This window comes from Cystoisospora suis (assembly GCF_002600585.1).
Source record: "Cystoisospora suis strain Wien I chromosome Unknown contig_1357, whole genome shotgun sequence".
Taxonomy (NCBI): domain Eukaryota; phylum Apicomplexa; class Conoidasida; order Eucoccidiorida; family Sarcocystidae; genus Cystoisospora; species Cystoisospora suis.
In genome coordinates, this window is record NW_027154157.1 from 1 (window position 1) to 58,192 (window position 58,192).

A 58,192-nucleotide genomic window follows, 5' to 3' on the forward strand; every position below is an offset into this window, starting at 1 on the left:
GTGCGTATGTTGTGACTTTCTGTTACTCTTCGTTGAATGCATTCTATTTGAGCAGAGACTACTCATATGTGGATGGTTGCTGCATGCAGAGAAAGAATCTGTCCGCGTTGTTTCCTGTCATAGGGCCTTCATACAAGATTTCCAAGCATAACTCTTGTGGTGATCCGCACTTGCCGGGAGTTGCCGGGTGTATGCAGTTTTTCTACTGTTTCTTCTTCCTTTCAGGATTTCCTTGGTACTCTGGGAGAGCACGGCTTCTACATGAACAAGACGTGGACTCCAGGTGAGGCGCTGATCGCCCTTCAGCACGGACGTCTTAGAGACGCGAAGAGATCGGGCCGCTTTGTCTTCCGCTTCTCTTCTTGGCCCCTACTGTGTTCCGTAGCTTGACTGTTTTAAGTATCCATATGTCCCCAGTTTGTCTCAGTATTCTCCTTTGTGGTTCGACTTTTCGCTAGAGACTGGATATGTGGCATGTCATAATTCTGTGAAAGCAGGTGTGTGAAGAGAGCCGTGCGAGTTTGTGTATGCATGCGGTACTTCTGTCTACGGACGTGTCACTGTAGCATACGAAAGGAACAGCCCGGTTCTTCACGTCCGTGCGTTTTCGATGGCCGAAGTTGTCAGTCGGTTTCTCTTCTCGGAAGAGAAAGGCAAGAGTCGTTCTTTTTTTTTCTTTGTTTCTCAGATGATAAAGATTCTTCTGAAAACGCCGTCAACGCAGAGACTGCCGCCGCAGAGAAGCTGAAGTCCTCCGTCGAAGCTCTCAGTAATACCTTGCCAGGTACTCCTCCCGAGCTTCGAAGACGTCGTGAAGAAGAAGTGGCAGCGTCTGCGGCGTTGTCTCAAGCAGATGGAGAAAATGAGATGCGACTGCCTCCTGCTACACAGGATATTTCGACTGAAGAAGTACCTGCGCGAGAGGAACAAGAAGGGGTTATGGAGGGATAGGAGATTGTAGTGTTGCATTCCTCAAGAGAGGGTGTAGGTACACGTTCTAGGGAACTATCTGTGGACGCGTGGACATGTATTCCGTTGAACTCATTCAAAAGTAGCAAGCGTCTGACTCCGGTCTAATAAAGTGATACTCGCCTGCCGGGGCGGCTGTCTGTTGATCTAGATAGCGGTCGGTCGGTCAAGGGTACCGCCATACAGATAGCCAAGGGATGAGTGAATGTGCTGCATGTGGAATCAAGCTTGATGGGTGGGGGTAAGAGAAGGTATAGGGATGGTGCATCTACACGCTGTCTGAGCTGTACCTAGTAATAACTAGTATCCCTGTGCTTTTCAATAAAAAGCTCTGTGTGTTTCTCCTTCCTCGGCTTACCACAAGCAGTTTCATCTGTTGTTGCGGGTTTTTGGTCTTTATCTTCTTCTCTGGGAAAGAGAGGAAGTGGTTTGTTTGATTGTATTCGAAGAAAAAAGGCAACCTAAGTAATGGTTCCCGATGAGAGCCAAGGTCACTGACCCTTCGATGTGTGTACGCGTCGTTCGCATATGTATGCCTATCTATTCAACTGAACGATGCGCCGTTTCTTCTGTGTTGGAGGTACCACCTACTCGAGGGGACTGTTCAAGGGGTGGCCGTGGAGCACGCTGTCGTGAGACCGCGCGCTGCCGTATATTTGTGTCTGTGGGAGGTGGTTTCTCTCAGGGTCGTCGAGACACACACGCGACGTATGTTTTGAGGACGTACCAACAACCATACAACCTTCTTGCGTACATGTCTGTGCGTCCTTAATATGGTGATGCCTGTGTGTACCTATGCTGATGCTACGTACAGTTTTTATCATGTGTCTGCTCCCGCAGTGTCTTCTGCTTCGTTTTCCACTCTTCCGCCTCTGAAACCTGCCTCAATCTCGTGGTGACCTCTATTCTTTGTTTCTTTCTCGTACTGAGGAGACCTGCCGCATGCGGGACCGCCTTTTCACCCCGTGGGGGGGGAGGTGAGGTTGCAATCTGGTTGCAACGGGGTTCGCTGCAAGTACCTTTGTTAACAAATGCACTCTTTGACTCATAACAACAGATACTCTCCGGGGATACCGCGCCGCGCCTCACGTGCTGCTCTGGCACCATACTAGTGGATGAATACAGGGCTTCTCACAACGTATGACTTCATTAGCACACCACACTTCGGGCGGCAAGGAAGCAGTTCTGAGTACCTGCGTCTGAGGGAGCGAACCCTTCAAGGTGTAAACAGGAAAACTGCCTTGGTTGGGGAGTGCGCTGCGTCGGATCACCCGGGAGCGTGAACGCTGCTGAGAAGGACCGCGCTGTTTAGGCGTGCTTACACTCGAAGACAGCTGAATGTTCACGAAGACCGAACGATAGCCGCACTATGTAAGGAAGCCAATGCCAGAAAAGGAACTTCATTTATTTCCCGCAAGCCGCAGGTACGATCTAACTTCCTTTCAACGACCCCATCACGAAGGCAGGTTATATACATGTAGCGTAGTGCCTGGCCGTGGAGAGAAAGGAGTCTGACGCGGACACACCCCTAGCAACAAAGTCCGTGAACCAGTGGAATGCTTCCGGGGATACCCACCGGCCAAAAAAGACAGAATCTAACGCGGCTGTCAGATTTCGGACAAAAGGGACTAGATGGGGGTGAGCAAATCGTCCCACAGTACCGCAGATTCAGTACCAGGGCCCGTCTCTCTCTCTGAAGACGATCTGACAAGTTCATTTCAAATACATTCCAGTTCAAGTGCTGCGTGCAACAAGGAACCATTCCAAACTTCCTCAACAATAAAGTCTAAAGAACCAAGGATACAACTGAAAATCTCTCCAAACCGCATGCACTACGCCCCCTGCGATAGTACCCTACCCATCATCAAGCTTGGCAGGGTGCCCACACAGGCCCGCAGACATGAGTACAGGGACGTAGACTCTGTATGCGAACAGACATCCCACATGCAGACACACACGACTAATGCGCTAGCTCGAGACCTCTAGTCAATTTCCGTGTAGACGCATACATATGTCTGATCAACCGGAAAGAGATCTGACGACCTTAATACAAGAGAAGGTGCCCACGACTGAGACCGGACAGGTTAAGTATCGTGCCGTAGCGACACCTTGATGAATCGAAAAGTCCGTAGAAAGCATAAAACGCTGTTCCTTGACACGAGTGGCAAGTGCATACAGCAAATTTCAAGACGTCCCCGGCTCGGGCGTGTCCCAGGCAGTCACAAGCCATCAGAAGGCAGTTAGCCTCTCCTCTACTATACCTGGAGAACTAACGAAAAAACTTTTCTAAAGTCAGGCGAGGTTTAGAAATTTGTTTGGGTGTGCCGCCACCTCCTCGCTGCTTCTTCTTGTCAGGAACAACAGGTACGTTTGAATCCCGCTTGATCTTTTTTACTTCTCCATCATCTCTTCCGCGTCCAAAATCGCATCGTCGCTGTGACTGAGCCTCGCTCGTCCTCGACCACTTCACCTTCTGCCTTTTGGAGGTCTCTGTCAGCACATCCGAAGTGCAGTTAGCTAAGCAAGAAGCTGATGTATCAGAGAGGAAATGGCCGTTCCCCGTCGCACAGGGAGATATATATTCTTCCTGCTCCCGAAGATGATCAAGAACCTCCTCCTGGAGAGTGACAGGAAGACTCTTCAGCCACTCAGAATCTACTTCACAAAGCCCTACGGGTTGGTCGTATGCTGCCTGCCCTAGAGGAACCCCAATGCGTGTTGAATCTACTTCTTCCTCATTTGAAGAGACACGAGCTTCCTGCGACAAAATCACCACGGCCTCCTTATTGCATTGTTCTTCAGCTTTGCCTCTTGCGTTTACTTCGCGCACTTCTGTCATGATTGCGACATCGTCACTCTCCTGAGAACTTTGACCTGTCTGTGCTACACTTGGTCCTTCTTCATTTCGGGAAGAGCGACCCTGACTTTCAACCAACCTTTCACTTCGCTTTGCTTGCTCTCCCGAACAGCTTGACGAAGAATGGTGAACTTCCAAGCTTTCCTGCGTACAACGAAAAATGCCCGCTCCGTCGTTCGGCAATCTCTCCCTAGCAGCGCGCGACAGAATTTGAGTCGCAGATGGAAGTTGCTCTGTTTCCTTCTTCACGGCCGCCTGCCACTGCTTCATCATCAGCAGCTCTTCGTTACTTGCCTTGCCTCTATTCTCTGGCATATCTGACCGTTCATCTTTCGAGCAGACGTGCTTGCGTTCACGGGCCCCTTCAGGACTGACGTCTGCCAGATTTGCCTCGCCTGCCCTTCCTCCCTTTTCTATACACCTGCCATCTACTTCACATTCGCTGACATCTGCCTCGCTGGTATCGCCAGAGATCCGGAGCGTACATCCGGAGGCGACCGAATCTTCACATGACGAAAGATCTGATTCGCGACCCTCATCATCTTTCTCGTCATAACCGTCACTCTCTCTTTCGTCTTGTCCCGCTGTCTTGCCCTCTTTAAAAGCGTCACCAACTCGCTGTCGAGTACTCGGTCCGCCTTCCGGTTTCTCCCACTCCCCTCCTTCCACCGACGGGCGGAAACGGTTGTCCTCCTTCTTGTGGGTGCTCATGTCTCCGGGCAGATGAGACGTAACAGATTGACATGCTCTGTCTCCTCCATCAGCCCTTTCCAGTTCGTCACAGTCGTCTGTATCTCCATACACTGACGAATGACGGAGTTCATTGTCTTCTTGTTCTCCATCTGCGAAACCAAAGGAGCCACACACAAGGCAGACAATCCACCCTACGCTCATCATCTGATAGAGCTCGCCGCCAAGGGAAAAAACGTAGGGTCGCTGCGCTGTGCGCAATAACAAGATAAGTCACCGTAGAACTCTCTATGTCCTACACCTGTCTATCACGCTAAGCATACTTCTTTGTACTCGGGCACAGCACCCCGTAGGCTACAGAAAGTACCTTTTGTTGTGTCATCTTCCTCCGAACTGTCAAAGATACTAATGCATTCAAGCTCAGACAACTTCTTATCATCCTCCACTGGGCCTCGTTCTTGCTTCGCATCCGAATCCTTTTCGTCTTTCCTAGTCGTCAGTCCCTCTGTAGTCTCCCCTTGCAGCTTTTCCTTCTTGACCTTCCCTCCTCTTCTCCGGGCGGCTGCAGCTCCCCACAGAGCATCTAGGGTGGCACTGCCAGACATCTCTGGTGTAGCTGAGCCTCCTGCATGGCTGTTATCTGCAATAGATGATGAGTCTCCATCTACCTTCTTGAACCCTGTGAACCCCACCGAGATCTTGTGCAAGTCGAAGAAATACCTGACTCCCCCTGGCTTTTCACGAAGCAACGATGCGTTCCCACACGAGTGCAAGCAAGTTTCCATCTCTCCAACCTCATCAACCGATGCAACGCCGTCCAAGGAGACGTCTAAGGGCCCAAGTACGGCCATGCGCGAGAAGAGAAGAACGCTGTAGTGAATCAGTAAGGATGGCACACACCCCACACCCGCCTCTCCAACTGTACCCTTTCGTTGACCAAGCAGAAAGGACGTGAGTGAAGAAGACCCCTGCTGAGACCATTTCCTTTCTTGATTGTCTTCTCGATTCTGGCTGTCCGATATCTCGGCACGTTGCTCAGCCCCTTGTTTCCGCTGGTTTTCAAGTTCCTGAAGAGTTCCACCAACTGCTGAACTCTCCTGCCCCCCTACCATATCGACTGCTTCTAGCGTCCGAGTAACGTATCTACCGTCCTGTCGGACAAAAGAAGTATCAAGCGGTTTCGAAATTGCGTCGCCAAAACATAGGCCCCTATCGTCTGACACGCGACCCCCCTTTGACGGCCTTCCCCATGTGACTGGGCCTTGCTGTCGATTGTCGTGTCTTTCATTGGCGAGTGGATGAATCAAATCCGTCTCCAATCTCGAAGAACTGCCGGCCCGCAAATGAATAACTCCAGAAGTCTGAGTCCTGCCCCTTATCCACTGAATGCAGTGTTTCCGTAAAAGTGCAGTGACCTCCGGGGGCAGCTCTGCTTGGACTGCAGCAAGCAGAGGACCGTGGACCGTGCATGAGAATGCCCACTCAGAGAGGACGGACTCTGCGTCGGCCCGACACTCAGCAAGTGAAGGACAGGAGAAGGACGGAGACGCAGACGAAGATGAGTTGTCAGCGGACGAAGAAGACGAAGGATTTGTCAAGGATTCTGTCGGCACGGAAGTCGTATCATGCATGCCATGATGAATGCAAGTAGACCAAAATCCAGGAGGGAGAGTCAGCTGCCGTCCCTCAGAGTTGCAATCCTTCTGGCTGCATACACAGGAGAGCCGCACGAGCTGCTGAAACCTATATCTGGCTCTATATCCACCCTGGGGTCTGACAGGGTACGACGGAAACAGTACCGCGACACTTCATATACGAGCTGTACGGGCAACTACCAGCAGGCTCTGCAGAACACTCCAGATCGGTTAACACAAAAAGCGCCCACCGTAGAGCAGAGGAGGATAGTAAAAGGAAACTAACTCAGCGTCACTTGGGTGGATCCACAAAACTGAAGGCACAAATGCTGCCGAACCAAGAGTTCGACTCCTGCATCAGCAGTGCACATAAGATGAGCTGAACTCTGCTGTTGTAGACCAAAGAGGCGACAAAATCATGCAGGGAGTCCGGAAACTGATAATCGAGTCGTCTTGTCGACTTGGCCTTCTCAACCCAATGCATTCCTACCTGACTGAAGCGCCACGTGCTTGACTATGAGCTACACCAGCTATTCTTGATAAAGTCGCACTCTCTACCCCCTTCTTCAGCTCAAAGCACAAGGTACAGCGCTCGCATTACCACAGTGATTCCAAGGTGCGAGAAATAGCAGGTTTTTAGGTCGTAAGAAGAAGTGCGCAGCGATATATCCCCTCCCTACTAATTAAAGACGATACTTGTTATCTTTCTTTTCTTACCGAATCGTCAATCTGAAGACCGTGGCTTGCTCTCCGTACATATCCAGATGCTGTGAGTGCCTGTTCAGTACTCTTTCTAACAGCCGGTGAACCTGACACACAAATCGCTCAGGTGTACGGACACCCCGATGTACGTAAGAGTCCTCTGCGCTTAAACTCTTCGGAGCGACAGTAGGGACGACTGGCTCATTTTCGTCACCCGAGCACAGTAACCTCAACGCCGTAGCGGGTCCGCACAACTGAGAAGACACCAATGGAGCTTGAGCGGCAGGTAGTGCCCCACGCGACAAATTTTCCTCGTCCTTCCTGTGTAGAGCGCTGGTTTTTTTTTTCTGCTGGTCTCTCTTTTCCAATGCGGATATCTGTTTCTTTCCGTAAAAATCGAGAGTGATCTGCCCTTTCGAAACTTCATTCAAAGATGTCACAGAAGAGGCATAACGGTAATTGTGCGACACAAGAAGGCTTTGCAGTTCTCTGGGAGGAAACGCGAGGAGGTCGCGACATGTCCGGATCCCCGCCCGATACATTATACGCAGCAAGGCGTAACCTGCAAACACACCGACCGCAAATGGGAAACGTATGCGCTACTTTCAATAGCTGCCGACTTCAATCGAGTGTTGCAAAACGTCGTCACTCCAGCTTTCGAGTAAACCGAATATAGGAATGCCGTGCTTTAGGCTGCACTCACGTTTTGAAGGACCAAGCTATCTCTTGTCACTGCGTACCGTTGATTCGTGCATTCCCACGCCTTCACACAGCCTCAGCGCATGTGTGTGCAGACCAACACATAGGATACAAGGGCTCTAGGCGCATGCGCCGCGCCAGCGCTCACTACTGTCAGTTAAGTAATACGAATGGCACGCTTCATCGCAAGCAAGCAGACAATAATCGCTATAATTTCCTTCGTTGTTTACGTAGAAAAAACCTACCGACTCCGGGAAGCTTCTGCAAAGGCAGTGGGGAAAGAAACGCCTTCCGGTGCTGAGGGAGAAGAACGGTCTGTCTGCTCGGCTTGTTATGCGCCCCGACGAGCTTCGCGAGAGACATGTTGGTACTGACGCCTGAAACGGAGAACCCCCGAAGAGACGGTGCAAGAAAGGGAGACATACGGAAGTGGAGGCATACAGGAAAAGACAAGTGCGAAGAGGGGCGCAAAACATGAAAAAACAGAAATAGAAGGGTCTACATCTCATTCCTTGAGTTATGAGAGGGCTTTGTTCATCTCGCTTCGTGCAGCACATGCGTAGACGTATAAACTGCAAAGTGAAGTCAAACTCGGCAAGTGGAAAGAGAAACGCCACAGGTACATCCGGAGAAGATTTAGTCGTCAAGACACATTGCGAATGAGGCAGGTACGTACCACTACCAGTATGTCCGTCTTCTTACACATCAATACATACAAAAATTATGCTGCACCCGACTGACCGCATCCGTAAGCAGCTGCAACTTACCCCCCCCAGCCCTTTATACACAGCAAGCATGTGAAGAGCCGCTGCCCACCACAACCTATAGCTTTGCCGCAGAAAGGAAGCTCACCGGCTGTCGTTGTGAGGCCAATGTGTTTTTTGATGAAACTGCGCATTGCCGAGGCGAGATGCGTTGCGACGGCGAGAGGCAACAAACATGTACAGGCTGTGTGAGAGTAAACGTCCCGATATGAGTTCCGGCTGATCTTTCCTCCTTTCAGAACGGCTCCTTGTGTCCCGCGACATGCTGTGCGATGCTCTATTTGACTCTCCTCACACTCGGAGCCTTTACTATCTGCTTCACCCTGTTGGTCAACTTCGCCTTGGCCCTTCAAAGCCGGCCACCACACTGCAATGCACCGGTGACACATAGGCTGCGGTCGACGACTCGCACCGCTGCGTGAATCCTTCTCGCCATTGTCGGGGTCGTCAGCTTTCTCTGGGTAAACGTACGGAGCGAAGGAAACGCACCACCCCTGCCAGCTGGCATTTTGTCGGTCTGAAAACGTCTCCATGCTTTTGCATTGTTCAGACGCAAAAGAAGGACGGGCCGAAACTGTGAATTGTGGAGACTGAGCAGAAGTGGGCTCACTTTGCCCAGGTGGTTTCCGCGCACCTCGGGGATCTGGCGAGAAGAATTCATGAATGCTTCCCGTAGGAAAAAACGTAGATTCTCCGAGGGATGTGTTCTTCTGTATCTCATTACCCCACGGGCAAATCACACCGGCCGAATCCGAAGGAGATGCGTGGCTTCTACAACCAAGTCCGGCCACCGTGGCCTGTCCCCATCCGTCGTGTTTGACTGCATCTATGCTAGAAAAGGGAGGCCAGCCGCCCGCTTTCCAAGCGCCTTCCTTCTCAGTAGCGATGGTACAGGAATCTCCTGGTGCCGGAGGATCTACTTTGGCTGCTCTTATGTCTTCTGAAGACGCGTGACGAGTACCACGTGGCATTCCTTTGCCTTCTGTAGCCTGCTCATTGCTGTCTGTTGCTCCCATCAATGCAACGCGCGCCCTACCCTCCTGTGAAAAGTGAGACGGAGAAAGAAACCGTTGGAGCGCCTCCGCTCCTGCCTTTACGAGAGACGTTACATCGATAAAAAAGTCGTCCAGTCCCAGACGCCTAACTAGAATCTCATGGCTTTTCATTGCCTCTACAACCACATCAGACGCCTGTGATGCGAGAACAGCGGGTGAGGAAACGGAGCAGTAGGGACGAGAAGACGGAGGGGTAGAGCAGCCAACGGGGGTCATATGAGAAGAGGAGAGAGATGACCTGGAAGAGGAACGTGGAGACTTCAGTGTCCTTGGTGAAGAAGAAGATATAAGTAGTGGGGGACTCTGAGACAGAGACGAAGAAGGCTCTGGTACGACACTCAAGCATGAAGAAGATGGCTCCGATACTGAAGAAACGGGCAACATTGAAGAGACAGAGAAATTGGATCTGAGATAAGAAGTGAGGAATCTCTTCTGTTTCAGTCCAGAAAGGATTTGATCTGATATCCTCCTATACTTGTCAAGATTTTCACCATTCTTTACGATCAACACTGGACACTTTCTCATAGCCTCTGGCAAATAAATTCCCTTCTTCACTCCCCATGGTTTTCGCCTCGCTACTAGATTAGCCGTTACAATAAGCTGTTTCTGTCGAACAGCCACCGGTTTCCCTGATATTAAAGGATCAAGCAACTCCTCGACTTGTGCGTAAAAACAGTCTGCATCAATGTGGACTACGATCCGAGAAAGACAAGACGGAATCGAAGGGGCACTTCCGTCCCCCTTATCTCCATCAGAACAACATACTTCATTGTAACACCCACATGCAAAGCATGCGGTAGAAGAAATCTCTCCGCCTCTATGACGTGACCGAGAAGTGTACGGCCCTGAGAATGACGGCGAAGACGAGGAGAATGAACGTCCAACACCACCACATGAAGATGTAGGCAGACACATCCGATTTTTGGATGGAACGTCTCCACAGTTTGATTCGAGAGAAGAAACGACTGTCTTTTGATCAAAAGTAATGGAAGAAGACACTTCACGACTAACTGGAGAGGTGTGACATGAGGCTACTGCTTGACGTTGAGACCCAGGACACGAGAGCGGGGTCACGGGCAACCTAATAGATGTATCCGCACCATATGACGTAGAAGTAAAAACCGTTCCGACGTCTGGACGGATGTGAGGGAGGCGAGGAGGAAGTGAAAGCGAATCTGAGGCCGTCGATGGCGCGTTCGGTGTCGGTGAAGAACCTTTACAAGACGCAGGTGAGAACGGATTCACGACTTCCCCTGCAGATGAAACTCGTAATGACGGGGTAATTAAAGTGGAGGTTAAGCTGCCATCAAGGGCAGTCCGTGAGCAACAAAGATTCTGCTTGGGAATACCATGACGCGGCACTGACCGACGAGATGAAGATTCAACAGATGTCGAATGACTTCCGATGGGACGAAAGAAAGCTTGCCCCTCCTGGTTTCCAAAAGTTCGGACGAATGAGACAGACGAATTGCTGGGACAGGATGATGAGGGGCCAACCGCCACCCCGCAAGGACGAGGAACAGCCCAAGAATTCTCAGCTGCCTTACATGGCAACCGAGCTTGCTCATTTATACTAGCGGGACAAGACGGGTCAGAGCAATGATGTGACTCAGTATTTTCACGAAATTTCAGTGCTGGCACCTGGAGAGAGCAACACGTCGTCTTCGAGCTATCCGTAGAGACACCTGATGATGGTGCGACAGCCACTGGCATGTCACTGATCCCACAAAGAGAGCCCTCTTCGGTTTCAAACGGCGGAACTTGTAAACTCCTGGCAAAGGGATGCGAATTGCCTGCTGAATTTGGGTGAGAGGAAGACAAAGAACGCGGTAAGGACCTGCCCTGATTTCCTTCCGGAGGCTCCTCTTCGTCCTCGTCGGCCATGATTGAGAACTCCGCTACACGAGTTTTCTGTAAGCAATCACTTGGACATCAAGCCTGGAGATCCCGTTCATGCGACAACGACGCGAAAAAGCAGCTAATCTGATACCAGGAGTGGCTGGAACAGAAGATGCATAAGCGCACACCCGACTGGCGGGAAGAACATAGTCGCACACACGAGCCGCCGACAGTTCCCGAGAGCTTAGACAGACAAAAAAAGAAGAAATGCTAACATCCGAAGTCCGAAGGCCAAGAAATAAAACGACAAGATTGAGGGAGTTCCCAAGCGGGAGACGTGAAAAGGGAACGCGAAGTGCGTAATAGGCACAGGCGACGTTACCCTTGATACGCTGGAGGTCAAGGCCATATGGAGGCAGGCCAAGCCTTCTCACAGAAGGGACGGAGGCTCTAAAGGAATCAAAAGTGACAAAAAAAGCGGCGACCCTTTCACGACTGGTAGAAGCACCCTTACTGGCCGGACCGCGGATGCGGTTACCAGTCGTGCAACAACGCCGCAGTGTGTCGGAGGGGACAACGCACACGGCGGTAACAAAAAAGAACATGCGGTCGCCACAGACAAAAGCCTCAAGCCTCGATTCAAATTCACATGCGCTGGGAGCAGTGCCTATTCGTAGCTCCAAGTGCTTCCCACTTTTCTCGTACTTCCCTGTCCTTGAAAACGAGATCTAGGAACCCGCTCGAAACCCACACAGCTAGGATCCTAACCAGCGAAAGAGTCGGTGGAATCAGTGGTTCTTCTTTGACAGAGTCCAATTTGTCTTCTCAGGTTTGTACATGGAATCTGTTTGGGTGTGAAAAACTCCGATGCACGAGCGGGGTTGAGGTCTCCGCTCGGCATGCCGGAGTCAAATTTCTTCCCGCCGTCTCCCGCGAGTGTTCACCCTGGGGCTGTCTAGGTTCGGCTAATACAAAAGTTCTGTTCCCGGTTCTCGTAGAGATGGCGTGCCAGCTTCACCTTAGGTTCATCTTCCAAGGTGTGTTGGTACACCCCAGCTGATGAATGCTTCTTCATGCGATGCGGCGAGAAAACAAGCGAACGCTGTACGCAATCTTTTCCGCAGGGGAGAAAGGAGGGAAGAAGTGTGAAGACGAGGAGGATATGTTATCGGAGTATGTGAATGAACAACGCGACTATCCCATGCTTGCTATTTTCCTTTCCCTTTTCTCGGGGTGTATGTATATTGGCCATGCGTTACTAAGGACGATACCCCCCACAAGGACAATCTGTTTCGTATTTTTTTTCCTGTTTCGCTTCTCCCTTTTCTCTTTCTCCGTCAGTGACACCGTGTCGTCTCGCACTCGTATCCACTCTCGTCTTTTCCTTGTTTTTGTTATCTTGGCTCTTATTGCCTTTCGGTAGGCCTTGCGTCTCTCAGGACATCCCTCGTCGTTTGGTTTCCCGCCTCCTTTCTTTTTAGTTGTTTCTCGCCTGTTTTACTCCCTTCGTGCTTCTCTGTGATGCCGAGACTACTTAAGGTTTCTTTCGTCTGTTTCAACTGCAGAGCCCTGTCTATACCTTCTCGCTTTGCTGGCTGCATGCGTAGCTTTTTTTGTTGATTCGTCTTGTCGTTTTACTCCCTCGTGTTTCCATTCAGTTGACAACCGGCGATCTGCGTGTCACGGGTGTGAGCAAGCACGAAGCACACTTGTGAGCTATGGGAGGACATCGAAGCCACAGCAGGCTCTCCGTCCTGTTCTCCCTTTGGGGATGCCCAGTACTGCGATGCCTTTCCAACCATCGTAGTCGGAAAGTCTGAGACCAGGGAAGATCTTCGGTGTTGTGTGCAAGACAGATAGAGCGTCTAATCCAAGTCTGTCTTTTTGTACCGTCTTCCCGTGCCATGTGGCTCTCTCGGCTTGTTCCCCGACGCCGCTAACCCTCGTTCAGTCTCCGTTCTCCACTAAAGTAAACGGTCTCTGAGCGTCCCTCGCGCTTTGCCGTTTCCCAGCCCCTTTACCGTTTTTCAGCTCTTTCGTCTTGCGTTGATTCCTCTCCTTTGTCTTCCAATTCTTATTCAGCCGCTGCTTCTTTCTGAGTTACTTCGATTTTGTCTCGCACGAGGTGGTGGGTTTGTCTTCTCGTCATCAACTTCCAGCCTCTTCTTTTTTTCCGTCCTTGTACTGCCGTCTTCCCGTTTTCTTCCCTTCAATTGTGTTTCCATATACACGGGAGTGTCCAGGTGGCTTTCTGCTCATCTTTTCATGAGCCTCTGCTTTCTCAATGGAGAACTCGGAGACGTCGTCTCCCGGGGCCGGGGGGGGAGAGGCCGAGGAAGAAGAAGGGCGTGTAGCGAGTCTCGGCCGTCGGTTGAAGAAGAGAAGAGAAGAGGGTTCAGATGAGGAAGGAATCCGCAGCGTAAGCAAAGGGGAGAAGAAGAGGAAGAAGAAATCAAAGAACAAGAAAAAGCATGACCACCATCGGCGGCGTCATCATGAGGGTGGGGGGGAGAAGAAGCGAAAGCACAAGAAGAAGTCAGGGACAAGTGATTCCTCACGGAAGAAAAAGAAGCGACGTTTCTTAAAGGTTTCAGCGAAGGAAACAGAAGAAGGAGACGAAGAAGAAGAAGAGTTCACAGACTCGGGCAGTGATGACGAGTCCGACGCATCGAGCTCAGAAGAAGAGGCGGGCATTGCGGAAGAAATGAAGGGGTTCATTGTAAGTGAAGAAGAAGACGAGAGTGGAGGAGAGGAAGAAGCAGGTAGTGATGACAGCAGTGAGAAAGATAATGAAGATGAAGGGCCGCAACAGCTTGATGAAGAGGATTTAGCTCTTATAGAAGAGAATACCGGGTTAACTGTAAGGAAACAGCCTCTCAAAATTGGTGAAGACTACTCTGATGGGGAGACTGGAGGTTTAGGACGAGGAGATGAAGATCTTGGCTCTGGGCCCGGGGACGACCTGTCAGGACGAAGAGCTCCAGGTGATGCCCTCTCTGCTGAGCGGAGGCAGAAATATAGACGACTGAAAAAGGCAGAAGCCGGCAAAATCTCAGGTATTCCGGGTGTCCGTCTAGGTGATGAAGGTGTTGGATTAGGAGAGGGAACCGGCGAATACGGTGTAGGCCGGTCTGTTCGTGAGAGAGACGGAGGCCCACTATTTGAAGATGAAGACACCAGGTTGGCTCCTACATCATCTGCATTACAGCCACGAGTGCACCACGCACATCAACTGCAGAAGGCAGGGAGGAAAACCAAGAAAGGCCGGGGGGCCACAGGAGGGAGGGACTCAAGTGAAGAGGAGGATGAAGAAGGATGGCTGGAAGAAGATGGAGGGGGACGAGATTCTCAACAACAGAGAATGAACGAAGCATGGGGCTTAGTATACGATTGCTTTGGAGATGTTGATGCTGTCATTAGGATCCTATGCAATCAGCGACCAGGAAAGAGAACAGCCGATGAAGGGGGAGCCGCTGGTACAGGGAAACCTGGTGGAGGGAGTGGAGAGGGCGGCGACGAGGATGACGAAGAGAGAGAAGACGCCGACAAGAAGTTGCCGGCACTCTCAGGGAGGAAGGGACTTCCAGGGAAAAGGCCGCCGGGAGTGGGCGGCTGGGAGGAAATTGGTGAGCCTGATGAGGTTAAGAGGGACTATCTCACTGCCTTCGATGAGCACGTCCGAAGAGTCGATGAACCGGAGAGGTTGTACATACGGTACATGCACAGGCCTCGGGTCACCACCAGGGTAAGTGTACTTTCTTCTGCCTTCTCTCTTTTAGGTTCTTTGGGGGTAGGGCGAAGTTGTTTTGCTCTCAGAAGAGTAACCTTGTCTCCGGTATGGTGTCTTGTAGTGCAATAGTAAGACTAGTAGCCGTAGAATATCTTTCTTTCCTTGTAGCAGATAATTGAATCGAAAAGGTTCACTACATCAATGGATTCAATACCCCGTGGAAGCGGGATGAGGGTGACGTCAGATTCGTACGCCGCCTCCACTGTACATTCGAGCCGACAGGTGGCTGACTGACTCCGTGTAATGCTGGGGGTTAGGGGAGACAGCCATCCTCTCCCATGGACGATTCAACTTAAAAAGGGAGTGAGTGCCTCTTTGTTTTTCATCCGGCTACTCTCGTCATAGTGCAACAATAGCCTGGTTGTCTGGGTGGAATCTTGTCTCCCCTTCTGCCGATCATGCCGGATACTGATCTTCGTATTCACGTTGGGGTGCAGCACCAAAGTAAGGTAGAGCGGGGCGTGGCATCCGCGAGGAGAGATGCGCGTGCTAATGGTGATGGTGTCAAAGGTCGTCCGTTTTTCATCATCTTGCGTCGGTCTAAGCAGCCGATCTGCGGTCGCTGAATTTCTCCAAAACAATTCGGCTATATAGTAGTATCTGTAGAGCGTGCCATCAGGTGACGCGCTAAGGAAGACCCCATCGAGTGCCGTTGTACTGGCCTCTCGTCAGCCACATATGGTCTGGAGTGTCAAGTACGTACGCTTTCGTTTCTTTTCTCGTCAGGCCAGCTTGGTTCTGGAGAGCCGCTGGGTTACAGCGCGGCTCTTCCGTGAATTCGGGCCACAGCTGACAGAGAGGGAGCTGCAGAAACGATATTTTGACGCCTTCTTTAAAAGCTGCCATCTGCGTCGGTCTCCTCAGCATGACGTTCGCCAGAAGGTGTTACTTCTTCTACACTGGCTGCTCAACGAGCGACTGGAGGTCGTGTTTCTTCTTCATCATAAACTTCATCTGCTTGCTCCACCCTTGACAGAGGAGATGATATGGAGGGTATACGAGTTAGACTTGCAGTACGTTCGCCTTCAGGCAAGAAGAAGAAAGGTTGCTGAACTTCTTGAAGATGCCGTTGATGGTGTGGCGATTTTGCATGGGGCTAGAAGATCAGAAGAGGCTCGTCATGCTCTCCAGGTGATGTGGGATCAGTGTGTGAACGAAAGGGAGAAAGCGATTATCGAGAGGCTCACAAGAACAGATGGAGCCTGCAACACATTCTTCGAGGGTACGGGGCTTGATGACGAGGAAATTGCTTTGGAAGATTTCAAGAGTTACTTACATGCACATTTCCGGCGCTTTATTGTCGCGTCGCGGGCTGCCGGGCACAAAGACTCGTCAAAGACAGTAGGGAATGAGAACGAGGAAGAGGAAAAGAGAGAGGAAGAACTTGAAGACTCGCATCAGGCAACTGAGGGGGAAGATGGCACCTTGAGATTTGCACAGAATGGAGAGTCTACTGGGAGAAAACAAGACAGCGGGAGAGAAGGGCGAGATGAAGAAGAAGAGGAGGATTGGCTCAGGGGGGACAATGACAAGGGTGACCAGCTCTTTGATGCCGGTGAGGAACATGAGTATTCCCGTCCCAATCATCCGCCGCCTACGGCAGATCCGTATGCTTCTCTTCACGAAGACTCCAACCGGACTGCATCACACCACCTCGGAAACACAAATGAGGTGACGACCTCGGACCCTTATGCCTCACAGACAGCGACAGAGGAGGAGTACAGAGGGAACCATAACTACAGTGGTGGCGGAGTTCCGCTTCAATCACACGATTTGCCGAGAGCGCGAGTCAAGCAGCAGCCTGAGGAAGACCCCTTCGCAGACAACCCTTTTGCAGCCGACGGTGGAGTAGAGGGGGGAAGAGGAGAACGCATGTGGGATGCGCGAGAGAGTCAGACTGGAGCCCCGCATGCCGCTGGGCTTCCAGACGAAAGGCATCAAGACTTCCATAGCCACGGAGATATAAATAGTTCCAGCGGGATGCATTTAGGTGTGCCTGCTTCCCAAGAGAGTCTTTTCCATGAGGAACGGGTTTCGGGGGGTCATGTTGGTACTTCTCAAGGTGAGCAGCTATTTCTGTCACAGGGGGTTGGGATTGTCCACGGAAACGGTAGGGAAGAGGAAGGGGAGTCAAGAGATGAACTCGCTACGTATCAGAATGGTGGGATTGGGTTCCGGGAGGATCATATAGTCCGACGTTCGCCTCCTCCCTCTCCTAGTGAGGCAAGCGAGGTATTCGCGTCAGACTGCAGTGAAGGTGAAGGACAAGCAGTACAGAGAGAAGAGGGGACAGGGTTCTCCAAACGACGAACATCGAGAGGCTGTCGTGAGGAAGCGCGCGAAACCCCGATTGTTGGTGTAGACGAGGACGTTGAAGAAGAGTGGTCCACGCAAGGGCAAGGGGGGCAAATATCTACTCTTGGAAAAACAAGAGACGAGCCAGAGCATACGTGGTCTCCTTTCCGATTTACCGTTGCCTGTATATCGGCTCAGTTTCCAGCCTGTCGCAGTTTCGTTCACGATTGCTCCCACGGTTCTTTTCCTCCTGACGCTTCCGAAAGAGAGGGGACATCAGGAATGATGCCGCACGGCAGGCAAAGCACGGGGTCGGGTTTCGCAGCTGTCTCCGACGCTCCGGCCGACATGTCTTTCTCTCGAGAGACTGATTCCACGAGGCGTCTGGGTGGAGGAGATTCACCCATGGATGAGGAGGAAGATTATTCAGCCACGCAGAAAAACAGTTCTCAAGGGGCGGAACGAAGCAAGTCTTCTCCTGAAGGGAATCATTCCTCTCTCTCGCTTTCCAGAGAGAGAGGGTTTGACGCACTCGATCAAAACAGAAGTGAGGAGGCCGGTGCGGCTCGGGGACAGTTGACTTGGAACAATCGCTCGGGCACGTCGCAGCAGAGCGGTAGCGGCAGGGAGGGTCAGGCAGCTGTAGATCCGGATGACCCTTTTGCTGATGATGCTCCTGAGCGTAGACAAGAGGACACGATGAGAGACAACGGAGGGTTCCACACCCAACATTTCGAGGAATCAGCTCGGAGAGGGGACCAGAGAGGAGGAGAACACGCTCGCAGCACTTGGCATCAGCCCCCCGGCGGGACTTCTGGGGACACAAGAGAATTTGGAAAAAACTCATTTTCGACAGGGGAGAAAGGGCGTGAAGGACTGTCGACGGGGTTGTCGTCTGGGGGTCCTTCCGTAGATGAAGACGACCCATTTGCGGACACCGGAGACAGAGGAGACTCCGCCGTCCAGCCAAAGGCTGGCTTGTCTGCGGGGCCGACCGGCGGCGAGTGGAAGTCTCGGTGGGGAGTGCGCTCTAGCAGAAGTGACAGACAGGGTCAGGAACATTTCTCTGGGAATCGGGGAGAGCGACCTTTCGGCGACCGTGAGAGGGAGGAAAGTTCGACTCGAAGAGGGGCAGGAGAGACAGAGGACGGTAAACACCGTGCCTCTAGTGAAGGTCTTTCTCACAAGCCAGGCTCGTATCAGTCTACGTCAAGCAACCTCCCGGGTAGCTTTCACGATAGATGGAGAAGCGAAGGCGAAAGGACGCAGCGATTTACACAGGTTTCTTCTTCTACCTCAGAGGACGACCCGTTTGCTGAACCGGGCGGAAGAGGAGACAATGAAAAGGATAACCGGGGCGCAGGGAGGAGAGAAGACGGACAGAACTCTCAGCGTTTTCTGTCTTCCAACACTTCAGAAACAGCTGCCCCGGGCGGGGGTGAAAGCCCATCGTCAGCTCGTCCCAGTGGGAGATGGGGAAGCCAGGGAGGAGGTGGAGGAGGAGGGAGGTGGGGGGGTAGAACAGGGAGACGAGATGATGCGACGTTTTCCCGAGAACTACCACAGGAGACGAAGACAGGTGACGACGATCCATTTGGGAGCGTTGGTGTAGGGGAGGCCCCTAGAGAAAAAGAACAAGAGAAGAGCAGTCCGTCCCAAGGTGATCGAACAGGTGGACGTGGATTTGGAGGCTTGGACCGTGTGAGAGAAGAAGGCAGATCACAAGGAGAAGAAGCAAGAGGAGGGAGGGATACAGACGACCCTTTTGCCGATGTCGAGGAGCCATCCGCACCTGGCACGAGAGAAGACACAGGTAATCGTCCATTCTCGTCATCGGGCGGGAGTCAGGATGACTGGAGGCAACAACGAGGATCACAGGGGAGGGACTCCGGACAGCAGGGATTCAGAGAAGGCGGGAGATTCGCGAGAACTGATGGAGAGACCGGGGCGTCACGGTTTAGCGACTGGGGGAGAGGGGGAGGAGGAGGAGCGCGAGGAGGTGGCTGGAGTGACAGAGGAAGGTTTGGAAGAGACTTTGGCGGCCGGGGTCAGTATGACCGCGGAGGACGGAGAGACGAGGGAGGAAGAGATGCAAGAATGGGGGGTGGGAGAGAACAGCCAGCGTTAGACATCGGGAAGATCGAGAGGAGACCGGAGGATATTGAAGCAGAAGCAAAGGAAGAGGCGGAGTGGAGGAATCTTGAGAAGGTTGCCGAAGAAGAAGAAAGAGAAAAAATGCTTCAAGAAAGACAAAAGAAGCAGCGAAACAACGGCAACAAACAGGCAGCTGCTTCAGTTGCGCTTCGAGATATTCCAGGCCTTGAAGCTGTTGAGGTAAGTTGAAGTCGCTCCGTAGCATACCTCTCTCCCCTGACACAATAGCAATTTAGGAATGGGCAGACATGTCTCAGTCCATCTCCGTTTAGGCTCACACGGATTTGTTTTCCTTCCGCATATGATGTGAGTGTGAAATGGTAGGCTCTGTGTGGCTTCTTTGTACGGTGGTTTTCGATTTAGTACGAGTTTGGAGAAACCCCAAAAGAAGCAGATATCCGTTGATATTCATGAACGGCAAGAAGATTCTTCAGTGTGAGCAAGAGCTAGGGTATACGCTCTACCGGCAGAAAAAGACTGTCTGTTCTGTGCGGGGAGTACTCGGCGGCCTCGGTCCTCTTCCTGTCTCTTTTCTGCTCTGCATGCACACATGTATATGATGTGTATGCTACCTGTAGTCGCAAGTAACAGATAGGTGGCTTCAACACGTCTCACTATCGACCAGGCTGCCTCAGAAGTACGAGTCCCCATAAAAGCTCATGTGAGGTTCGGCAGCCTGAGTTCCACGGATAGCTTGTCAGTGCGTTTCTAACTCAGGCTGAAGATCTTCTTTTGAATGTGTGGATTTTGCTTACCCCTCGACCAGCTGGCAGATCGGTACAGCCTCGCGTCGTTATGGGAATCTTATCTCCTGCCCCCGGAAGCGTTTGCCGCCAATTTAACACGTTTGAACTTCACGTCGTCTTCATCATCTTCAGTCTCTCACGTTTACTCGGAACTTCACAAACCGGCGGAAACACCCCATATTCCGTTGCCTTCTTCAGTCTCCGCGGCAGTGGCGTCGACAGCCGCATCCGCAGCCTCTCTGGCGTATGCAGGGAGAAAGATTGATCCATCGCCTACAGATGGCTTGGATACTATTCCTGCGCTTTCTCATGATGCCATAGCGGCTGTCGAGTCTGCCGTAGATGCCTGGTGCTTCCCGTTTTGCACGAAGCCTCTTGAAACAGGGAAACAGTTAAGGAGACTTCTTGTGGCCTATCATGCCAAAATACTAGCGGGGTATCCACCCCTAAGAGCTCTTCTACGTGATCGCTTCAGAAAGATCTGCTCCCTTAGCACAGTAACTACAGCAAAAGGAGAACCGGAGACGGACCCAGCTAAGGCCTGCTGGATGGCGAGACGCCTCTGTCGATTGCCATTGAGCACCTTCTTACAAGATGTGAGAAATATTGATTCGGCGGTGTTGGCTGTCTCTTGCCATGTGACTAGTGTATCCATGTATGCACCTACATCTACTTACACATGCACAGGAATCGCTAGCGTGGAAAAGCGTTTGTTTGGTGGCATTAAGAAAGAACTCCAGAGTGGCTGTATGCTGGTGCGCTTGTTAGTTCTCCTGGTTGACGCACTTGGGTCGTAGTGTATTTCTGTCTACTGACTGGACGCTTGGAATGCAGAGAGCTGATAGGCTCGCTCCCCCTTTTGACTTCGAAGGGTTTAGCTCTCTACGAGTCCTCATGCTGCGGAGGTTTCTGCGGTGCGTTTGACCTCTTGGTATTTTTTTCAAGATGAAACTGACGGGCGTTAGTAGTTCTGGAGTAAGCTTCTTGCTGTCTTTGCAGATTATCCCGGAGTTCGAAGATCGGCCTCCTATACGTCCGTGGAATGATCGTGCTTCCCGAAAGGCGGAGGAGGAGCGTCGTAAGGAAGAGCAGCGAGAGCACCTGCGTAAGCTTGGGACTGTCGAAGAGAAGCGAGAGTATCTTCGTATGATACAACAACAATTGAAAGAACAGGAGGAGAATTCACAACGACGCGGTCCGATGGCTCGAGCAAAACAATTACAAGACATCTTGAAGAGACGTCGCGATACAAGATGTTTAGAGCTGTTCCTTCAGGTGCACCGATTAGAAAAGACTGGTGAGTTGCGCCTGTTAATCCACCCTCAAACAGCTGCAGAGACTGGTCCGAGTACTGTGGTAGAGACGAAGGAATTTGAGGAGCGTCACCGAGATTTTCGGCGGCTGTACAAGTCCTTAGTCGTTGACAAAGGGCGAGAAGCTCCAGCTCGAGAGGCAATTGCAAATGGAAGAACGGCCGCTGATGCTTTTGGGACAGGAGTAGGTGCATCTCTAATCTTCGACCTTGTCAAGCAGAAGCAGTGTTTGGACCTCGAACTAGAAGCTTGGAAGAAACATCGGTCTCAAGATGCTTTTCTACTCCATCGTCTTCTCGATGATCTTCTTGCTGCGTACACCCCGCAACTCTGGCAGAGTGCCGCTGCGAGTAACAAACGATCTGGGGGTATGATGCATGATGCCGCAGTTGTTGCTGGAGCAGCCCCAGCTTGGCTGTACGTACAAAGAGAGATCTTAAGACGTATGGTGGAGGTCGAGTTGCTCCCTGTATTGAAACGTGAGATTCGGGAGGAGCTCTTGCATCGGGCACAGCAAGTGGTCATTCTAAGATGTAGAGAACTCCTAGAATGGCGTCTCGACACTCAGCCTCTGCGTCCATCACCTGAACAGATTCGACAGCGCCAGCAACAGGGTGAAGAAGATGATGATTCAAATGGTGCAGGAGATGGAGGGTCTCGGGGACGTCGAAACCGAAGGCGTGGACGATCACGGGCTGGAGGAGATACAGGTGAAAATTCTTCAGATGTTGAAAGTGTTTTTGGAGATGGTCAAAGCAGTGAGTCCAGTGATAGTGATAGTAGTTCAACGAGCTCTGCTGATGATGACGATGATGATGATGAGGGTGATGATGAGCTAAGCGAAGAGAGACGGAGACAGAAGGCGGCTAAGAGACAGCGGAGACTTCAAAGGAAACAAAGATTACTGGATAGAAAGAGAAGATTAATGCAAGAACCAGCGTTGCTAGATGTAGTAGCCTTTATCACGGAAACGATTGATCATGGCTTACCTGAGCTTGGACCGGCAAATGTCGGCAGTGGGGCAGTCTATAGACAAGGGAGAAGGGCAGGAAGTCATGTACGCGTTCACGCTATGTTAGTCAATACTTGGGGAGAAATGGAAGAGTATGATCGCTTCGAGTTCTTGTTGAATGCTCCTCTGCCGGGGGATACTAAAGATGGTGATGAAAATCATTCAGCAGCTGCGTTACAGAACGCCTCCGGTGGTACGGGATTAGGCGACCTTCAGATGCAACGGCCTTTCATTACACCAGAACAGAAACGTGCTCAACAGGACTTTGAAAGACTCCTCAAACTCTTCAAGGAACGCTGGGTAGATGCGGCTGTAGTGGGTGTGAGGGATCGGTTCGCTCTACTTTTATACTTGATTTTGAAGCAGAGATTGTTCCCGAAGCTCAAGAAAAGGCATCAGCCTCTATTTCTCGAGCTGGCTAAGGCAGACGTCCCGATCATCTGGTCCGGAAGTGATCGCGTGCCTGACTCTCTTCGGCAGAAGTTCGACAGAGAGGCACTCATGGTAAGAGGCAATATTTCATCTGCTTTGTTAGACGAGACAAGCTCAAGTGAAATGTCGCTTTCTCGACGGGAGTGTTACATGTTGATGTATATAGGCGAGCCAAGTGGTGACTGGGTAAGGCGGTGCGTTGTGTTCCCATGGGCAAGTACAGCACACCTGTCCCACACTAACTTGTACTACGAGACACATTTCCTCACGTGAGTTGCGTCATCAGTGTTTCATCTCTTATTTCTCTCCGCTGTGCATGTGACTCCGTAGCCAGGGCTCTGGTCGACTCTGGGACACAAACTTTTCCGGTGTCTTTAGAGGAGGCGCATTGAACAAAGAGGATGAGGGTTTGATACGAGCATGGATAACTCAGTGTAGAACATTGCTCCAAGCGAATCGGTTTCTCGAGATGGCTACAGACGATGAAGTTAATCATAAAGAGCTTGAGGAGACTACAGAGAACGGATTTTTTTTTCCTGTTTTCACGAACTGTACCGCTTTCGCTTCTTTATACAAGTCTAGTGATGTGTTCCAGTCTATCCCACTGGCAGCCACCAGTGTGGAATGCACCGGTAGGCAGTGAGGAGACAGAGAATGCCTCATCCTGCTCATTCATTTTCATTGCTTTCAGTCAGTTGGTTCTGTTCAGTTGTTGCCTGAGCTTTGTTTTAAACTCTTCTGGGTTCGGCAAGGCAGGCTGTCTCTTTACGTTTGCTCTTCCCAACGCCTTTCTCCAGCTACACATCGGTCGACGTGCACGGTGTGACCATAGAGCTGTTCCCATTCGTTGCTTTTTTTCCTTTCCTTGGCTGTGCGCACTGCAGTGCCTTTCCCTCGCGCGTATGCTGCAAGACCCTCTGGCCGAGATCGCAGGGCTCTGGAGCGAGGGGCGACACAATTACCTCTTGCAGCTTAAGCTGCATCCCTTGCAGCACCTCGTACCAGCAGATCGTCTCCAAAGTGCTCTAGAACGTGTGCTTCTGACTATAGTCGGTCGGGTCGGTGTCGACCTACGTAGGGCCTTACGTGGTGGAGCTACTGTGGGGGGAAACCACTGCAGTACTCTCTTGCAGTTCGTTCCAGGCCTTGGACCCAGGAAGGCCATTCGACTTCTTGGCATGTTCAAGACTTCAACACTTCTAGTGAGTTTCTCGAGAGTTTGTATTGGTTATTTTCTTCATGAGTTCATAAAAGATACGGAGACTCACTCTGCGGGTGTACAGCAGACAGGTGAGAACTTTTTGAAGCTTGTGTTTCTGGCCGTACAACGAAGTAGAAAACCAACAGTGGCATTCGGAGTGGATGGTGGGACGAGGAGTCGACACGTTACTGAATTTTCATGTGCTATAGATTTCCTTCTCGCCAGCAAAGGGTGAAGCGCTACCCAGCGAAGAAGCCAGCGAAACCAGCTAACCAGTCACGCCCCAAAGTCAATTCTAAACAAGAACAGGCGTCTAGAGTTGTTTCTTCATACATTTTACCTGTTGAGGAATGAATCTCATTCATGTACCGACCAACGGAACGGCTGCGTTGTGGCTCACGCGTACACCACAGCTCTCGGGGGTGTACTGATGTAGTGCGTACAACTTTGTCGAGTTACTGTGGGCCGGTCGAACTCATACTCGTCTTTTTTTTTTTTCCTCTTCTTCGGCTCTTTAGATGCGATCTCAGCTGTGCTCTCCGAACGATGGAGCAACTTCAGATAGTGACGGCGGAAGAGGGGATCTGGATGATTTTTATCCCTCGCACGGCAAAGAGAAGCGTCATGCACCTTCTGCCGGTCTCGGAAAAAAGGTCTACATCAATTGCGTTTCGTTTCTGCGTTTGAAGAACAAGACTGCTGCCGATCCGGACTCCGTAGATGGTGAGTATCTACACTCAGGTACCGTACATGCTGGTTTACATACTTTTACGTAGATACGGAGGAAATGTATATACATTATTTCGCAGATGGGCGCAGACACTCACGCTACTTTGCATCGGTATGTATGTATGTATGTACGTGTGCGTGTATGTATGCATGCGTGGTATGTATGTATGTATGCTAGTATGTAATGCATGTGTGCACCAAGCGGCGTAACTAAGCCTGCCGGTGTACACATGTGTGAAAGGCTATATGGTCGGTGTACGCCACCGAGTTCGTTAACATTCCGAAGACAGACGGAAAGGGAGAAGACTTTTTCCCGTCCAGACTCCGTGAAACGGGGTTGACACTCTACGGAAGATACACACCTTTGTGTATATATGCGGCCTACATCTCCCTTGTGCACCTTCGAACACCTCATTCTCGCGCATGTTTCTTCAGCGTTGGATGACACGCGTATCCACCCTGTCGAGGGACGAGGCTTTGTGACAAAGATCTGCCGTGACGCAGTAGAGAATGCGCAGAATGAAGATGAAGATGATGAGAATGGAAACGGAGGGGAACAGCGTCAGGGTGGAGGCTTGGGAGGAGGACGTGGTCGGGATGAAGAAGCAGATGATGAAGATGCTATTGTCGAAGTCCTGAGGTAAGTCACGGAAGCTCAGGTTTCTTCTTTGTCGGTATTGGTATTTGTAACTGGGGTGCCTTAACTCACTGTGAATCGTGTTCGGCTTACAAGGAGGAGCGCAGGGCTGTTGATGTGAAAGTCTGTAGAGATCCTGTGTTTTTTTGTATTTTGATTCGGCTTCTTCCTTTTTTTCGTTGGAGTCTGCTGAGGAATGATTTCACGAGACCTGTTTCCAATACAAGAGATTCGAGGTGGATGCTGTGGTACAGTTGCCTCCATTGGTGTCAATGAGAATCCGCCGTTTCAAGACCCGTGGTTTTCGCAATGTTGGGAGACTGATAAGTCCTATCAGATAGGTTTCTCCTGACGTCCCCGGGGGGGTGGGGCGGTGGTGGCGGAGGCCCCGTCGTGTGGGGTTGTTGAGGCGCTCCGTAGAAGGGATGGCTTTACTAGAGGAATCAGCATGTGCTACCAGGGGATACAGAAGGGAGAGTGTCTACACGCCGTTCTCATATGGATCACGTATTACCAGAGCGATACTGGGGGAAGCGTGTCCCCACGTCACTTGGACTGACATACATGTGAGCTCATGCGAGGAATCTGCTTTCAGTACACTCGTACATGCATTAAGATATTCTCACAGTCACTTCAACTTCTCGTAGCTTACGTTTCCACTGTAGGCGAGTCTAATTCTCTTGCATTTCCTTGTGCACGCCTACATTCCTCAGACAGTGAAGGAGGTGTAGTCCTGTGTCTTTTAATTGCTTCTCGTTTCAAATGAGTCTGTGTGTATACGCGGTCGTACTGTTCGGTAGTGTCTTGCCGAAACCCACCTCCATCGAGAGCAGTCTACTTCTCTCCTCTGTGCTTGTTCTCTTGTCGTCAGGAAACCTGCACTCCTTGATGACATGGACCTTGAAGCCTTCGCTCAGATGCTCGATGAATCGGAAGACCAAGCTCGATCCCTGTACGTCCAGTCCAGTCCTCTCGAAGTAGCGCTCCGCTGCGTTCTTGAAAAAAAGATACACTCGGAGCTGTGTCCAGCTAAAGTGTCGCCATGTTTAGTTGTCCCTGACTGTGCAGGGGTCAGATACTTCACTAGGATATGGGGTCTTCCCACCTTTCCTCCGATCGGGCGCATGCACTTGGCGCATGTACTTGGTAGTAAATCATCAGGAAAGCTCTTGCAAGATGGGACACTTGCGCGTCACGCGGACCATTTGTATCGCAGTGCCTGGCTGGAGATCCGAAGGTTCGATTCCTTTTCTGTAAAGTCGTGTTGACCGTCTGCTGTCTTCTCGCGGACACTACTTTGGTGGCTGATGTATCTGTTCCTAATGTGTCTACCTGGCTGTCTATCTATATGTCGTTCTTGAGGAAACGAGACTGTGCGTTGAACTGTGGGCGTCAAGTGTCACACTGTTGTTGACGTTTCGTTGCTTCTCAGACCATACTTGGAATTTATTACCTCTGAACTACGGCATCCTTACAAAGACCCTCGGCTACCATTCGAATCTCCAAGTGAGATGGAGGTGTTCTATTGGGCGATCAATGAGGACTTGGATGAATTCCATCTGGGCGCTAGTGTCTCATGCCAAGTGCTGCATGTGAGGAATACCTCTCTTGTCGTCAAGCTTCAACCGTCTGGTATTCGAGTTCAGCTAGCCGATCTTAGAGAACTCCGCTCTCTTCTGGCCCTCCGTACCCAGCAGAAGAAAGATATTGTTCCTGTGAATCAACCAGGAGGACAGAGACAAGAAGATCTCTCCGTTTTGCTTGGTAAGGCGAGTAGTTGACAGAGATTTCTCAAGCCACCGTCGTTCTCTATGGTTGGTCTGAACTAACAACATATTTGATCACCTCCTAGGGTGTTACAAGGCAAACAACGCAAGGGGCCGGGAACGTGTGTACGTCTTTCTTCAGCCTGCGTGTTTCTTTATCTCTGAGACAACCTCTCGTGCATGTGTTTCTTGAAAAACGAATTCACATACAGTGGTTCTCGGTGATGTAGGCAGTAGTGAGTTAATTTGCTGTTTTACAAGGCAGATTCGACGATCCCCTCGACCAAGGATGCTTGTGTCTGGGACACCCGCATTTCTCTACAATGGTGTGCAGTTTCTCTCTATCTCTTGTACGTGGTGACTCGCTCTGTAATAGCATATGAGATCTGTGTGGTGAGAGTAGCAGATGTCATGTGAGAAAATTGAATTTACAAAGCCTCCCAGTGGTGAGAAGGCCCGGAAATCTCTTTTCAACAGGAAAGAAGCGCTGATGGTCTCAGCCTTGTTTTTCTTAGTAGAACTATACTTCATCTCTGATTTCGAACGTGTGTCATAGAAGATGTCGCTTCTCGTGAGAGGTACTTCGTGACATGGGTTCGAGTGTAGCCAGTCCCACAAAGCATCCTTTGCATTTCTGCCTTAACTTCTCTTGCGCTTGATCTCGAATGGAGATGATTCCTCTGAAGACAGGGGCGACTATTCTCGTCCTAGTATGACTGGTTGGTTTTTGCTTGGGTCTCCCTCTCTTTCTGGACTTGTTACGTTGCTGTCTCCAGGCGAGGTGCTTCAAGGCCGCATTGCTCTTCTTCACTATGGCATTGAACTTGAGGCTTCCCGGTTCCCTACGTTCCGAGTTGAGGTCGTTGTGACCGGAGACGCAGTGAAGGTTCTCATGGTTCAAAAACTTGCGAATGACGTCTCCATCAAAAGTCTTCAGTCTTTCACTTCCCCGGCTGCGCGGTTCGATACCCTTGCTGTTCGGAAGCCTCTCGCAGTGTGAGCACACCACGCTAGATATGATCTCAAGACTCCTAGAAGAAAAGATCCAATCTCTCCCTACTGCTCTCACCTCCCCTCGTTGCCGGGAAATTCATGGCGTCAATGAACGAGCCGAGGGGGGCTGGTATCGAACGCAGAGTCCGTAGGTTATCAAGTATCTTGAGAAGAATGAGAGCCTCTCTTTCTTTCCTTGTAGTCGTTTCCTAATTGGTCGAAGTGGTCTTTTGTTTCTCGCTCTCTGTTTGTCGTATGGTCGGAGGCTGAGAGTTTTTCTCTGCTGGACCGGAGGTTTGCTTTTTTAGAGTGGGGGGCGTGGCGTCGGATGGAATCTGTTTCGTGTGAAGAAGGGAGCCGATGTGTATATGTAGAGGCACCGTAGCCGCGGAACCTCTCCATGGGAAGGCTAGTATGTATGTTTCCTTGTTGTTTGCCATAGAGAATTAGAAGAGTTGCAATTACAGCTACAGAAGCAAGGTCAACGTCTCCGGAGAAATATCCGTCATCCTAACTACAAGCCTGTCACGCCTTTCAAGGGACTTCAACTCTTGCAACGACCTGAGGTGAGAGTTCCCGTGATGGACGGCTTTTTGAAGAGGGGATTCGTTTTTGTCGGCGTTGGTGAAGAAGAAGGGAAGGAAGCGTGTAGCTTGTTCGTACTGAAAAGGAGCAGCTCTGTTTCTGTCACTGGTAAAGAGAACATCTTTGGACAGGGGTGGATAGTCTTGCGCAGGAAGTCTTCTTGACACAGACAATTTGCTCCAGGTTCCTTCATCATATGGTATTTGGCTTTCTGTGGGTCGTCTTCACCTTTATCAGGTTCCTGTTGGAGAAGCTCTTTTCCGTCCAGGGTCAAGTTCAGAAGGTCTAACGCTGATGGTCAAAACGTGCGCGGAGCCGTTTCGGTGTGTTTCGCTTCCTGTCGAGGAGCGCAACCCTATAGGCCCCGACGACGACGTCACCGGTGCTGCGGCTGCTGCTCTGCAGCAACAGGAGCTGGGAGGATTAGGGAGAGAGCTGATATTGCAGGGCGAAAAGTTCGACTCTCTCAATGCCATCATTGCGCAGTTCTGCGACCCACTTCGTGTCAATCTCGAGGAAGTGTACAGGCACCCGGTAAGTGTGAAAACAGAAAGAGACTAAGAAGCTCCTGTGTGTGTATGCTCTGTTCCGATTTCTTGAAAAGGAAGTTTGTATAAGATCAGCATCATCGAGTTCAGATCGTTACCAAACTTATTCACGACGCCTTTATTCAAGGTAGGCACTACTCTGTAGACAGGATAGGACTCGGGGTCGTTCGGGGAAGTAAATCGGAGTTTGGTGGCACTCTGGCAAACCACATCGTCCAAATACTACTCCTTATTTCAGCTGCCTGTCCGAGGGGGATATAAGGGGCGAGCTGGTTCGCTGTCGGGATGCCGAGTTAGGACATTCACTCTTATGTATGGTGGATATATGAGGAAGAAGCTTTTATCGGGACCGTCTTGATCCAGCTGACCTATTGCTCCTACGGTGAACTATGGTTCCCAGTAGGGAATCGCTTCTTGGAGGCGTAGCTGTGCTCAGTCTTCGCAGGTAGTTACGTAGTTGCGCTCATTTTATTGAAGGCGGACACGCTGCAAAAAGCATCCACTCTTGCATGAGTCAGTCACTTATCAGCGTCATAGAAAGGGAGAATTCATCAATGCAAGATTTGTCGGCTGTCCCTAGGAGGCGGTGTGGTTATCCTCGGATCGTTAGTGTATCAGTCTGTGCCCTTTTCTTTTAGTTTCAGGCGGGGCTCCGAAGTAAGTATCGTTATTTTCTTACAGGCATATGTTTTCAGGTGCAAAATACCTGCACTTCTTCACTGTTGGAAGCAGAAAAATTGTTGTGTTTTGGTCGGATCAGTTAACTGTCAGGCGGCACTTGCGAGCGAATCAAACGGATGCTTTGTTTGAATATGTACAGAAGTTCCTCCCAATCCCGGACCTTTCATTCGCAGCAGAAAGGCTACGCCAAGAATCGGTCACCCGCCCAGGTTCTATCTGCTGGGCGATTTTACCTCCAACAGATGGATCTTCCGCTCAGGCCCCGAACGGCAAGGACAATAACCGCAGTGGAAGTGACAACCCTCTTCGTTTTCAGCTAGTTGTGGTCCCGCCTCAGCCCCCTGGGGCAGCAGCTGTCGGTGCTGCTCGGTGTCTCGTGGACGGCATTTATGTAGACCACCGGAAGTTCACTATTTGGAACCAGGGACATAAATCTCTTCAGAAGCTAGTGATGTGGTGGAAGGAAAAAGGTTACTGGAAGGTAGGAAAACATGAGCATAGAAGGAAGGGCCCCTGTTGTTTCGGGCTTTCCTATGCGATGGTCTAATGTGTGGCATGACGGTTGTGTGCCACCTCGTGATAGACTGCATGCAAAAAACACGGTAGTTCGTTGTTCCCAACCAGTATTTCGACAGGGTGATACCCGCCCTACCAGTGCTGTGAGGAAGCATTCATGGCTTCATTAGCCTTGGTTGGAATTAGCCGATAGCTCCCTACTTCACGTAACCTGTACGGTCTCTTCAGTTGTGCTTTTTGTAAGACGGGCAAAGGAGCAGAATGAGGTCGAGGATGGGTTTGACGGACACATCTCTCACGACATATCGCAATTCAAGGCTCTTGAGTTTGGATAGCGATCTGGCGTGAAGTACGCGTGTCCTGTAAAAGAGAAGATGTGATGCGCGAGCACAGTGAGAACAAACTCATCACGTAGAGGGTCTCGGTTGCTTTCAGTGCCAGTATATGGACGTATTCACCTGACCGAATGTAAGTACGTGCTAAGAGTTTCATAAAGGAGATGAGAATGGATGACCATGGCTCTGCTGCCGGTGCTAGTCGCTGCTGCTGTCTGGCGAATACCAATGCCTCCCAACGAAATTCTGTGTGGTAGTTCTTCTCGGGTTACACCGTTTCTCTTACCTTTATTCTCGGTTTGGGGTCAAGTGCAGCAAGGTACAGTATTGCGTGCGACCTTCGTCAACAACTTCTTTACGAAAAATGTTCAATGGTACCTGTCGCTGCTGTGAATGTCAAGCGTCTCGGAAGGGGGGACTAAAGGGTAAAGTCAGGTTGTTAAGCGTTTGAGAAGCGGGTAGCACAAAGTAGAGGTCAGCCGTCAGTTCCTCTGCGAGCAAAGGCGTGTTCATGCAAATGCGCGCGTGCGCGGTGCAGGACCCGATGTGTTTGTATTCTGTTGTTGTCTTGTAGCGCCACGAGTTCCTCAGGGCATATGCAGAGGAGAAGGCTCGACTGCAAGAGGAGAGAAACCGGCGTAAGAAGGAAAAAGAGGAGTTGAAACTGTTGCAGATGAAGCAGGAGGAAGCGGAGAGACGTACACAGCAGGATTACGTCGCGCAGTACATACAACCACGGGACGAGCAAGGAGCGAGGGAGTGGTTTGAGCGGGCTTTACGCCGTCAGAACAGCTATGAGCCACGTGCTGCCGGTACAGTTGTGGATACCTTCATGCAGCGGGCTAACAGAAATCGTGGCGGGGGGTTGGAAGGACCCGGAGGGTTAACACCGCACAATTCTCTTATTCCAGGAGACACTGCCGGAAATCCTCGTGGTTTCGGAGCCTCACAGACGCAGGGAAGTCATCTCTACAGTGGGAGAATGAAGCCCGCGGCGTATGCTTCAGGAGGCTTGAACAGCTCGCCCTTCGAAGCGGGGGGTGGCGAGGGACACCAACACGGTGCTTTTGGAGGACGTGGAGGTTACGGAGGGCGATTCGGTCGACCAGGAGGAGAGGGTCGCGGTGCGGGGCTTTTTCAGCAGGGAGATCATTTCAGACAGCGGAGAGAGGGATACGGAGATAGTGGCGCCCCATTTGGTGGTAACGGCGGAGGTGATGATCATAGAGAACGTGATGGCCGCATGGGAGCATTTGACGGCCGGGAGGGATCCAGATACGACAATCGGGAGGAGAGACCAGGGAGACGTGATGAGAGAGGCCGCGCGGGGGAGGGGAGAAGGAGCAGGTTCGGAGGTTCAGACAGTGGATCAACCCAGCGATGGAGGGGAGTGCCACGAGACAATATGAGAGGGGATGATAATAGAGGCAGGCAGAGGGGGATGGATGAATCGAATGGCAGGATGGAGGAACCTGTCGACCAGGATGACCCCTTTGGGTTTTGAATAGGTACAAAACACAGACCTGCGAAGCTCCTTGGTGTTGAGTTGTGTCTATATCCAATGGGCAGAAGCTAAAGAAAAAAAGTTCCGTTGTGCCGTACTTAACCCCAACTTGTGAAACTCTCGTAAATCAGTTCTTGAGAGAAAGTGCGGTTCGGCTCACGAAGTGTCGGACGTCGTAACGCTTTTAAGCTGGCGGAGCCAGTCGGCGCAGTGCTGGTTCTGTCGTCTTCCTAGGACTGTTCAGCTGCAGGCAGCCCTTGCGTGACGCGGATCTTTGAACAGGCGCCCGACCGCGGTGGGCGCGGAAGTTCAGAGTGCACCCCGAGGCCGGGTCAACCCCGCTTCCCGTCACTCACTAGATCAATGCGCGGCTGGTCGGGGGCTCGGTATCAACGAGAAACGAGAGGCTCACATATGACCGGAGGCGCATTCTGGTGTCGCACACTCGTCCCCCACCATTCTGCGTAAGAAGTCCCTTCTTTGTCTTCTTTGCGAACCTAACATATCTTTGTCCTAGGCGCGTTGATCAGCACGGAAGACACGTCTGGCAGTTTCGCTGCTACTCCATCAAGACGGACCAGAGCAAGTAAAAGCTTTGGGACCCCCCCGGGATAAGGTGCTTGGCAGTGTGGCGCCGTCTGCTCGTTCGCCTTTATCACGCACTCACATTCCCGTCAAGTTGTGCGGACGAGTCACATACTGGCCCACTACAGATCATCTCCAGTTTGTCCGCTTCCTTCTCCCTTAGTGTGAACATAGACAGATCTTCGCGCCGACACAAGTTTCCCTGGTACCAACGAAACTGCGGGTGTCGCACATGAGCGGCTTTTTTCTCCGTGGCGTCCTAAGTCAACCAAGCGCCTTCTGAGTTGTTCTGCTAACTGCGTGAAGACGGCGCTTAAAACTACAACTACACTCGAGTGAACAGCCCGCGGTTTGGTCCCCTACCAAGCCAGTCAGCGTGGCTCGCAAAACCAAACACTGTGAATGTCTGTCAGTGACCTTCCGGTCTCAAGAGCGACTTTCTCGGTCTTTGGTCCTGCAAGTGCATACCACGTCTGGCGTCCGGGGGAAGACAAGTATCTCTTTCCTTCTGGCATGAAGGCGGGAAGTGCTCTGTAAAGAGCTCATGTGGGGGGGGAGAATCCAAGAAATGAAAACACGGGTGAAGCGCGAGTTAGCTAGTTGGGCAGCGTATCGGACAGGCGACCGGAGAACTGACACGCCAGCGCCCGGCCACTTGTTTGGTAGAGCGGCCGACGAGAGGGGCGCAGCGATCGCCGATTCTTCACATTGTCATTAGAGTTTCGCTGCAGGATCGACTGCTTGTTTTCAGCGGAAAGGGAATTGTTCTGAACGGGTGCCGGTGCAGTTGTGTTGTGCGACTGGGTTTGAGTTCGTTTGAAGTGGCTGAAGCACCATGACCGGCTACAGGCCAGGCAGGATACACCGTGCAGCGAGAGGTCAGACCGCGACACCGGACGGCAGAAGGTAGAATCAGCAGCTCCCGCCCTACCAGCCAAGGTGCCATTAGAGCGCCTGCTTGGTGATTGTTCAGTTGCGTCGTAAGCCCTGATTATTCAGTTGCGTTGTAGGCTTTTCTGCTCGAAGCTTAATTCCAAAAATAATGTACGAGCACCGGGGATCGAACCCGGGATCTCTCGCGTGTGAGGCGAGCGTCATAGCCACTAGACCATGCTCGCGGTGGTGTATGATGTGTGCGCGTCATCTACGCCCTCTCTCTGTCATCACGACAGTTCTCTGCTCTCTGGAGACGGAACTTAACTTGTCCACGAAGGCACCAGCCTGTGTGCGACTGAGGTGCGCTCAGCAGCGCCGGCGGCGTTCAGAGAAAAGAAACTTGCTCACGAGGTTCGTACCAACACCTGGTATAGTTAGTGACCGCTGCCATCCAGTAGTACTCGTACGGGCTCCTGCGTCGTGCGCCCTATTCCCGACTGTAAGGTAAAAGCAGAAGGAGAACCAGAATGCAAGCGCTGAGCGGTAAAGGGGCCGCCTGACTTCAGCTGCCGAACAAAACTACCCTGTGTGCCGCCTCGATAAAGTTGCAGAACTCATGTTTCCAAACCCTCACTTCACCTGTCACGGGAACACGCGTCAACGGCGACGTAACTAGTCCCAAGCGTACTCCTCCTACGGCCCCCTTTCGGCTGTGGGCATTCTTCTACGGATACATCCTTGTCCGCTGCCTTCTCCGCCAGTTTATGTGACGGCCGGCAAAGGTCGAAGGGGCACGCTGCTGATGTTTGCGCTATACCTTACAGAGCTCGGTCACGAAGCGTTGCTAAAGCTGCCTGCAATACGTAACAATGTTCCTTCGGCAGCCAGTCCGGCTCCCGTTTTCGTCAACGCGGCGACGGTATACCTCGGGAAGTCGCCTCAGCGAGTCTGTGATGACAGCGCGCGGCACTACAGACACGAAGACCTGACGTTCCTCATCTGGTCCTGACATGGCAGGCTGCAGACTGACGAAGCTCCTTCCGCGCTTCTTAATAACAATGTAAGCCAACTGAGCTCCAGCTCTTTTTCTTCATTTCATTGTTTACTGTGTCACTGTAGTCCTCGGCCACTATTTCCCAAAAGAACTGCTGCCAGTGAAAATCCACTGTGGCACACCCCGAACGGTACGACGCTAAAAAACTGGACTACGAGCTAGAGTGTTTCACGCCATGCTGCCGAGAGCTGTCCGTTTACATGCCCATCCTAGAACACGCGTTCGTGTAGCCAAAAAGAGGGCAAGTGAAGCGGAGACAAGGCAGCCAGCTGGCCTTGAAGCAGGGACGAAGAACTACAGGACGGATCTGATGAAATCGTCCCGCGTTCAAATCGGCATACAGACGATCGTTGTCTCTTCCCTCTCTCAGTTACTCCAGCTCCTAAAGCACGAGCCTTTCCTAACGTAGGCGCACGATAGTTCACATGTTCGCAATCCAACCATACATGGGCAGTACAAGAGGAACCCTGTTCACAGACTGTGTGCGGCAAATCATCGACCACACTTTTCCACGCGTCTACGTCTGTGCTGACGCACGCAGAGGAACCTTACAACTCAACCCGGCACCTTTGACTGAAGTAACAAGCCAAGCCCACTTCTGGTCGACTCCGCACACAGTGTTCGCTTATTCAGATTGAAGAAACGGTCCTGTCGTCCGTTAGTTGCGGTCAAAAGTGGGGGTGTATGCTCAGGCACCTCATCTTCAGACACACCACTCGACACTCCTACTACGGCCTGACGAAAATGAAACCAGCAGCGATCCGCCCGTGGTTGTGCTTCACTGGAAGAACCGTCTTCCCGAGGCTTGCTGGCGCTCACGCTTCAGCATTGCATGTCCCGACCACACTAACGACTCCCCAGCACCACCGGTTTATGGCCTCCCTTCGTCAGCACCGTAAACAAGGGGCACAAGGCACGTAGCGAGAACCGTGCAGCGGCTCCCATAGGTTCTCCCGACGAAGAGGCCCCCTTGTTGATTTCGCGCCTCACTCAGCAGCATAGACGTACCCAACCCCTTTTGTGAAAATACATCCCTGCGAGTAGGCGACCCTGCAAGTCATCGCAGTGCTCGAAAACACACCCCAGTGTTTGGACTGCGAGCCGTTCATTCTTCCTCAACTAGCTGTCATTTTCATTATCCGTGCTGTATTACACCCCTCCGCCGTTCGCGTAGCCGCCTCCGTACCCTCCTCCCATGGCCGCAGGGGGAGCGCTGATGAGTGGAGGCCTCATGAATGGCGGTGGGAATGTCCCAGGTGGAGCGCCCATAGGCATGCCAACAGGCGGGGGAGGATGCGGGGCCATCGGGACCGGGCGAACGCCTGCAGCGCCTCCTGCAGGTGCTGCACAGCATCCTCCACCCGGCTGATGTGTATGATGGGAAACGCCCGATTGGGTGTGATGATTTCCTTGAAGATGTGAGGGAGAAGACGCCTGGTTACCGCCGGGAGGAGTTGCAGCTGTCGAGACGGGTTTCTCAGCCGCAGCCTCTTCCTCCTCTTCAGATGCTTTGGGTTCACGACGAGGCCCTGCATACGCTAAGCTCTTGTTGTAAAGCGAGGAGTGGGAGCGAAGAAAGTTCGGCTTCGGATCATAGAAACACTCCTTTCTAAATTTGACTTCACTGAAGTAGTGGGCCTCCACAATTTTCCCAGCAAATTTACGACCGTTCAGCGCCTGCACCAAACAAACAGCTCCAGTAAGAAAGAACACTTCGTCCGTTAGGTATCCCCTGTATCCTTCACACGTGTGCGTCACTATAAAGTACTTCGTTTGTGAGGACGTCAAATTGTCGGAATCAGTAGAGCAGACCGTTTCGAGTGCAGCCACAAAACCTCATGTGTGGTAGGCAGTCAACACCACATACAAAGATAGAGCACACTCGTGTGGGTGTCGTACACGTCGTCACCAGGAAGCGGATTTCAAACATATGCACAAGGATCCCTAAACATGAAAACGGCAAGCTCGTATACGGCTTTGTTCTATCCCCCTTGGCTCTCACTGATGTATCAGCCAGTTGTGTACGCCTTTGCACAGCCTCTTTGTTAACGCCGGAAGTCAGCATGAACACGCGCGTACGGAAGGTGCTGCCTCCGCGAAGCTACGCCGCGGAAGTCTCTCACATTACAGACTAAAGTCAGCAGTGGTCCTTTCAGTTCGCCGACGGACAGAAAGACTCCGTATGTGTCTGCTGCACTTCTCACCTTCCTTGCTTTCGCCGACCACTCGCAATCTTCGAACTCGACGTAAGCAAACCCCACGGTTGCAGGTTTTCCTTCTTCCTGGGTCCCTTGTTCACATTCTTCCGTCTTGACTTGATCAGAGGAGCTTCCCTCTTGCTTCTCAGTCTTCACTGGCTTTTCGTCGGAGTTCTCTTCCTTCTTTATGGGAGGAAGACCAGCTGGAGGAGGCGGCTGAGATTCTCCAGACTCCGCTTTGATTTCTTTTTGCTGTTTCTGATAAGCGGGGTCACTTTCGTGCTCAAAGCCGCGAACAGGGCGAGGAATCTTCACCGACAGCACGGGACCTCCACATTCTTCGCATTCAAGGCGAATGTCTTCAACAATGTCTTCATACTCCTTATCATCAAGCAGCTGTACAAACACGTGCATTACGTACATGACACATACGTAATCACTCGGACACACAGCGTATCACAAAATCGGATGCTAACACCGAGCATACGCAAAAGAACTCTCACTCTGCTCACGGTGAACAAGGGTGCTTCCGCTGACACAGCGACGAATCCATGTCAGACACGAATGTGATCTTTCTGAGGGACGATTGTCTACCCCTCCTTTATGGGCACAAAGTCTCTTTCACTCTTGAACTACGCGCGGCCCTTGGCTTCCGCCGACGACACAAGAAACTGTTCACATGGTCTGTACTCGTGTTATCTACATTTCGACGCCGGAGCATACTGACTGGGGCAAAAAAACCCTTCGATACTAACCAGATCGCACGCCAGCAGCGGCCCAATACAACCTCTTTCCACGACACCGCGTCGATACGGCAACACGAACCTCCGAGTACGACGTGCCAGGCACATCCGCGCGCGGGCAGGCCTATCTCGGAAGAATTCCACGAGATGCCATTGCAGAGGGGAAGAAAGACCTTCACACAGACATACCCTACACACACCATATACAGGCAGACTAGGAACGCTAAGGACCTTGTGCTTTATGAGTTTCTCCCAGACAGTGTCTTCCACTTACATCTTCAACGTCAACGATATTGGAAAGCAGCAAGACACGGGTGCAGACCTGAGGCCTGAGAAGGGCCTGGGCACTCATGTTTTCGCCGTCAACCGCATCTTCATCCTCTTCATCTCCCTGGTCGGTCTTCAGTTTGGCCTTCTTAAAGAAAGGCGCGATGACTTCCTGCTGAATAGCCTCCTCCGCCAACAGCACTCTATACGGGGAGTTCGAATGTAGAATCTCCACGGCTTGTTGCTGACTCTCCAAGTCCATGTACTCGACAATGCACACCATCTGCACCCGGAGAAAAGACCAAAAATTCAATTCAGCCACTAGTTACCATGCGCTCTTTCCTTGTAGTGTCTCAGTGGATCCGAGTATATGTCAGAAGTACCCCCTACACGAATGTCGGCCTACCCAGCGTCGATGAACAGTATAGCTACAGGGAAGGGATTTGGTATGAGTGCTGCATGTCTTGGGGCTGGGTCTCATTCCCAATCGACAGATTGCTAGCCATTTCTTTCCAAATCTCCCGAGCAACTGAAGAGAGAGGACAGGAGAAAATGAGACTCGGCTACACATGCCTGACCACCCACGAAGGTGTGCGTGCTCTACAACAGACCAACAAAGTAAGTCTTGGGTCGCAGGGACTTACCTCAGAGCCATCATCTTTCTTAAGAAGATGGAAGGCATTAACCGGGCCGAAAGTTTCGATGAGTTGCCGAACCTGAAAAGGACGACAGACCGACACAACTTGCCATGCCGCCCATCACCCCGTAAGTAAAAAAGAAGGGAGCTCTCTTCGGTGATCATACAATCATACGTAAGAATTCGAGCGGCTGCTCGGCATGCAGACGGTGACAACTCAGCTCTTTCACACAAACATCGAGGCTCATGTACTTCCTCTCTTCTGTCGGTTCTCGTTAGATGAAAAATGAAGGCTCGCGTTTGACGTCTGTCTGAAACCTTCTCGCTGAAGTCGCAACACATACAGATATACAGATACATATATATGTGTATGTATATATATACGCGAAGCCTAAGCGAAATGTCAAGGCAAGATTGAAGACCACCTGGTCCAGGATCTTGTGTGACACTGCAGCACTCTAGGAACGAGCTGGAGACGTGTACACGAAGTCAGGAGTCCATAAACAACCTGGTGCAGGCCCTGCATATGTTGTCCGGCAGCTTCCCCGTACCGATCCAGAGACGACCTTTCAATATACAGAAAGCACTGGATGGAACGACCCCACGATGGCGTGATCTACCAGAGAGAAGTACTGACTGATTCAATAAAGCAAACAGTCGGAAATATATCAGTCTTACCTTCTCCTCAGACATGATTGGAGGTAAGTCAAGAATGCAGAGACGCTCAGGTTGCTGATTCTCTAACAACGCGTACAACACACACACAAGGAGACCATATGCAGAGGTCGCACATCCTAACAACAGCATCTGGTGAAGCGGGGCAGCGTCGGCAGTGTCGGTTTACGAGGAACTTCTCGACTCTTGTCAGCCTTTGAAACACACGCATAGCTTCCCCCTACGACGGCACAGAGGCATACATGTGACTTTGAAGGCAGGTTCAAAATTCCCGTTGTACAACCTCGCGGCGAGGGTTTCCTCATCTTCCGGTTCAGTCCGATTGTAGCAGGAAATCCTGTCACGAAGACGGTGTAACACCAAAGATCTCGCTAATGGTCACACGCTTGCTATAAGAATTAAGCAACGCACGACGCAACAGGACCGCTTGTATGCGCTGAAAGATTCACCGTAACAGCTGCTGCCGACGCCCGTCGTTTAAGCATGAATAAGCCTGTAGTGTGCCACACTCCCCGAGGGATGCTTATGATAAAAGCAGCCCGAACACCCCAGAAAAGGATTCTCTAGTAAAACGATCACCCGACGGTCCCAAACTGTGAAGCCCTAAAGCTGACATATACGTAAACACCGGCACACCAAAACTTACTGTCATCTTTTTGTGCTGCTGCCCCGGCCATGCCGTGTGCCACCATTCGCGCAGCTGCAAGAGCTGCCTGAGGATTCGTAGCAACTGCAGTAGCAGGAGTCGCGTTTGCCACTCCCCCTGCAGTCGCTCCAGCAGTCGCTGTGACGCCAGTTGCAACAGCCGGTACAGTAGCAGTGGGGACAGCCGCTGTCGCTGCTGTGGCCGTTCCTGAGAGACCAGCGTTCAGTGCTCCAATCCCCATGGGGACTGAACCAGCAGGCAGGGAACCCAGTCCCAATGCCGACATGGCGGGCTGCGCAGGAGAAAGGCCACTAAAGGCACCTTGAGGATGGAGAAGGGGGATTGTCGGTGGCGGAATGAGATGATTCATTTCTTGAGGATACGTTTTCGGCCGACCGATGCGGAGGCTAGACAGAGAGAGGGAACACAAAAGATGATGTGATCCTTGAAGTGAGTCCTTCTCATCAGTTAACTGCCCGCATCAACCTTATCCGAAAACATACACGAGGCCTCTTATCTTTGTCATATCAGTCAGTTTAGATTTTGAATTCTGCAAGATGATGGAAGCAGCCACGTAACGCTAGAGTAGACAAACGTGCTGCGGCGTCAAAGCGCCAATGTAACTCGTACCCAAAGATCCAGTTGACGGACTACATAACAAATCATACACCGTGCGCGCCTAGCTATACAGTTGAAATAACTGTACACTGTATCCATTAACGGGAGGGAGAAGATGAAAGACCCCTACGGGTTGCTTACTTGTAGCCCATGCAATTGAGACCATTGAGCTGCATGCCGTTGCTCGCTTCTTCCATCGTGCGGAATTCGACAAAGGCATAATGACCATCAGTGCTTCGCCACGCCTTGACCGCTGGGGGACCTGAGAAAGAACATCAAAGGCAGACAACAGTGAGGTTTACCACGACCCAACATACATCTCAAGTATCTCTCAATTCAAGCCGGAGATACGACCGCCTTGAGTTCTGACCATTGCATGGATATCCTCGCAAAGGAAATTCTCACACAAGGACACCTGCCTAAACTGAGCCATGAGCCTAGTAAGGCGGGTCACAAAGGTATCAGAAGGCAGCGGGAAATAGAGACACATTGCAACTGGTTTAAGCCACGAAGGCATAAAAGGACCATTTCGTGCTTTGTGGCGAAGATGAAAGCCAAGTATGAAAGTAAGCAGCGGAGTACAATGCAGCCACACGTACCGCCCCAACCAAACAGACACGTGCCCTGGTATTGGTCTCTGTACTGACCCTTCCGCGCATCAGGATGAACAAAAAGTCGCTACTTCAATCGAAGCGATAACCGCGTAAATATACAGCTAGAGTCACGGACAGCAGCGTGCTCTTCTGGTGCATCGATCCAACAAATAGACCAAATTTCACGACATGGAATACGAGGAGGGACCACACGTCATCATTGTTCATTACGACCGCCTACAGCGGACTCGACACTGGTCACTCTGGTGGCATACCGAGACATCGACGGAAAGACTCTGAAACGATCCCTAACAGACACACACCCTTGCCGCCATCAGCGGCGTACTGTTGTAGTGCACGCGCGCGCTTGTGCCCGAAGACTTATTCTGTTCACGTGCCTATGGCGCTTCCACAGTCATACCATCACTGCTTTCACATATACGTAGAAAGGAAAACGAAACGCCGTGCCTCTTTCTTTACCGAACCCGGAACCCGACAGAACCATGCACTCTCACAAGGGAGATCACAACACATTCAACGCGGTGCCGCTGCTGCTGACGCTTTCACCAGGTATCATGCAATGGCTGAGACCAAGAGGCAGAGTATGATGCGTACCACCTATGAGATTCTCAACTATCTGCACGCATTATTGACCAAAACCGAACGAAAAGAAGCTTTCCTTGTGGAGATAGAGCCCACCCTCGTAGCCTCGTGAAGTCAGATGCTGCGACACAGCAGGGTGAGAGAAAACGTGGGTATGGGCTGTGTGGGATCGCATGGCCAAGTTCTCTTTTACGTTCACGTTCACTCAACTACTGCCGAAGCCACGACATAAGATTTCTGCATGACTGAGGAATACTGTATGGTGCCCGCCGCAGGCCACCCCCCGTAGAATCAGGGATGCCCCGGACCACTCAGCATTACGTGCCTACTGTCACAAGATGAAAGGTACAACCCGAGCCAACTACGACTGCCCCGACACCTGGCAAGCCCTCCCGCCGGAGACCCTTCGAACTCTCCTGAGACGTCCCGCCGAGCACCGCATTCACACAGACGCAGACACGTGATACGAGTGTATACGGGATAGTTTACCTGGCAGAAGAGAGCCGCCTACGGCGGCCATAGCCGCATTCAGAAATTCCATCAGTTGTGGCACTTCAAGTGACGGAGGTAGATTGCCGACATACAGTTCCCTAGCTGCCTTAGTAGCAGCGGCATCAAGAGCCAAGCTACTAGCTGGGCCAGAGAAAGCAGCCGAAGGAGCGACAGTCCCGACTAGACCTGTGCCGGCAATGGCTGCACCTGCACCCAGTTGTTGCTGCAAGATCTTTTTCTGCTGTTCTTCAGCAGACTCCGTAGCCCTGGGGGGTGAGTCAAATCGGTACTGCTTCTTCTTCTCACTCTTCCAACCACTTGACGAACCGTGGCGATCCACCTGTCTGCTTCCACTCCGTGGACGGGGGGAGCGAGAACGGGATCTTCTCTTGCTGCTAGACCGATGATGCGAGTATGAAGATGAAGACGACGACTTGCTGCTTCCTCTCTCCCTCGAGCGACGACTGCTGCTCCGATGGTCTCTGTCTCGATCCCGGTCTCGGTCTCTGTCCCGATCTCTATGGTGAGAAGATTCATGGCGGCGGGAGCCATGCTTACTACTACTGCGTCGGGGAGAGGGAGAGCGACGGGAGGAAGAAGAGTACCCCATCGTGTATAGCGGTAGAGCAGGAAAAGAAGATGAGGCGAGAGACAACAAACGAGACAGGGTCCAGATGCAAGGGGAACTGCAATGATGCCCTGCGCTGTGAACGGGAGCACTGTCGGGAGACCAGAAGTATGCCTATCTCACTCGAGATGAGAGGGAGGAGACAAGCTGGACGGACGGAAACTGAAGAAGGCGATGAACTGCCGGGAGATACAACCGAGTACTCGAAAAAAGATCGGGAAATGGAGAACCCGCTATGCAAAGAGCAAAAAGAGAAATGAAGAGATCCAGGGAAAACAGCAGGTGAGAAGATCTCTCTCTGAACGCCGAGATTTGTACTTGGGAGAAATCTGTCCTGAGCCGCCCCTATTCGCAAAGGAGGAAAGGAGCCCTATGACTGTCTAAAAAGAGCGTGCTGAAGGTCCTGCGTCTTCTAAATAGCTCAAAATGCCACGGGAAGGCCGAGCTCGCGGATGGAGTCGGACAAGTCCGGAAACAATGAAAAGCAGGGATGACAAGACCTGGTAGCCGAAATCCAGTGGAACGGAAGGCCTGCTTCCAAAGCTCCACGATGTGAAAATGATACGCAGGTCGCAACTAGACCTGGACACCACAGAACTACGAGTGGTGACCGGGCAGAACAACAGCTGATGACTCCCGGGAACGACCACGCCGACCGAAGCACCGCCCCATCCGAGATGATTAGAGACAGGCTCAAACAACGGAGGAGCAGTGCAGACCGCCCGCTCCGTCGTGCGCCTCCTGAAGCAGAAGGCCTTCAGAAACGCTCTCCCAAAGCTACTGAGATCTCCGGCCAACATACGACCAGTCACAACAGCCACCCGGAGGCAGAGACAACGGCAGGAAACAACGAGTCTACCACCGCGGAAAGGAAAAAGGTGAATCTGAAGGCATGCAGTTTCTCAGTGATTTCCGTGGCGCTGGGCCGTCAGCTTCTGCTTGCGTAAGCAGCCGAGAAAACAAGAGGGGGACAGGAAGAGCGGCGCTGTGGCATCAGGAGAGGAACCGGCCACCGCAGTTTCGAATGGCGACAACTCAAGAAAGTGCGCGGGCTCTTCTTAATACGACTCTTACCCAGGACGGGGGAGAGAGCACCAGGAAAAGGAACAACAACACGATTCATACTCGAGTTCCGCACAACACCCGCATGTTATCTGCGTTGTTCGCCTACAGTTGAGAACGGGCTGACAAAGTGCCCAGCTCGGCTCAAGCAGCCACGAAATGGCAAGGACTGATGTTGACGCTGCTGTTACGAAACGAAAGGGACGGCGGCCCTGTTTTCTCCACGTCAGCCACCCCCCTAATTCCCGCACAGCCACTACAATGCGGTGTACGTACACCCCGACTTCTCGCAACACACATGGGTTAGCGGGCCTTCTCCTCAAGGGTGCGCACGTCGCCTTGACCGCGGTCGCGGTTCCTGTTGTAGGATTCTCCGGCTTTCAGTTTTCACACAACTGTCCTCACAGTTATTGGTTTCGAGCGTTCCGTTTTGCATCTGCAGCTACTCTGGCTTCGAAGCCCCACAGCTTCTACTGTGAACGCCGTTGAGCGTGCGCTTCGCGCGTCTTGCGCAAGCACGCGACGCCGACGATGCCCAGCATCACGAGGTGGAACTTGAACACTTGTTGCGGCTAATAGGAGAGCCAGCGCATGCACATTCCACGCGATTTCCGGTATAGCTGTCGGCTCTTCGTGCCTTTCTTGAATCCTCCGGAGGCGGCCCAAGACGCAAAAGATCCGTACAGCTCAAACCGACTTCTCCATTCTTTACATCCTACATAGTGTAGACGTTTCTATCGCGCGCATAAAACTCAATGTGATTTTCGTGGCGTCGAGTACAGCGGCGCCGGGGCTCTCCGGGGGACAGTTTTGCCTCTTTTTTTGTCTGTATCCTGAATGGGGTGTTTCCCCCGCGTTGAAGCGCAGCCGAGTGCAAGCTTACCAGTAAGGCACTCCGCATGCTAACTGAGAGCCAAGGAAAAGTCAACCGAGGCTTTTCCCTGTGTGGGTGTTCGACGAATGCCGTCGCTACGGTCGTTGCTTGTACCTGGCGAAGAGCGAAGCCGCGTCTGCATTGCTATCAGACAGGGAGAAAGGGGATCGCTGTCTTTGCAGCGTACCTGTTAGTCCACCATGCGAGGTAAGGGTAGTAGAGAGTATTCCATCGGAACAAACTGTGGGGGCCGGGTATCTGAGATTTGCTTTCTCCTGTTTTTGTCAGGGAACTCTTCTCAACAGCACCAGTAGCTTGCCACCGGTTCTCACTACAACACGGTAAGTCGGGGTAGTTCCTACTCCAAGCCTTAGTATCGAGGTGGCTGCGTCTGCGTAGTTGCTCCGGGTTGTCAGCTGGTTGTGCATGGATGAGTCGTAAACAACAGGAGAGGTCCTCCCCAGACGCCACCCTCGCCAAGCGCATCGCCGTGTTGAAGGCGACGTAGGAGCAGGGACGTCAAACAAGCAACTGCGAGGGGAATCCGATGTGACAGGGGGAAGGGTATCTCGGGTGGCTAAGATGTGTCCGTTCTTGTGCAGTGGGAATTTCCCATAGTCTCCACCTGTGCCGCGTGTGGAGCTGCCAAGGCTTCCCGCTGTTGTTACGTTTGTTCTTAGTTTGAACTCTTATGCGTCTATGTGTAATCAATTCCTGGTGAACTCCTTGTTTCTCAATGACCCTGAGAAGTCACTCTTGGGGACGGGCTACCGGGCGCCCTAGGCCGCGGTCTTTTTCCCGTCTCCTTGTCATTTTACACGTCGTTTTTCTCTGTCATCTCCTTTTGCTTTCTTTCAGTGCCCAGGTTTTGAAATTTCTGCTTACCTCGCCGTCCGGCATATCTGCCGCGCAACTCGTGTGCCGAATACCCATTTCAAGTCTGTGGCCCGTGCTGATTCATTTGCTGCGTCCCCATGTCTCGCCGCCATGTTGTTCTGCTCGCCCATCCTGCTAAGAAGTCACAGCAAGCGGCTATTCGTGCAGCTGCGGAGCGCGGCAATGACCAATTTCGCGTACATGACTAGGAAGTCTCCAGAAAAGAAGAACCTGCGCATTGCTTTGCGCAAGTATGACCCAGGCGTCAACAAGCACGTGTGAGCGAAGCGTCCTTGCGTCGATGTTTCGAAGACTCGCTGCAATCTTGAATGCCAAACTTCTTCGCTGTAGTGCATGATTGAAGTACAGCACATTCGGTGGAGTGCTTGCTCGTACAACCGGCTGCAGATTGTCATTGCTGCAGTATGGGAGTGTCTTTTCAAAAGACCCCACATCGCAGGTGCTTGTCAAATGAGAGGGGGAGATTGTTTTTATGTTGCCATGTAACGAAAATGATCTAGGATACCAGTGGTTCGCTGAGATGTCTTTCTCCTTTGCAGGGCTTTTCTAGACATATAGGCGCGTGTGCGCATCCCGTGTGGCAGATTGTGTATGCAGTTTCGCCCGCGTGCCGCCTCTCGCGCCTACAGGGTTCTACTTCAGTTCCAGAGGGCGGCTGGCGTTCGAGGCCAACAACAGGAGTAACTCTTTGAAGTCAAGGGCGAAAGGGTAAATGCCTAATATCGACAGGACAAGGGGCAACTTGTATACGTCTTGCTGAAAAGGTGTCGTTGTGTTGGATCTTAACAGGATGTTTTATGAGGCACGGCTGCCATCTGAGAAAAACAAGAAGCAGCTAACTATGAAACTTCAGCGCTACATACGGTGGACAGGAAAGCAAGTTAAACTTCTCGTGCAGCGAGTGGAGCGGGCGTGGGAGTATGGTCGTTTTCAGAAGTACTTCGACAAGCAGGCGCCTCTGCTTACCGACAAGAAAGGAAGGTAAGCGTTCTCGTCACGGTCCTCATCTGCAGTCGTGAGGCTTTTTTCTCAAACCATTATGGCTTTCGGTGGTGAGCGCCCTCCTATATCCTTGCAAACGGGCTTGCGGTTTCATATCCGGGCGACTCTTCAGCAAGCAGAAGTCGCGTTGCCTTCACCGATGCGTGTACGTGTGACTAGGGTGGTTGGCAAGGCCAGGAGGAATGCGGCAGAACAGTGAAAAGCTGGTGACTCTGGAGGCACTGCGGTTTCCATGAACGCCTAGTGAAAGCCAGTATAACGGCTCGGACGCACGGCGCAGATGTACTCTTGTTGCATACGAGGGCGTACGAGGCTCAGCAGCCTTTTTCGTGGTTTGTACATATGTGTACATACAAGTGTGGATCAGTGTCCTCAGGCGGACGCATCGGCCTAACACTGGCCGAGGAGCTCATACAATTGTGTGGATCCGTGACGGGTTTAACGAAGACCGCAGTTGAGGCAAACTTTCTGGACTGTCAGCTGGCACGGACAGCTGTCGACCGGAGCTGTTGCTCTGATAACTATCCCGTTTTCCTTTGAATCCGAGCGGCCGAGGTGACTTGTGCATACTGGTGCTTTTCTGTGCCTACGAGCGCCTACGAAAGTAGAGGTTTCATTGCACGTCGCGACGTTTACCAGGCGTAGCGGGGCGGCTCAGTATCATGGCAGCAGCTTCCTACTGCTAGTAGGCGTAGTCTCGTACCTTCGCAGATAGACTCAGGGCCGAACTGTGAAAAAGCAATCGATACTGGCGATAGAAATGCGGAGCACTCATCCAAAATGGAAAGAGAGCTGTGTCACCGGTTCTTCTGGCTCGAGCGGCCACGTAGTTCTTCGTGAATGTACATATGGTGCCGTTTTTGCAGCATGGTAGTTGCGCCCCTTGGCATTGTTTCCTTGCTTGCAGGGCGGTTCCTCGAATGAAGTAAGCGACAGGCCACCGTTGTCTGCATCGGAAGGTTTCGCAGTTCCTAGCGAGTTCGGTGTACGTCGGGGTGGAGGTGTGTTTACCTCCTACTGCCTCATTGATGTCGGTGGAACCATCTCTTTGACTTACGCCGGTGCTAGTCGAAAAAGTGGTACATCGGGCTCTGTACTCCGTTTCTACTAGGCTTCACGGACAATCTCCGTAAGCCCTGCAAAACAAACGAGCCCAAGGAGCTCGATCTTGGGCTTAGCGCAACTACCATGCTTCACAAACGGCACAGTATGTACATCCCCGAAGAACTACGTAGCCGCCCGAGCCAGAAGAACCAGTGACGCGGCTCTCATTTACATTTTGATTAGGTTGCTCCCTATTTGGGCGCGGTTCCGGTGTGTCGCATCCTCACGGTATTCTTCGGGCTTGTATGGAAGAGCGGGGTCGATTCCTCGTCATGGCTCTCCCCGCCATATGAAGTCTCTGTCCCTGTGGTGATATGTAACGGGCTGGTCCTGGTGAAGATTGGTCAGTCCCGTACTTTGGCAGAGAGCGGTACTCTCAGCTCTTGTCTTGGTTCCTCCTTCGGAAACCGCGTAGCGGTCTTCTCCGTCTAGACTCTCTGTCGATTCACCGATGGCTGCTCTCCGGCCGCTGGTTGGGGAAGGTGTGTTGCGATGTGGTCTCACCGGGACAGACAAGGGAGAGTTTTCGCTGGCGCGCGTGCCTTCACGGGGCCTAGCTCCTGCCTGCATGGGACGTAACAGCGTGGCACATCTTTCGGCACTCAGCGTCGGCATAAAGACAGCACATCAGAGGCTGAAGACCCACCCGTCAAGCGCTGCTGTGCTGCAGTGGAATGCACCTTGCCATCGTTGATACGGTTGTGTGACGGTAAGACAGCGGACGGTCGCTTTTGCAAGTCTCCGAAGAGCAAAAGCTCAACTCCGAAACCCGAGCGTGGCTCACCGCATTTTCGGCCTCGCAAGCCGATCGTGGTCACACGCACCGGCAGTACGGCCGGAGTCAAGAGATCGACTGTAGTGTGTCAGGAAACGGTTCCGTCTCGTTGGTGGGCAACAGCGCACGGTTTCAGCCAACTCAACGGGTCACTCGAAGAACCGAGTGTGTAATGAGACCCACTCCCGTCGGTGAACAAGAGGTACATGATTTCGATCGCTTACATGACTCGCTCTGAACAGGTGCTCTTCGCTCCGAATCAGTTTTCCTATCATGCACTGCACCTGGCAATCGCACCACTATCTCTGTTTCTCCAGGTAAAAACTTCCTGGTAACTTGAATGAAAGCACAAACAGACATCTGTTCCATGCAGGAATCCGCGCCGGAGCCACAGCAAAGCAAGCCACCCGTTTCGGGGATCGTGTTAATACTGCGCTCCTTCATGTTCCCGACCGTTAAGGGCTGAAGTGCAGAGAACAGTCCTCCTGAAAAGGAGGCATCGCGCGAAGTGGTACGATGTGAGTTTTTCACAAGCAATGCTTCTCGTGATCTTCGGTGAATTAAGCAGACGCATTGGGATGACGACATGCCCAAGTCTCGCTAGGGCAACGGGGCTCCGGAAGAACCAACAGGGGCAGCATTCATCTTACCCGAGAGTGATGCCCTGGCGTTTGGCTGTGAATCGTTCTCAACGACTGCTCGGGTTATCTGAGCCGTTACGGAAACCGTCGTGGAACGGGCCGAGGCAACTCAGCAACTCTGTGTGCTCTCAGCCTGCTTAACTTCCCGACGGAGCACCCCTTTTCTTTGAAACAAACTGTTTTTTCTGCGGTAAGTATAGTTCTGCAATTCCAGATGGGTACCTGACCAGGAGGGGGGACCGTGCCCGACATAGATTGTGACAGAGATACGTTTGCATGAAGCAGTCGGAGCGCGGGCCGTTAAGCAGGCGTGTACGCTGCAGCGGTACAGGCTACGGTACTAGCGTTGCAGCACCACTGAAGTATCGGTGGATGCGGGGGTCCAATGACGTCCGTCAGGTGAAACTCATGCTGGTTCCACGGATGGGGCGGGGGGCTCGCCTTTGCAAGCGGCTCTTCACTCCAGCCTACACGGGAGAAGGGTTGTTCTGAATCGTGAATAGAAAAGACCTGAACGTCGAAGAGTTTCTGCGACGTACTGTAACGGTTGGGACCAGCCTCGCGAGGTTCACATCTGTCTCTCTCATACCGGAGACTCACTAGCACAAAACCTGTACTGAAGCAGGGGGCCGGGGTCGAAGCACAGTACAGCACACATCGCACCACTCGCACAGTAGCACGACTCTCAACCTGCCAGGGCCAAGGGATGTGTCGTGTCGTGCTGCGAGACAGCACAACACGACACATCCCCGGGGCGGCGTGTCGCAGGCACTACAGGATTCCTGCTGTGCAGCGATGCGCTCTTGTCGATAACAAAAAGAAGTGTACGTTCAGATATGCGGTAGCGGTTGGTAACGAAAGAGTGCCTTATCGGCACCGCGCAGCCAGTTCACCAGATGTCGTAAAAGGAGCGGCACCGCGCTTAGTAAGCGTCTCTCACGCATACTGCAGGAGCATACCGGCAACAAAACCGGCTCTCCCTTTTCCCAAGACCGCGCACAAAGTGATCGCGCCGAGCCGCAAGACCGCGCACAAAGTGACTGCGCCATTCAGCGGATCGGACACAAAGTGACTGGGCCGAGCCGCGGGATCGCACACGGAGTGTCTGCGTCCAGTTCTGCCCTCTGCAGACCACAGGTACCAACCCAGCGCGCAACGAAGGACGGGCAAGCCGTTGCGGTAGTTCAGTGCGCGGAGCGTGGTACAGCCGAAGAAGCACACAACTTGCACGTACAATGTTCGGGGGTGGGGGGCAGGCAAATTGAGAGAAGCGTACTGATAGCTGGCCCCTGCAGAACATTCGCCCGGGAGCGCGTTAAGTCGCAGGACCTGCGTTTTAGCCGTCCGCGCCGCTCAAAGCAACCACACTGGAACAAAAGCAGGCCGGCTGAATGAGCCGGGGCAGCAGCTGGCGACCCGAAGCACCCGGGGCGGCTAGCTACGGACGTGCCCCTGGCCCAAGTCGAGTGATAGGCACGGCAGCCTCAGCCGAGACGGCAGAGCGACATGCAAGCGGAACAGAGCAGATCAAGAAAAGACCATACTCGTTGCCAGCGCAGTTTTTCTTGAACTGTTCAGCGGTGTGGCGAGGAGTTTGTTTATGCAAGCTCTGCTCGGGTGTTCTGGCTGTAGTCAGCCGTGTGCGCGGGTACACGCCAGTGTTTCCGAATGGCATTCAGAGACGAGCTGAATGGCCCTTCTACCCGTCCTGCACACTCGTCGCGTCGAAGTGTTTCCGCTGCCCTTGACATACAGTTGCCATGTTTGGAGTCGCCTTCCTGCTCCGTTCGCGCAAGCAGACAGGCTCGCTTTTCACGTTCTCACGGACCTAGGCGGCACAATACGGAGAACCACTGGCAACTGACGCGGGTGACAGCAAAAGCACTGTCTCCACACCACTTCTGTAGCTCTTGCTTGTTGCGTCTCGATGAGAAGGGCCAAGGCATTGTCCGCCCGTTTGCCACCACAGCGTCACTCGGTCTTCACGTTCGTTGGCAGCGCCGCGGATTCCCTGTCGGGACGACTGCGTTCCAGGATTTCGTCCACGCTCGATCCTCGTGACATTCTGACGGCCTCTCACGATTTTCCATGGCGACTTCTTCCCGATCATCTCAGCGTGCTCCATCCCGGGAACTGGGCTTGCGGTCCGACCAGAAGGACACATCGCCTTTACCTCCTGTGGTTCGTACGTCGCGGTCTTCGATCCGTTACAGCTCCCCGTCTTGTTCGGCGTTGCCGCCTCCTTGGGAACTCAGTAGGTTCCGCCGGCGCCAGGCCGTAGGTGAAGAGCGACGTCGCCTGCGCATCAGTGGTGTAGCCCCGCATTCTTTTTCTCTTTCTCGTCATCTTTCCACCACAAGCGACGTCTGCACGTCTCGCCTGGCCGGCGGGTGGTCGGTTTCGGGAACCGGGGCTAGCCTCATGGTACCCGAAGGTGCCCCCGCGCGTTCCGTTGCACTAGCCTCGCAGAAGCCGGAATTCTCCCAGCCTGCCCGTAAGGGTGAGTACCCGCACCCGCTTGGGACAGACACGGGATCGCCGTCTCGGATAGGCTCATTTTTTGTGAGCCGTTCGTCTCCCGGCAGCAACAAAGAAGGGACACGGAGTCCTGACAGTCCTCATTTTGCCACAGAGGATGCAGTGAAGAGGCACGGTTTGACCACGAACCGCGCATTTGTGTACGCCCTGGCGGCCGTTCACGAGAGGGGGAAGTACGGCGGCAGAGATTGCCTGATCTGCCCGCAGACCTGGCAAAGGCTTGGGAACTGCACGAATTGCTTTGCCGTGCTCCGGTGTAGGAAGGACAGCAACAGAAGTGCGATTGTACAGGTGAGCCGGTCAGCTGTCGTGATTGGAGACAGTTTCGGTCTGCTTGCATCATATGCCCAGCAATCAGTTTCCGGAAGCAGGTACTCCCTCCTGAAGGGGTGCCCTGAGTGTTTCACCACGGTGTGCTCCTCGGAGCTGTCGAGGGTCTTCCGACCGTTTCCCGGTAGCGTCACGGCTCACCATACTATCGAGTGGTAGCAGCCCTACAACCCGCAGGAAATCTTGGATTTTAGCGGTATCGGAGCTCGAACTGACATCGTTCGCGAGGTGATGAGGCTGACGGTGTGTGGATAGTTTGTCAGCGGGGTGCTTCAGTTGCCCTTGAATGGCGGCTCCACCCGAGCGTCTAGCAGCTTTGCTCCAGTACGGTATACCTGGCGAATTCCAAAGGTCTGCCTTCCTTTCTATACAGCTCCCGACCGTGATTCGTGCTTTCCCCTCTTCGGTTTTCTTCTTGAATGGCACTTGGCAAGCGTCAGGCTGGACATCTTATCTGCAACCAAATATTGTCTGAGCCACGCCCCCGCGCCTGCCCGGTTGCGTGTGGTCGCAGCCACGGTATTACAAGTACTGGGAAAATTTATCTACAGGGTAGAGAGCTATCACGTTTGTCCCTGCGGTAAGCACCGCAAGGACACGGACGGAGTTCCTCTGTACTTGTCTCTGCTGTGTGGACACGCGGGTGCGTTTCCTTAAGAAACCACCCGTTGCGAGGTGTCCACTCCAGCAAATCCAGGACATCTTGCCAGTGCATCTACCGCTGGTTTCCCAGAAATAGCCTGCATCCTCGTCTTTGCACACATCAACTTGAAGGGACTGTATTTTTGAATCTATACCTGTGACAGCAATGCAGCCAATGTCCCTTGAAAGCCTCCAGGGAAAGCCTTTTCCACTTGTGGCGGCCTCTTCGTTTGTACACGGTGAAAGTGCTATATGGTTCAGCTGAAGTGTTGCGCTGCTGGGAAACACTACCCGAGCCGTGTGAGCGCGCGCAGGATGTCTCTGAAACAAGAGAATTGTAGGCTTATCGGGTCATCACTATAGGCGTGCGTCGGTCACTCTGTGACTGCGGTACCCGTCTTAGCAAGCTTGTTTTCTCGGGGAAATAGACGCTTAGGCACGTCGCTCTGCATCGTCGGGCTAGAACACCCCATGCACGGGAAGCAACAGTCTACGTGAAAAGCCTTCTCTGGAAGCTTGTCGCAGGAGCAGGTGATCTTGCCAGCCAGGTTGCAGGAGCGTACTGTTTCTTTCTTCGTGTGGGTCCACCGGCAAGCCGTTTAGCGTCCTGCCTGTTCGGTGCAGTTGTCCCGAAGGCGGCAGGGATGGAGGACCTTGCAACGTGATAGAAGTGAAGAGAGCGTCTCTCTGTGTGTCTCTTGGCGCCGCCTTAAGCTGGCGTCTCTCTCAGTCACCTTCTCGAGCCTCCTGCGTTATTTTTCCTCCTTTCCGCTCAGCTCAGCAGCTCTTGTGTGCTTTCGCCCCAGCAAGTGGTGGGAAGTCCGGTGCTCGCAAGTGAAAGTGGTTGCTTCATTTCGATTTCGGAGACTGTCGCAAGAGCCGCGGGTCTGCCTTTGCATGTGCGCCGTCATGAAGTGCGCCTCGAGAGCCTTCAGGGCGAAGGGTTACTTGATTATGCAGTACTTTCTGTTGGTGACCAAGGTCTTTCCCGGCGTGACATGGCGATTTTACAGGTCAGGCCAGAAGACGACGATCCGGGTTCAAGTAGTCTTCTGGGAGAGTTTTCGGGCCGTCATGGGGGGGCGAAGTTCTGTTTTTTTGTAGTAGGAAGAGCTGCTTCCTCCGTGACAGTGGCTCTTTGCAGTATGTGTGACGTTTCCATTTACGGTGGGCTCCTGCGGGGAGCGACAGATCCACGTGGAGAGCTGGGATCTGCTTCACAAAGGCGACGGCCATGTCCACATCACGAGGCCGCCACGGGAATGGCGCGAGGGTGTGCTCTAAATTCCGAAGACAGTACTGGTCAACGATGGGCCTAACAAGCATGTCAGGCTGTTGCCATTCCTCGGCGGATGCAGCCTACGACCAGGTTTCAACTGTTGGACTCAGTGTTGGTGGCCGTTTCTTTGGTGTGTGCAGAAGTGGATGGTGAACACCGTGGTGTATCAGGTTCCTTTGGAGGCAGGTTCAGTCCCTCCTTTGTCCGGTTTCTCCTCACAATGCCGCGCCCTCATGCTTCTCATGCGGCGAGCCAGAGCGGTGACTTTTTTATCGGGTGAGTCGCGCGAAACGTCTTATGAACCAGGGGACTCGTGTGATGGTTACTCGAGCATAAGCGAGCTTGGCGGAGTAGTCTCTCGAGACAGAAGGAGTACGACAGACCAAACGGGACCGAGGAAGAAGCTGGAGCTTTTGCCCTGGAGACAAGCACCGCCTTTCGTGCAGACAAGCGATGAGGGACCCGGCCAGACCCTGAAGCCTAGAGCACCCCGCGGCTTCGTGAGGCGAGAGGAGCCTGGAGGCAGTGAGGGGGGACAACTATCACGCGACGACGTGACGCTGAAGGGGCTGGCGGCTGTTACCAGCGGAATCTTGGGACCGAGCACCATGGTGGCTTTCCGAGCCAGTGGACAGGAGTTCGTGACGCTGATTCAGCTGTCGCAGGAAGTAAGGTTTCTTGAGGTCTGGAGGCAGCTGCACGTAAATTGTAGAAAACGACTGAGTTGCAGATAACGGGAGGCGCTCACAAGGAGGACTGAGAGGTTCGGACGGGGAGGCAGGTTGTTTGGCCGTACTGAACTCCCATGGGCAGGTACTGCGAATGTGTACTTGCCCCCGGAGAGGACGCTGTTAGCATTTCGTGACACCTGCAGTCAGTCCTAATGCCCGCTGCTGCCGCGGCACCGATATGACGCCGGTGGTTGTCCCTACACATGCGGTGCCTGTTCTAGAATGTCGTTTTCCCGCGAGCGCCTGTGGGTTGCAGTTGTGATCTGCCTGCTGGCCGTTTCCCGAAGTTGCGGGGGCCAGCAAAACCGGCCTCGATGCATCACTGGACATCTGACTTACACAGAGAGGCGGGTCTTCCGCAGTCCGAGTAGAGGGATTTATTCGGGTGTGCCATCAGGCGTGCTCACTTCATTTTCCGGTCTGCTGTAGAATGGACTTCTGTACTTCTATCGCATCGTTGGCAATGTTGGCCCCGCTTAGAAGGCCGAGTCGTGCACTGTTTGAGGCGCGTTTATATCCCGGCAAGTACATGTTCTCGGCGCTCACTTAGGCGCCTCGTCGTGAGGGAGTTAGATCGTGCTTCTTTTGCCCGTCCGTGGTGCGCTTCATTGGTATGCTCTGATGTGCACGTCTCGTGGGCCTCTCTGCATCGGAAGATCTAAGGAAAACATAGCTTTGATGTGGCAATGTGAGACGGGAGAGTCTTTTGGATGCGCGCGATGTCCGTGTAGTTCACGCAGCGCCGGCGTGAGTAAGCACACCTGAGGTTAGCAGGTACACCAGGACTGAGTTACCCCGTCGCGTTGTCTTCCTGTACAAGTTCTCCCCGGCGTTGCCGTTTCGCGTGTCGTTGTTCCCTCCTCTTGCCCTTCAGATGTGGGACTTTGCCGATGACGGGCTCCCGCACTACGACCGTTTGCAGGTATTCTTGAAGCAGCTTTTCGATGTCCTCCGCCAAAACTTGCAGAATCACATCATGACCGTTATCACATTCATGCGCTTGCGCCGGTACCGCCGCCGACATCTGAAACCGCAGCATCAAGGGCCTTCGAGAGCTGATTTCTCCAGTGGCAGCACACAGCACGAAGCACGTGCTGTACGAAATGGAGAAGAGTGGGAGCTGGAGACAGAGGATCGTTACGATGTTCTTTGGGAAGGCCCTGCGCAAACACTTGTCCAGTCTCGTAAGCGGATCCATAGCCCTGGCATCATTTTGTAGCGGCGTCCGACCGGAACGTCTTTAACACTCTCATGTATCAGGGCATTGCTCCGGGGACGAGTGGTCTGCGCATAGCTAATAGGAATAAACGAGTGTGTGTGTGTCAAACTCATCCACCCGGATCCAGTGAAGCCACTCTCCCTGCACCCCTTTCTATCCAAGGTGCTACCGAACCGCAGTCGGGGCCCGAACGTCGCTGTGGTTTCTCCTTTTGACGTCTCTTCAGAGGATGCGTTTTTGCACACCCTGAGTTGCTACATCACCCACTTCTCCGCCTCCATTGACTGCATGCCACCCGGGCCGATTACCAGCGCGATGAAAAGCGACGAGGACGTATCTTCGGAATCCCCCGCGCTTCCGACTGCATCCACAGCGGCTCGAGTTCCGTTCAAGTCGTCTCTTAGCTTCTCTGAGTCCGAGAAAGTGACTGGCGCCTCAGCCCGCGGCCACGCCGCCAGCAGTCCTTTCCCCTCGGGGCGTGCAATTCGAAGCGATGGCGGGCACCTCTTTACTGAAGCCGGTCGTTTCATGTTTGCTCGCGACACTAGCAGGAGCGACAAAGAGGTGTGGGCCACCGCGGCCGGTCAGAGTCATTTGCATGAGGAGCAGGACAGTGGCGGAAGTCTGCACCGATGCGGCGCAGCCTCGTGTGGCGCGGCACGCTCTTGCGGAAAAGAGAGACGGAGAAGACAAAGAGAAAACGAGCCTGCCAGAGCGGAGCAGAAGGCTGAAGGACAAGGGGACTGTCGGTGGTGGCTTTCGTCTGCGGCAGATGGCTGTCTTCTGGAAGCGGTGAATCTCACGACTGATATGTTTGCGACAAAGCACGTGGATTACGCATGCGGTCTGACCTCTCAACACTTGCTGATCGTAACAGCTGGGAGTGGAGTCTTCCATGTAAGTCTAACGGGAGAGCAAACAAGGGACAGACATTCGGTCTGTGCGTTCAGGTATTCGTGTGTCGCCGTGGTGGACGCGCAGCTAAAACTGCAACAAAGAGTGCCTTGACTGCGCTCGGACCATAGGTGTTGATCGACAAACGAGTCGCCAACGGGGCCTTAGTGACAGGCAGTTTTCAGTTCCCAGTCGTCGCCCTGTTGGCGATAGCTACTGGCTTCGGAAGGGTCTACATGTTAGCTAGCAACTCGAGCTATTTGTGCAGGGCGTGCTCAGTCGGACATTTTCTTCTGTTTGGCTACATGCGATGAAAAACATTCCTCTGTGCTCCCTTTCATCAGACATCCGATCTGCGCCTGGTGTACGCAACGGTTCGTTCCCTGGGACTGTCTGGTGTACATCCCGACCTGATTTGCCTAAGCCAACCGCCTCTTCATCAAGTCCCCGTCCTACTAGTGCACCCGTTATCAGCTGCCCGCACCGCTTTGAATGGCATTCAAGTTCCTTCTCCAAGAGAGCAAGGCTGCGCAGCCGTCAGTCTGGCCAACAGCAGTCGATGTGGCTTTCTTTGTAGTCCGCGCGTGTCCTGCTGTGGCAACTTTCTAGCAGCACAGGCGACTGCTCCCGCCGGGAACGTGGATCCTAGTGTATGTAGGTCCAAGACAAGACTGCTTGGCAGTGGGTGCACTGTTTCTCCTCAGTCTCGTAACCGGAATCGCTCTCACGCTCGTGACGGGGTGGAGGCTTTGGCATCCAGTCTAGAAGGTGACATTTTTCGAATGCGAAGAGCGTCTTTTGGGCCTCTGAATGCGCCTGAAGGGGAAGAGGAACATACAGACGGGAGAGCGGGGAAGCGACAGAAGAAGAGGCACAAAGCAGGCTTGTTAACTAGACCTTGCAAGATAACGAAGGAGGCCATTCTTTGTTCAGACACAGAGAAAGGGGATAGAGGTTTGGTGTCGTGGTTGACGGGTCCGGAATTCCAGGACAGAAACAGCGAACAGCCGATGGAGTTGCCTCTCTCGCTGTGGATCACTATGTTTGTTTTTACCGGTTCCAAGGCAAGTAGACCCGAAAGAGCAGAGAGCGGTATGGGATGTTGGGGTCTTTGGACAGTCGCGTGCCTGACTTGGGGGGGGG

At 52.5% G+C, this 58,192-nt stretch overlaps 6 protein-coding genes across 6 annotated transcripts; 4 read left to right on the forward strand and 2 right to left on the reverse strand.

Moving 5' to 3' along the window:
* Positions 1 to 11: 11 nt before the first annotated feature.
* On the forward strand, positions 12 to 1,782 carry CSUI_003133 (uncharacterized protein). Its single transcript, XM_068063331.1, has 2 exons — positions 12 to 283; positions 689 to 1,782. Exon 2 carries the CDS (start codon positions 1,448 to 1,450, stop codon positions 1,739 to 1,741), a length of 294 nt encoding a protein of 97 aa, XP_067924688.1. The 5' UTR covers positions 12 to 283; positions 689 to 1,447; the 3' UTR covers positions 1,742 to 1,782.
* Positions 1,783 to 2,805: 1,023 nt separating this feature from the next.
* Positions 2,806 to 12,115, reverse strand: CSUI_003134 (uncharacterized protein). Its single transcript, XM_068063332.1, has 5 exons — positions 8,404 to 12,115; positions 7,797 to 7,928; positions 6,868 to 7,414; positions 4,884 to 6,223; positions 2,806 to 4,668 (listed from the first exon to the last, which is right to left on the reverse strand). The coding sequence occupies exons 1-5, from the start codon at positions 11,252 to 11,254 to the stop codon at positions 3,239 to 3,241; spliced, it is 6,300 nt and encodes a 2,099-aa protein (XP_067924689.1). The 5' UTR covers positions 11,255 to 12,115; the 3' UTR covers positions 2,806 to 3,238.
* Positions 12,116 to 12,238: 123 nt separating this feature from the next.
* Positions 12,239 to 32,464, forward strand: CSUI_003135 (transcription elongation factor). The gene is made up of 14 exons (XM_068063333.1): positions 12,239 to 14,954; positions 15,726 to 19,628; positions 20,215 to 20,790; positions 21,194 to 23,023; positions 23,836 to 24,153; positions 24,671 to 24,875; positions 25,317 to 25,521; positions 26,390 to 26,470; positions 26,951 to 27,282; positions 28,061 to 28,280; positions 28,720 to 28,843; positions 29,100 to 29,396; positions 30,231 to 30,572; positions 31,517 to 32,464. Exons 1-14 carry the CDS (start codon positions 13,494 to 13,496, stop codon positions 32,444 to 32,446), a joined length of 10,824 nt encoding a protein of 3,607 aa, XP_067924690.1. The 5' UTR covers positions 12,239 to 13,493; the 3' UTR covers positions 32,447 to 32,464.
* Positions 32,465 to 34,148: 1,684 nt separating this feature from the next.
* CSUI_003136 (splicing factor u2af protein) lies at positions 34,149 to 44,593 on the reverse strand. The gene is made up of 9 exons (XM_068063334.1): positions 42,431 to 44,593; positions 40,887 to 41,007; positions 40,128 to 40,534; positions 39,485 to 39,546; positions 38,814 to 38,885; positions 38,177 to 38,452; positions 37,166 to 37,555; positions 34,833 to 36,638; positions 34,149 to 34,405 (listed from the first exon to the last, which is right to left on the reverse strand). Exons 1-8 carry the CDS (start codon positions 43,041 to 43,043, stop codon positions 36,111 to 36,113), a joined length of 2,469 nt encoding a protein of 822 aa, XP_067924691.1. The 5' UTR covers positions 43,044 to 44,593; the 3' UTR covers positions 34,149 to 34,405; positions 34,833 to 36,110.
* CSUI_003137 (ribosomal protein l33) lies at positions 44,285 to 49,807 on the forward strand. The gene is made up of 4 exons (XM_068063335.1): positions 44,285 to 45,204; positions 45,863 to 46,151; positions 46,684 to 46,875; positions 47,804 to 49,807. Exons 1-4 carry the CDS (start codon positions 45,198 to 45,200, stop codon positions 47,823 to 47,825), a joined length of 510 nt encoding a protein of 169 aa, XP_067924692.1. The 5' UTR covers positions 44,285 to 45,197; the 3' UTR covers positions 47,826 to 49,807.
* Positions 49,808 to 50,705: 898 nt separating this feature from the next.
* CSUI_003138 (protein cbg21229) lies at positions 50,706 to 57,756 on the forward strand (the record flags this gene model as incomplete). The annotated part of the gene is made up of 6 exons (XM_068063336.1): positions 50,706 to 52,245; positions 53,703 to 53,939; positions 54,346 to 54,873; positions 55,811 to 56,120; positions 56,382 to 57,052; positions 57,394 to 57,756. Coding segments are annotated over exons 1-6 (2,850 nt in total), but the record flags the coding sequence as incomplete, so codon positions are not given.
* Between the last annotated feature and the right edge of the window lie 436 nt (positions 57,757 to 58,192).

What these genes read in the sequence shown, in the direction of transcription:
- CSUI_003133 (XM_068063331.1), top strand. Translation starts at nt 1,448, where the DNA reads ATGAGAGCCAAGGTCACTGACCCTTCGATGTGTGTACGCGTCGTTCGC.
- CSUI_003134 (XM_068063332.1), bottom strand. Translation starts at nt 11,254, where the DNA reads ATGGCCGACGAGGACGAAGAGGAGCCTCCGGAAGGAAATCAGGGCAGG. An exon ending in TGGCCTCACAACGACAGCCG is followed by an intron (nt 7,929 to 8,403) that starts GTGAGCTTCCTT and finishes TCTCCGTTTCAG; the next exon opens with GCGTCAGTACCAACATGTCT. An exon ending in GTCTTCAGATTGACGATTCG is followed by an intron (nt 6,224 to 6,867) that starts GTAAGAAAAGAA and finishes CTGTGTATGCAG; the next exon opens with CCAGAAGGATTGCAACTCTG.
- CSUI_003135 (XM_068063333.1), top strand. Translation starts at nt 13,494, where the DNA reads ATGGAGAACTCGGAGACGTCGTCTCCCGGGGCCGGGGGGGGAGAGGCC. An exon ending in CGATCCGGACTCCGTAGATG is followed by an intron (nt 24,876 to 25,316) that starts GTGAGTATCTAC and finishes ATGTTTCTTCAG; the next exon opens with CGTTGGATGACACGCGTATC. An exon ending in GAAGACCAAGCTCGATCCCT is followed by an intron (nt 26,471 to 26,950) that starts GTACGTCCAGTC and finishes GTTGCTTCTCAG; the next exon opens with ACCATACTTGGAATTTATTA.
- CSUI_003136 (XM_068063334.1), bottom strand. Translation starts at nt 43,043, where the DNA reads ATGGGGTACTCTTCTTCCTCCCGTCGCTCTCCCTCTCCCCGACGCAGT. An exon ending in CTCAATTGCATGGGCTACAA is followed by an intron (nt 40,535 to 40,886) that starts GTAAGCAACCCG and finishes CTCTCTGTCTAG; the next exon opens with CCTCCGCATCGGTCGGCCGA. An exon ending in CAATCATGTCTGAGGAGAAG is followed by an intron (nt 38,886 to 39,484) that starts GTAAGACTGATA and finishes CGTCCTTTTCAG; the next exon opens with GTTCGGCAACTCATCGAAAC.
- CSUI_003137 (XM_068063335.1), top strand. An exon ending in CCAGGCGTCAACAAGCACGT is followed by an intron (nt 46,152 to 46,683) that starts GTGAGCGAAGCG and finishes GGATCTTAACAG; the next exon opens with GATGTTTTATGAGGCACGGC. An exon ending in CTTACCGACAAGAAAGGAAG is followed by an intron (nt 46,876 to 47,803) that starts GTAAGCGTTCTC and finishes CCTTGCTTGCAG; the next exon opens with GGCGGTTCCTCGAATGAAGT.